Source organism: Amphiprion ocellaris, chromosome 20 (genome assembly GCF_022539595.1).
Source record: "Amphiprion ocellaris isolate individual 3 ecotype Okinawa chromosome 20, ASM2253959v1, whole genome shotgun sequence".
NCBI lineage: Eukaryota > Metazoa > Chordata > Actinopteri > Pomacentridae > Amphiprion > Amphiprion ocellaris.
Genome location: NC_072785.1, coordinates 12171987 through 12244075, shown reverse-complemented (window position 1 = coordinate 12244075; position 72089 = coordinate 12171987). Strand labels below are relative to the sequence as shown.

The window sequence follows — 72089 nt, the reverse complement described above, 5'->3', positions numbered from 1 at the left end:
TCAATTCATAGACCAGAGTGGGAAAAGCGAACTTGACAAATTTTGATTCATATGCTGGCCCATGCTTGACTTCACTTGACATAAATCACTTGGCTCATTGGAAAATGGAGAGACAAGACGGGGGTTTGTTTGAATGACACGAGAAGCTGAGGGGAGATTGCGTGGTGCTACCTTTGCAAGATGGTTGTTGTGCATTTGAAATGCTTTCAATAGCAAAGTAAATACACACCTTGCATAGGCCAGATTATGTTTCTTCAGGTGACCTTACAATGTAACATCCTCCCTCTCTTCTTCGCTGTCATTTCAGTGAACTTTACTGACACCAAGTACAAAGTCAATAGCAGTAAATGATGAAGAAAGTGACAAATGCACAGAAAAAAGTCCAATAATTATGCAGCCTAAGGAGCGGCAGCTAGCAAATACTTTCATTACTGATTAATTTGTAGATAATTGTCTACATTAATCTGTGTTTTGCCAGTAAAATGTTGGAAAATGGTAATTTTAGGCGTACAGTGATGTCCTCAAATGTCTTGTTTTGCCTGAACAACACTTTTACAACTCAAAGATATTCAAATCAGTCATAGAAGACAAGGAAATTAGAAATATATTCAAAATTTAGAGGCTTAAACCAATAAATTTTTTGGATTTTTTGTTTGAACAGTCATTCTCAGATCAAGCCATTTTTAAAATAGCTACAGATTTTCTCTTGATTGGCTGATCACTTAATCAAATAATCATTTCAGCTCCAGTAACAACACAAGTCTTATCTTTTAATCAGTTTAGGAGTTTACCAAGTGGAGGCGAAACACTGTTGAAGTAAAGGAGCATTGCAGACGAATAATATATACTGGCTTCTTATTCATAAATATTCTCAGTCATGGCAGATGAATGCTGAATTTCTGTGAAGTGTGTTCTGTCAGTTTCCACAATAACTGTGAGAACTTTCCACAGTGAAGGAGGAAGCGCATCTCTGTCTCAACCTTTCCTGTTCAACAGTGATTACAAACTGTACGCACTGTTTTTTTTCTCTCACTATTTTTTAATGTATTCTTCTCATGTGACAGTCACCGAGTCTGTATACTGTACACTCGGTCGGGATGCGCCTGTGCTTCTGAGGAGATAGTCTGCCAATTTGTAGTCTCTCTTTAGAGCCATGTAGCAGAACATTTTATTGTGAGTTTTGCATTCGTTATTTCAGTGGTTCAAATAATTAGATTTAAGGTTCACTGTGAAACATTAGTAGCGTAAGCTGTGCTTATGTCGTAATTCTGGAGTGCACTTGCAAGTAAAAGCAGATAGGTTAAATGGTTCCTGTTTGACTGATCATTCGTGAAAAGAGAAACTCTCCTGTACATTTATTATTTTGGAGTTTTTCCCCGTAAAACCACCTGCACCCTGCAGATTGTCTTGTTTCGGATCACTGTTGGATGTCTGTCTCTTTAAAACGTGTAATTGATATTTTGAGACCTAGACTTTAGTTGCGTATAGTCCTTTAGTCAGGGAAATTTTGTGCTCAAGTTGTATAAATACCTGTCTTACTCAATTTGGTCTTGACAAAGATGCAGCTTAACGAGCATATTGAGTTTCTTATTTATTCTGGAAATAAATATTTAGATCAATAATTAAGCAAGCCTTAGTCACTCTATATAACTGTATAACAGGACAATTCTCCTTTACATAAATTTGTTTACAGATATACTGTTCTTTCCTCCACATAATATTAGAATGGCAAATACCTACTTCCGATTTTCCCCTCACCTTAAATTTTAAGATATTTTTAAAATTTCTCTTTGACTTTTCTTGTTTATTTGTCGTTTGCACATTAGTTTAAAATTTACAGCTATTGATCCCTGCGTACCGTCAATGCAAGCGGAGGGAGCGGAAAGGAGAGAGGTAGACGAACGCAGAGAAAGCGAGGGGTGATGTGAGTGAGCCGAGTGCAGCTATGTAACGCCAGTCCACTTCCTCTCACTCCGGTGCTCCACCCATGCTAAGAGTGGCTGGGCTAAGCTACTCTTGCCCTACATACAGCCTAAACAGCAGATTACTGACTGTCCCTCTAATCCTATGCACCAGGGCATGTGCCACTGTCACCAAGCACCAACCATCCAATCACCCTGCAGCCACCGTCACAGTCCCTGCTGTTCTGTTAGCTGTGCATCCACCCTCCCTAACTCCAATCCAATCCATAACATCTCCTCTGTTTCTGTTTTTGGTCAGTCATTTTGGATTTTCGGTTTTAGCTCTATCCGAATAAAGCACGCTAGGAAGAAGAGATATCAGAATACCTCATTCCACTCGCTTCTCTCTCTCCCTCTCTCTCTGTCTTCCCTAGCAACATCCTGTCCCATCCCTGTGGACCCAGTGCCCCCCACCCTCTCCCAGTTTTAACCTCCTCATGACCACCTGGCATGGGATAGCTTCCGTCAGTCCCCTCAGCCTCACCTAAACCACCAGGCCTGAGATTAGGGTTAATCTGGACCTTGTGTCATCCTGTATCTATCCACCACCCCCACAGCCCCATTCTTTCCTCCCTGCCTCCCTCCCTCCCTCCCTCCTCTTTACCAAAGAGGCTTTGGTTTAAAATCCTTTATTGTGAACCCCCGCTCCCTTTGCAGTGTCTTTCTGCCTGCTGCCAACTGCAACTTTTCCTCCCGCACCACATCCTCAGCCAATCCTTGAACAGATACTGGTAGAACCTGTCCCCAAGCTATACTGGTTAAGAGATGCAAGCAAAGGATTTTTTTTTCATTGTCTCTCCTTTCAGAATAAATTTGGAATTAGGCAAGAACTGTCAAGTTTTGCAGATGCACGACGCTAACATATGAAACGCTTCCTCGTATGGATGTGTACACAAGCATGTAGGAATACATGACTTTACATAGAAAGAGCGTACATTGCGTGTGCGTGTGTGCATGTTTATGCATGTATACAATTGTGTGAGAGCGCTTGTTCAATTCATATGCACAAAGGAATTCGATGAGAGTCTGGAGAATTCATCCTCCACTCTAATGTCCCAGTCACCCAACCCCCAGTACATTTAGCCTGCCGTGCTCTTCTGGTCCTCTCAGCCCGAGGAGAGAGTGAAGACATGGAGGCCTGAGTTGGATGAAGAGATGCTACAATGGTGCAGAGAGCAAAGATGCATAGTGAAAGAAGACAAAAAGGGGGAATGATACAAAGCGCTAAAGCCCCTTTCCCTTTTTTTTGTCTCCAGAAATAAATGGCAAATTCACCCCCAAGCAAAGTCTTCTGTCTTGAGTTGAAAGGCCAGCAAAAAGCATTTGGCACACAAATACTGGTAGAGAAGAGGAGTACGAAAAAGAGAAGTAACAACAGATTTAGGACAGTAATAAAGGGTCTTAATGTAAGGGGATAAGAGAAAGACCCTTGAGCATGAGAACCTGCATGAGTTGGACATTTTAATGATAAAACAGCCTGGAAGAGAGAGCGAAATGATCAAAAGATGCTCAACTTATAATGTTAATGTCAAATCCCTTGTGTTATCATAATCAGCCAATTTGTTAAGCACTGTTTAATTTGTCCTGATTATACAATATCTGTTCCTTTATTAAAAGGAGTGAGTAATTACAATATATAGGGATTATTCACATGATTCCAAACCAGAGATTCCTAAACCCCTTCATGAGACACACAAACACACCACATGAACACAAACATGTAATATGAACTTGATGGCATTAATACACAGAGGTAGGACAGGATGCTAAAGGTCTCCTAAATGGATTAGGAATATGCAGTCCCGAGCAGAGAGATGCAGGAGTGACTGGTAGAGCGAGAGTGACTGATTAAAGGAGAGAGAACATGCTGAGAAAGGAAAAAGTCCGAGAGTGAGGGGCGAAACGAAGAATGTTCAAACTGATTGTGCCAGAGTGCAAAATGTCCACAGAGAGACGGAAAGAGAGAGCGAGCGATGTAGTTAATGGATGTAAATTAATTGCTGTCATGTGGATTCTGATCCCAATAAATCAGGGTCAGTGTGGTCTCCGGTGCCATCTCTCCGTGGCTGGGAAAAGGCAGGAGGGAGCCTTGATCTGATACACCGAGACACACACTGGCGCACACATATACATGTATGCAAAGGGGCAAACACACACACTGAGGCTGCTGTTCAAGAACAAGAATGTAAGTCTCAAAGTGTTGAACAAGCAGTATAAGAAAAATTGATAAACGTGATAATCCCCATGCAATTTTGTGAAGGAGATCAGATGGAACTTTATCCGTGAATACTGACAACTTGTGACAAAAGCTATTAGCTGAAATAAAATGTGAATAACAAGAAAAAAGTTGAAGAATTAATGTGAATAAAAGTGATATGAAGTAAGTCACTGAAGCACTGCTACTGTAAAAGCTGTGATATTTTGGATTCGGAGTTCTGTGCCACGAGATCCCCTTTATCCTGAGGAGCTTCTTAAAAATGCACCTCAAGTCCAACCAGAATACTGGATGCCAACGAGTGCAGACCTAACTGGGATATAAATGCAATGTGGTCCAATGAATTAGCCATGCTTATTACTGAAAATTACCACTGTGCTTTCTGCTTAACTAGGCTGCAAAATTGATTTACCTTATTTCCCCAGTCTATGACCATCACAAAGACGTCCTGTTATTATGAGGGCTATGAGTATTATTGTATGTGTTAATCAGAAAATACGTGAACCATGTATTTTAATTACAAATCATACCAGGGCAATTTTAAAAACAAAAGCCTTTAAAAAACACCCTTCATAATGTGTTGTCCACACATTAAAAGAAGCTGCCACACTGCAATAACACCGAATTCAGAAGAAAAAAAAATACTGTCAATGCTGATGTTAATGTTTCCATATTTTTGAAAACACATCTCATTCATTTACCGTACAGTATGCCCCACATTATATACTGTACACTGTGTTTTCTTTGATACTGTATGCCCCAAAGCAAATCACTCATGTTCAAACAATAATATCTGAACATGAGAGAAATGGTGCAAAATGGGAAGTAGGTCACATAGCAATTTATTTGACAAAAAGGGATGGGGGTGGGGAACTGGGGCATGGTGTATGCAGAGGCAGCAGCAAAAGGGAAGGTTTTTGGGAACACAGATCAGATTGTGTGAGTGTATATGTATGTATGTGTGTGTGTGTGTATGTGTGTGTAGAATGACTGAACATGTATATGGTCGACCAAGAAAGTTACAGGCAGGTAAAACTCATTGAAGAACTTGCCAGTGTAAAATAAAAAAAACAAAACAAAACAAAAAAAACTTCTTACTGGCATGATATTGTACAGATACATTTTTTGAGTGGGAATTTAGCAAATATTACAAACCATACACACCAGCAAAACAACAACAAAAAACAAAACACACTCACTCATGAGAGGCTTCATTGCCCACTCTAGTGAAATTGAAACTGATATAGCAGTCAGTGGACCATATCCGCACATCTGACATAGAGAGTGTCAGCAACATTGATCAGCTATCAATGAGCAGCCCAGCTACCCCCACCCCTGACACAACAAAACACACACACATGCAGCTGAGCCGCGTGTATCGCCACTGATATTTACAGAGTAAATACCCAAAATCCACATAACCGACTGTAAATACATGTATTCCCCTGCACATACACCCACACACTCGTAAGCTCTCCGGCTTCTTCCTGATCCCGTTTAAATCCTGTCATCACTGAGCATCACGTCTGTATGATTTGCAAGTGCATAAAGGCCACATACTTCTGCGTTCCCCACTGACCTGCAGGACTAAACACAGCAGCTTATCTAGCAAAACACTTCAGGAGAGTGAAGACGCGTTTGTTTAAAGATTTCAGCTCGCATACCTCCAGGCCAGAATTGTGTGTAATTGCTAAAAAAAAAAAAAAAAAACTAGGGTGATCATATTTCTTGCACAAAAAAAAAGTTTTAAACAAAAATGCTCAGGAATGTTGTTGCTACATTAAAATAAATTCAAATGATTGGTGTTGAACTGCAAATTTTGGGATTGTATATTTTTTTAAAAAGCACTTCTGATATAAAGATGAAGTGGTGATTCTAATGCAAGAATTAAAATTGGATTTATATTGATTAGTTTTACTGGCATATAGGGCACATTTCTGTTACACTTCCGTAATAAATACTGACCTCTGCAACCTCTACAAATAAAAAAAAATTAAAAAATCGTATTTGTTGAATTTTTAAACTAAAGAAAATATTTAAAATAATTAAAACACTCACAAATATTAGCATTGCACATGGTACAAAAATATTAGGCACATGCATTCAACAAATCGGTGCGTGCAGTATTAGGTTTTCGTGGCCCTATTTGCATATTGAAAGACTATACACTGTATAAACTCTCACCACAATCTAGACAATCTGCACAGTCTGCGCTGAGGACCTGTAAAGCCACATTAACACATGAGAGAGGCTCTGGAGCACCAGTCTTTTCTAATGACTCGATAATCCGACCCAAATGCTGCCTGCTTGCTAATCTCTCCATCAGATTACCAAACTAGGGCCGAGCACTGCCTATCTATCCCAGCCTGTCTCCCTGCCTTCCTGCCTGTCTGTCTCTCCCGGCTTGTCTCTTTGTATAATCGCTCGCCTCTTTCTCCTTGTATTTCTCTTTATGGTTAAAAATAAATAAATAAATAAATCCGTTGCTTGCCTCCCTGTGATCTTCCTAGCTGTCTGCTCGTGGGGTTGCATGCCTGTTCGCCCGCTCTCATCCTCACAAGCTTTTAAAACGGAGGACGAGGTGGTAGGACCTCAAAATGCAGTCACAAATCTCCTGTCTATCGCCACGCCAGCATGCACCCGGGCCTAATATAAACATATATACATATACAGCACAGTATGCACGAAATGTGTGACATGTTGTTAATGCCCAGAAGTGTTAAAGTTCATGCTTTGACCATGAATTACACATAAAAATATCAGAATACAAAAATAAAGAAAAAGGAAATTCATTTTTCTTGATGCTTCCATTTAAACCATCTTCCCTCATTTCACCATCCTCCACAAATGGAAGGCCAAGCTGTTTCTGTCGTTCCACCCCAGAGCTCTGCTGCAACATTATTGTGCATTTCATGTAAACAGATCTAAACTAATGTCGTATTTGTCACACGCCAAACCATGTCTGATTCTATATATTAACTATAAAACACTGACACTGTTTTCTGCCTGCAAGGCCCTGCAAAATGTCTGTTTGATTTTACACAAATCACTCTACGTCTGCCTCTGTGCGTGAGTACATCTGCGTTGTGTTTGCAAGCGTGTGTGTTTGGACTGATGTGTGTCTCCGTCTCACATCCTGTAGCTCAAACTGCTGTTGACAGTCTGCAAAAAACTTTTGACATTTAGCTTTTCACAAAATAACACTTGACGCAACTAATGCTAACTGAACATGAGTCTGAATTATCCCTATATATCTGGCAGTTTGTGCAGCTTTACTGACAGGCTGGAGACAGATCGTATTTTCCATGAAAAATAATATAGCAAATTCTAGGACATTTTATCCCATCAAGGTATAGGATTCTGCGTGATATTTAAAACAGATATTTTACGGTTTTTGCTAAAACGGAGATCAAAGGGTGTGAAGTGAAAGTGTGTCAGATTGCTACCACCGTGGAGACATGCAGCCGTTTAGCCTGCCTGGTTTTAGTAACACCCGACAAATATCACACTGAGAGCAGTGGCCGAACCATAGGATTCAAACTTCCAGGATGACTTCAAACTGCATCATTACACACAACTGAACATAAATAAATGATCAAAATCAACCTGTGCTGAACATACAAAGCAGGGCTGCTGATGTGATTTGTATTATTAAAGTAAAATAAAATAATGAATTTTATATATAGATGAAAAAATGGTTTAATTAACACTTGAGATAGAGAATGACAACATTCTGGCATAAACTGTTCTGGAAAAAAATGGTAAAACTAAAAATGACAATCATTATAAGGAAAAAAAAATGTCGAATACAGTGGGATAAGTCAAAACATGAACACCCAAAAAATATACTCATACAGGATGGATCTGTTCCACCACAGATATGACAGTTGTAGATGTTGACACATTTCAAAATAATGAGAAAGGTTAGGAGCGGGGATTTCGGGATGAGCTAAGTGGTGAAGTGAGGCATGAGACGGGAAAGAGCATTGGAGGGCTGGAGGAAGCGAGAGATGGAAAAGGACTGGTAATAAAAAAAAAGAGAGAGAGAGAGGTGAGGTGGGCCCTGGTAGGTTCAGCGCTGTTAATGGACGAGTGTCTGTGTGCATGTACTGGAGTGTGTGTTTGAGAGGGAGGAAGAGGAGAGGAGGAGGAGGAGGAGGGGGGTTGTTTCTGTGGCTGTCCATTTCCCTGGATCAGCTGATGGTCTCGGATGATGGAGCGGAGAAGGGTCAGGGGTCAAAACCTTGCATTGTCAGCCGAGCCCTGCTCTCCCGTGGGGTTCCGTCCCCTCCGTCGGTCCCCCCCCCCCACCCACCCACCCACCCCCACCTCTTCCATCCATCCCCCTTGCTGCCTCCTGCACATTTACATACATTTATCAACACTGTGTGTCGTCGCAGGCTCGGGCCGAGGGGAAAGAAAAAAAAAAAAGGGGTTGCGCTGCATGCATTGCTGCCTGGCTGCCCCTGCAGTCTGCACTGCTGCAGCTCGTGCATCCATCGCAAAGTCATATTTGCGAGCATTTTTTACATTGTGTCGAAACACGCGCTGGCGTACGTGCATCTGCATGAAATATGTATGTGCTGTATATCTGGACAAATTTGTGCACATCTGTGTGTGTATATATATATATATGTGTGTGCGTGTGTGTGTGTATGTGCGTGCAGGACAAGACAAGGCCTCCCATTCCCCCCCAGTATTAGGCCTACCCTCCTCACCCCCTCATCCCTCCTCCCATTCCCATCACCCCCCCCCCACACACACACACACCTCCCCCCACTTTGCCTGTGTAATCCCTGCCAGCTGGCCCTGTTGGCTAATCCCTCTGCACTGATCAGCTGGGCCACGCATCCAGTACGGGACAGGACAGGGACAGGGGCAGATAGGGGCGGGACGCTCTATATGTGTGTGTGTGTGTGTGTGTGTGTGTGTGTGTGTGTTTGTGTGCGTGTGTGTGTGAGGTGGGGGGTGGTGTCGACCAGAAAGCATAAATTGAAGCCCGTGCCTTCGCCTCGGCGCAGTGTGTCTGTGTGTGAGCCAGTTGCCTGTTCCTCCTCGTCCGTCCATCCCTTATCTCTCTCCTTCTCCTCCTTCTCCCTTGGATCCTTATACATATATACCTCTCCGGCTTATATATGTATATTTTACGTCTTGGGGCTTTTTTTGTCTTCCTTTTTGGTTTTGTCTTGAGCAGATCCAAATGGATTTTTTTCCCCTAATGGTGGTGACTGGGTAGAATTTAGCTGAGTTTTTTTTTTCTTCCTCTTTACCCTGACTGCATGCGTGACACCTGCCTGCCTGCCTCCCGTCCCTCCAGCCCCCTTGTCCGCCATCCCACCACCACCACCACCCCCCGTGTTGTGCCTGCTCCCCTGCTCTTCCCAACCCACAAGGACCTTCACAGGATGGAGCTGCGCAGTCACAGCTACAACTACAGCAACAACAATAACAAAACCAGGACCAAGGACCTGAAAGGAGGAAATACTCTGCAGCTTCTCTGCTATATTTTTTTTTTTGCCTTGTCTTTAGAGAGGAAGGATATATTTGAATCTGAGACAAAAAAAAAAAATTTGTTTTGTTTGTGCTACAGTAGCATTCTATAGGTAAAAATAGACAGCCGTTGAGCGCAGTGGTCAAGAGTTTAAAAAAAGAGGGATTTTAGGTGTAACATTTGCAGTTTTTACTGGAGAGTCTTGTGAAATGGCGAAGAAGCTAAATTTTCCTTTTCATGTTTTTGCTTTGTGTCAAACATCAGTATTTACTCATTGCTAAATTTTTAATCTGTATATGCAGTTTATTCATCACAGGATGGAGATTGTTGTTATTTAGATCATGTTTTCCCATCTGTATAGGGCTATAGTTACATGCGCAGAGTGCACAGAGAGAGAGAACAGTAGAGAAGCGATGGAGAGTAGGAGGGAGGGAGGGAGGGAGGGTAAGGGGGAGATAACGACACAGCTTTACCAACTGCAATGAAGAACTGCTTGGTCTGGTTAAACCGTACCAAGCTCTTAATCAGGAACAGGGGAGGCAGCGCTATGGTGAGGATAAGGCATAGCGATGCATCGCAGCGCGTTCTCATATACATCTAGTCGTCATCCTTTGTTTTGCTCTGGGAGGAAGATGGTCTGCAGGAATGGTAGCAATCAGGTAGCTGGGCTGCTGCTCTCTTTACGGTGCAACAAAGGTAGCTTTGCTCGCTCGCTCTATCTCACTCCCTGTTTCTCTGTGCTCTCCTCTCTCTGTGGTGCTTTTTTAATGATGTGCTGTAGTATGTGTATACAGAGAATGTCTTAATGGTGTGAATCTTGCTTTGATGATCTCTCCATGTATTTTTTTTTGTTCACATTTTGTTGCTGGAAACCCTTTCTCTTGCTCATCCTTAAAAAAAACATGCATGCATTTACACACTGTGGGCAGGAGGATTCACAATGTCATTGGCTTGTATCATATCTTTTTTTTTTGCTGTATTGTCTGTATAGAAAACATGATTTCATTGCAAAAGGGAGAATGCATGTCAGTGTGGGATTAGCATGCAATGTACTTTTGACGTGTGAAAAGGACCGCATAGCCGCCTGTGAGCCCACAGGGATGAGAGATCACAGGTGAGGAGAGAGAGGAAAGTCAAACAGGGATGGACGGATGAAATGCGTAAAAAAAAAAAAAAAAAAAAAACCCAGGATGTGCTTTTAAGACTGAGAAAGTGAGACCATTTAGCAAACAGTGCACATGTTGAGGGACGGCGTTGGTAAGTGACAGAATATGAAAAGTAGCCGGGAACGCTTTGGAAGTTTGGGTTTGAGCTCTTTGTGTTCACAGTGGACCTTGATTTAATTTCAATACAATTAAGGCACGCGGTGAATGCCAAGAGAGAAGCCACAGTCTTCGCTCACCTGAGAGACCAGCATGAACCCGCCACAGGACAGGAGATAACTGCACAGATGGATGTTCCCTACAATCCTATGAGATTAACGAGAGAAGCAGGAGAATAAGCATTAGGGCAAAGTTACAGAACAGGGACCTAAGACAGCCGAACGGGTCAGTTAATGCAAACCACAGATGGTATATTCTTAGGACATAGAGGGAGCAAACACACAATAATCACTGGACTCTGGTCTACTAATACGCTGGTTTCCATACTGTCAGAACAGACAGAGCCGTAGGCAGCCTACCAGTGTCGGTCCTTTGGCCAAATGGACAGAGGGATCACACTAGGGGGATTTACCATGTGGTGACAGAGGGCCACTTCAAAGGTCTGTGTGTTTACGCATGAGTGTACACTTGCCCTGTCTGAGAGGAAGATGAAAAACAGGGTGAAGATGCTATAAGGTCATGATGTGTTGTTGGAGAATTACTGTATTTTTTTTCAGCTCAGCCATCAGGCCTATCATAAAATGCGAAACCTCCTCTGAATCACTCTCATGCATGCTGATTTATTCTATTCCCAGTGATCAGATTTCCATCACCATCCATACTCTAAACTCATTTAATATGATCGCTTCTTTAATTTTTTTTGTTTGTGGGTTTCAGTATCATGCTTTTGTTTGTGTTTTTGTTCTGCAAAAAAAAAGTCTCAATAAAGAAGTCATATCATGAACTACATTTCTGTTTGTATGATCTAGTATTTCTTTTCAAAGTAAAATAAATTTTAAAAAAGCCCAAAGCACATCAAGTGATTTAAATAATGAGCTTCAGTTCTACTCCTATAATCACAGAGCTGCATCAAATGATTTAAGCTGTTAATCGCTGTAGGCAATAGAGATGTGAGCTGACCTACATCTCAGATGATGGAGGCGGAATACACACCAAAATAAAGAGACCGAGAAAGAAAATTTGAATTTTGCATAGATTCCTTTCTAGCTACTTTATTTACTGCTGCAGCTATAATTTTTTTAAAGGGTATAGTCTAGTCAGAATATGACTCAGTGTGTTTATCGTAGGAAGTGTAGATAAAATCATCACAGAAACATCAGAGCAAAATTTAGCCAGGAGAGATTTTAACATATTTTTTTCTAGAACATATCCAACATCTTTTGTAGGCCGATATGCTTCTTTATGTTGATATTGGTAGTGAATGGCATTTCATTATTTTCTGTCATCTCCACACAATTGGAGCGTGCAGAGGGCAAGTGTGCCACATATGTTAAGATAGAGGTCATCAACTGTTTTCAGGCCCCTTTGACTGCCTGTCTGCACATTATGCATTTTCAAAAACTCTCATTTCAATTGGGGGACTAAGCGAAATGAAAGGGGGGGAAACACTCAATATATATCAACAGTGCAGGACCCCTGGTGATTGAGAGCAGGTGACCGTACAGAGACCCCCCTCACATGACAAAAACATTCATCATCATGACATGTTCTTATTCCTAAATAGCGTACATATTATTGTAGGCGCTCCCGCTTTCAGTTCTGAGAAATAATGCTGATAAATTGATGACAAATGTAAAATTTCAGGCCATTTAGGGAGGTAGATATTTATACTTAATACTAAACTGTTGAAAAAAAACTTAGAACATGCAGCAAAATTTATTCTATGCAATGTATAAGGAGCTTGTTATTTTAAAAAATTACAGATAAAATATGACTAAGTGACTGAAGTGCAAACAGTGTAGTCTATAAATATATGTATTGAATTTTTTTTATTCTATTAAAAATCAAGCATTTAAGATATATTGGTGCGTTTTTTTAAAGCACTGCTTCTGTTTTTTCTTCACTTTATCTATATGCAGGCTTCCTGAAACAAAATGCACGAAAAGGGAGAAGAAATCTAATTTTGTCATGTAAATAGAGGTCGGGTTGGCGACATGGTGAAGCGTCACTAATGGAAGAAAGAGATGGATGCCTTATGATAATGAGGGGAAAATAAAGAAGAACCATGACCTTGCAGTGCAATATGAACCCACAGACACAACGCATTTAATGTGCACCTCTCTGACTGAACACAGGAAATAATAGGCTACAATAGAAATAATTCAAAATATTTTCACTGTGAGGACACAAAGGCAGAATCGTAGGGTTTAATGTTTGAAACGAGTAATATATAATATCTTAAATCAGCGCGCAAACGAGGTGCGCACTGAATTCTTACCGCATTGTGATGGATTTATTCTTTTAAACTGGATCTGAATTAGAGGGGATTGACTGGTGATAATTCAAATACCTCTTGTGAATTTAAACAGTACTTTGTGTAAATGGGGGGAAAGTCCTGCGTAACCAGTATAGCGCAACTTATTGTGGTTTCTCCATCTCATCCAATGCGTTTAAGCTCCATGTGCGTTCTGAGATGTGAGTGTTGACCCCCCCACCTCCTCCTTCACTTTCTCCTCTTGGTCCCATTTTTTCCTCCTTTCTTCTTCTTGTCCTCCTCCTCCTCCTCCTCCATCGTCTCGGTAGCTGTATCTGCCTCTGTTTTATGGCCGCTCATTTGCATCCCAGGAGGGGCTGAGAGGCGTCCCCAGAGACGCGCCAAGATAAGGGTCACAGGAGATCCCCTCCAGGCAGCGTGTTTGCCACGCACCCTCCACGCAGACACGACACGTGCCGTCGACCTCCCCTCTCGACACCCTGCTGCACGACACACACACACACACACACACACACACACACACACACACACACACACACACACACACACACACACACACACACACAGACACACAGACACACAGACACAGACACAGAGTTGTTCTTTTGCTGTGACTTGTTAGTTCCAAAATGCTGAGTGACGCTCGACTCTTATCACCTTGTATGTTTTCCTTGCAGAATAGTTCATTATTTTGTTGCCTATATTCCTTTAATTAATATCATGATCATTATATTTTAGACCATCATTAAACAGACTGTATATGTAGCCCCTGTCAGTTTTACAAGCGTATGTAAGTATGTAGTGGAGAGAGGGGTAGCCATCGTCTATTTTTATTATTTTTCGAAGATTATGAAATAAAAGGCCTGCATCTTTGGAGAAGTAAAGCCTCTAAAAAAGTGAATTCACAAATACTAACTTATAATTTATGTACGTCATAAAAGTATCAAAACCAGGAATTAGCCTTTTCTGTAAGTTATCAATAAAATTATAGCATGAGCTACAAGCTTTAAAAAAATGTTATTACTTTAGGTATACTGGTAGCAAATAGTAACTTTGGCTGTTATTTTTAAAAAAAATTAAATATGTATTAAACCTTGCAAGTTGTCTGCACCGTGGCCACTTTATTTCTGAAGACAATCAATTGTTAAACTTAATTTGAAAGGAAAGTTGTTTTTTGTAATTAGCAGCCCCATATTTCTTTAGTGATGTTGCAATTTACCTTATGCACTCACACATCAATCCATCATATATATATATATATATATATATATATATATATATATATATATATATATATATATATATATATATATATATATATATATATATATATGAAAATAAAAATTTCTCTATAATCCATTTGTAGTGTTTAGAGCAGTGTTTTGAATAATTAGAAAACACAAAAAATAAAAAAATTACCATATTTTAGACAAAAATTTAACCACACAATGTCTTGATGCAAGGACCCGTTTTTTTTTGGAAAACTCTCAACACCAGGCAGATGAACCTGCACTTGAGCCAAAATGGAAAATGAACAGCAGTAAACAGTCCTGTGTCGCCCCCTTGTGTTCGTTAAGTTTAGTACAACCGAAATGATCAGTGCAGAAAATGGCGGATTGCAGATTATTTATAGGCAACACACCGCGTTAGACGACACGGGATTGGACAGATATATGCACTGTAAGTAGGAATCATACTTTCATATATTTTAAGTCAATTTCTGCCATGTCAAACCGTTTTCTGTTTCCATTCATCTAAGCCGACCAAGTAAGGGTTTGTCAAGTTAGTATCTGCTCAGCTTAAAGCGACTAAATTAAAACCAACGCTGACCAAGTCTAATTGATGAGTCAATTTACAAAGAACAGTGTCCAAAATAGATACTGTCCTTCATGCACAAAACAATAACGCAGTAGGCTACATTGGTGGTGTCTGGTCCCCCAAACAAATTAAGTGCAACATGGTAAACACACGTTTTACAGTGTACTCAGAACATCAACATACATTAAATGCCAAAGAGGACACAATCCAAGTAGACAGAAACAAGAGACCACCCATGTGACTAAAAATGGCCAATGAGGAGAAGAACCCACATGTGACTTTGTGGAGCATCTTTATTATGCCACAAATAAAAGCCAGTAGTTCTGAAAGAGGACCTTGCGTTTTTTTTTTTTTTTTTTATGTATTTTTTTTTCTTTTACTCACCAACAATGACATTCTGAAAATGGTCAAAGCTGATTGTGATGGTATAAGTATGTATGGTTGGCTGAGCAGAAACAAGAATGTGGGAGTGTGGAGGACAAGGCGGATTTGGAAAGTAGAGAGGTAAGAAATGCAGGGTGCCATGGTGCAAATTGAAGTCTTGATGGGGAGGGGGCAGGTGAATATGAAGGTTAGCAGAAAAACATTCATTAATATAGCCTACCCATGTGGGAAAAACAGGAAATAAAAATGCACAGACATGCTGCATGACAAAACTGCTTTACACAGTCAAACAAGGGGAATGCACACCATTCTGCTGAATATACCACATTTATTACTTTTGAACTGATTAATAGAAAGAGTGGGGGCAAGGCCACTCGCATCACTGTCTTTAGAAAACGGAGGAAGGGGAAGAAAAAAAAGAAAGCAGCCCAAAGCAACACTGAATTAACTTGTCTAAGAGAAAGAAAGAGGGTAAATTAAGTCCAATGAAGACTGTTAACAGAGGGCCCCAATTTTTTTAGACCATAAAATTATACAGTGAGCATGGCTCATCAACTTAACATTTCTTCTGCTTTCAAACACTTGACCCCCATCCCTACTCTTCCTCCATAAGATCCTCACGACCCTACCTCCCCCACACACTCCATCCAACACATGGGAAAACAAAATAGAGGGCCTTTCTGAACATCTGCAGTCCTCGTGAACAAAAACATGGCAAGCATGTACAAAAGATTCTGGAGTGAGCGTAGTTGGCACCCGCCTACGATGAAAATCCATTGAGGAGGAAACTCCGCTGGGTCCTGGATGAAGATTGAGCATCCTCAGAAGATAGAGGTGGGGGTAGGGGTAACAAAGAAAATGAGACAAACTGCCCATTCTTCACTTTGGGACACTATTATTAGCCAACACTACAAATTTCTATTGGATTTGTGTGTTTGTGTGACAATTACAGACTTGCTCTTGGACCATAAAAACAGGATGATCCTTTCATTAAAAAAAAAGGGAAAAAAGGGAAAAAGCAGCATACGAGGGAAAAAGCGTATGTAGTGGAATGGGGTGGGGCAAAAAAGATTTCACCTAAGGATGCTATGCATTTAGTTGTAGTCCTATGAATAATCGTTTCCTTTTCTTTTTACTACAAGTTCGAAGTAAGTCTTTAAAGTCAAAAGAAATCAAAGTCTTCATTTAGTTTTTTTGTCCTTTGTTAATTCTTCACCCCTATTAGAATTTCTTAAAGAGATCTGGATGTAATGATGTAACGGGGTGGACAGGGCTTTAAGGGGGGCCATTGCAGTCTTTTGACCAAAGCACCAACTGTTACTTGACTCGTCCTTGGCGCTCCTAGAACAAAATCAAAAGGACAGCAAGTTACACAAAACGCAATTGCATCATATAAAATAATAGCAGACTACAAGTGACAAAGAGCCCTTAAGTTTCTGCTGTCTGTTCTTTTATGGAGTCAAATGTGCAGAGCCCTCGCAGGCATCCACTTTTTAATGACATTTAGCAAATTATAATCTGAGCTCTTGCTTTTGGGTAAATGTCAGCTCAAACAGATGTGGGTTAATGATGACAATATTTGAGATCTCAACAGCATGAAACAACTCAAGTCTTAGATATGATAAAACGTTAAGTACATGGTGTGTCTGAACATTTTTAAGTTGCGCCATCTCTATCAAGTTTTAAAATGCCATATGAATAGCTTCAGGACATGACTGAAGATGAAGCAAGTTACCTGAAGCCTGTAATGACTCCTGTTGCTTGGGTTGCTGGGATATGGCTCACTGCCTTGGACCTCCACCTGTCACACAAAAACTGAGTGTAACTGAAGGATTTCAGATTGAAACAGACAATCCACTGGATCTTAGTCACACATTTCTCAAAGATTACTTTGAAACCAGTCTAGATTAGAGGATTTTGAAAAGACTATGGTAACATAACTGGATTATCAGGTCAGGATCAAAAGCTAAAATGCAGATTATAACCCTGCCAACTGATATATCACAGGTATCACAGATAGATACAGCCAGATGGCACATGTAGGTATTTTTGGTCTTCAAGTCTGGGTGTCAACAGAAAAGTGGTATTGACATAATTCAGCACCATTTTAGAAAGCTGCAGGTTAGATACATTAATATTGTGTACATACATATGGCAGTAAAACACAGTGAAAATAGTGTTTGCCATTTCAATACCTTAAACAGTTATGTTGCAGCAAAACCATCACAGTATTTAAATGAATGCAAATGACCGCAAGATTATAATTGCTACAGTCATTTTTTTTGTACAGCCATCTTGTTTGCCATCAAGTGTTAGAAAAGTAAGGTGCAGATCAACCCAGTGTATCCAACAAACCCTGTATAAAATACATGTTTTAAAATACGGATATTGACCAGTTCAGGTGTTTCTTTTTCATTCTGTGGCTTTAGCAATACATTTTCCTTCTAATGCATACCTCAACTACACAAAGATATAGTGGAATAAATAAAAACCAACATCCCACGGTAATAGACGCTGCAACATAATGCCAATTCAAAAAAGGTTAAAAGGCTGCTGTGGTAAGAAATGTTATAAGTCAATATTGTGTACTCTAATTTGCCCTGCAGTAAAGTCAAAGGTTACTAAATGTGTAGCACAACTGTCAGGGCCCTAGTATTACTCAGTAACCTTTCCACAATGAACAAATTCAAAAAAATAAAATTAAATCTGTGTAAACTGCAATAAACATGTTTTTCTATTTTGGCTTCAGCTTACTGCTGATAGTTTAACACAACAAAAGAAGCATTCAATATATAATGGCCAAAATAATACATTTCCCATAGCTTCAGAAGGTTGCACACCAGATACCACTAATGAAGCTGTCACAATGAAACAATCAGACAACAACACAAAACAATTAAAATAGTTTCCAGACACACGGTCATGTAATCACTAAATATTTCAATTTTGTAATTTTAGGTTCAAGCAAATATCAGTACTTAAAGATTTTTGTGGTTCATACCTCTGTGGCTGTTGTTTTATTTTAAAGCAATGCATTACAAGCGAGTGATAACAGGTGGAAACCATAACACCACAGTGAAAGCTGGAAACAAAATAAAGTCACAAAATATCCTTGTGTATAATCACATCACTGTCAAAGATTTTAAACCTTGAAACTTTGCTGTATTCCTTTGTAATGCAAAAAGAAATGCACATATGCAGGCATCTATACAGCCTTCATACACTGCACCTTTTTCAACCTATCTTGACAGCACTTCAATTCATCTGCTTTATCATTCACTTTATTCAACAGTAACTGTTACCTTTTTCACACATTCTTCCTCCTCCTGACGCTTCTCGTAGTGAGAAAAGTCATCAAAGATGGAAGTCGTGTGTTTATACCCAGCGATGATCTTTAGCACCTGCCTGGCCTTGTCCAGTGGCACCTCCTGTGTGTCCCGAGAGTTGGTCACTGGCTTATTTTCGTTGTTCTCCAGTCGAATGTGCCTCAGCTGACTGTTGGGAACGTCCTTAACAAAGATCCAGCGCACATCAAAACGACCCTTCCATTTGTCCTGCGACCACACGCCAGCAGACGTGTTGTAGTCCACGGGTGAGCGCATCTCTGCTACACCACAGAAGTGACCACTCCCATTGACACTGAACAGAAGATAAAGTGGCCCCTTGCCACCCAACGAACGGTAAGCTGCGTCAAGCCTCTTGTTGCCATGCTCCGTGCTGCACCAAATATTGTACTTGATGGAGCGGTGGATGTCATCCTCGGAGTAGCTCTTGATGATAAACACCCGGCCCTGCTTGGGATTCCAGTCAAAGTCCTTGGGGTTATAATTGTTGACCATGCGCAACTTCTCTAAAACTGGGTGAGGCTCAGATGGCACCCCGGGAACCACACCCACACCAGAAGAGGTGGGAGGCGACTGGCCTGTACCACTCCCACTGCCATCCCCAAATCCATTGGCCCGGTTCCGTGGAGGGACCCAGCGAGTAGGCTGAGAAGGTTGCTGCTGTTGGCTTGGTGGAGGAGGAGGGCCTTGGGAGAGAGTAGGCTGGGGCATCTGAGCCATACCTTGCTGCCCACCGGGTGGAAGCTGATGCTGCCCCATCTGGGAAACAGGTGGAACCAGCTGTCCATTGCTCAGGGGCATTTGTGGGTTCCCTACTGCAGTAGCTCCTGGCTGCGGGGAAGCCTGATTTGGTGGCTGCCCGTTGCTGGGAATAGGGGGCACCTGCTGGGGAGTGGCAGCTTTAGGCATGGTGCCCTTGTTGTCCCAAGTGCCGATGTCCATGTTATGTTTAATGGGCGGAGGAGGCAAATTGGCACCAGCCATGCCACCCTTGGTTTTAAGCTTGGGTTGAGGCTTGGCTGGCTTGCTGGCAATATCGGCCCAGGAGGCGGGCTTGGCAGGGGCAATAGAGACAGGAGGCATGCTGGGAGGTCCTACAGATGATACGGGGCCAAGGGGACCCCCACCAGGTAAGCCAGAGCCAACCACCTTGGGAGCCATGTCCGCATTACCACCAGGAGCAGCACCGCCGATCTTAAGCCCCGCCATACCCTGGTCAAGGCTGTTCATACCGGGTGCCTTGTTAAGGGGCTCGTTGGCAGCAGGTGCAAATGGGGACTGTCCATCGATCATGGCACCCCCAAGTGAGCTGGGAGCATAGGCATAGCTGCTGCTGTAGCCTGAGCTCTGTGGTGTCCCCGACTGTCCCTGAGAGCTGCTATTGCCCCACGCTGAGAAGTCGATGCCACTGGGGAAAAAGTTGAAGCCGTGCTGGCCTAGGAATGGGTTGCTCCCCAGTGGGCCTGGCTGGCCAAACATAGCGTCCGGGAGGTAGTGGGGTTCCCCATTGCTCAGCTGTCCATAGGAGGCCAGGTAAGGCATAGGAGGGTCCCCACCTGTGGACCATGCTGCCTCATTTAGGGAGTAGGAAAATCCTATGGAGGGGCTGTAGTAGCTGGGCATGTACGAGTCCGACATGGCCGTATAGGCATTGCTCTGAACAGAAAAAGAATAAAACTTAGTGACAAGAATTAAAATAAGTACTTTGCAACAACACACTTACACCTAAATAATAAGTTAACATAATTACAAACAGTATTAGATAATATAAGCTTCTTTAATATGAATATACCTTGCTCTTGTGGATCCAAAAAGTCAGACCAAGATAGGACATGAGCACTGAATTACTGTCATCACACATCAAAGACTCAACACAAAGTCATAAAGTAATGTAACAGTCCTGCTTTCTTAGTATCCCTACTCCTCTCTTCTAGTCTAATCTATAAATAAATAGCACTACACAATGAGCTATGTTGCTTTATCCTTATTTATAGTCTCTTGAAGGATGTTGCATCTTTCTGAGTGGAGGGAAACACAGACCCCATTATCTTTCGCTACTGCTCTGTTCACAGTGTGTCTGTTGCTACAACAAGGGAACATCATCGACCACAGAGTGAAGGGAAATAATATCCAAAAGGCCAATGAAAACAAGACAGCCAACAAAAGTGCTCATTCCAGCTGCACATTGTTTAGGTCTGCCTGGATTTCTTAGTAATGCAAAAACCAAGGCTGTGCACACAGCTCACATAAAAGGCCCCAAGGCCAGTGAAACAAATGTGCTTACTAATCTTCTGCTAAAGAATTTCCTTTTAGTTTAATTAAAAACTATTCCCAAAAGCTTTTCTGAGTAATCATCTGCAATCAATGACTTATAACATTTAGAAAAGAAGTTCTGAAACCACAACAAATCTGTTTATTCACTATTCTGCATCTTCACATATTTATTTTATTCCTAGGGATGTGCAGTAGATAATGATTTGGCATACATAGACCTTACTCAAGCTTACATTAGACCTAGATAATCTCACATCTCCAATGTTCAATTTAAAAACACAATACACAGTGTATTGGAGAGATTAGGTACTAGCCAAACTACAAGATCAGTATTAGGATTAATGAGGCATTTAACAAATTGACCAAATGATCACTACTGTTGACTCTGAACATGTGCTACTAACTTTAGAAATTAAGCCTGTTTCCCCCTCTGATTTTCTTACAATGAGAATACATATTGTGGATGTACAAACATCTACAATTACCATTTTCTTCAGAAAAGAACTCAACTACTAGGTAAAGTTAAAACCTATTGATTGTAACTATTAATATCACTTCCATCAATAATGAGCCATGCTATAAAAAAGATTTAGGATTAAAGTTGAGCAAAATCTTAGGGGTATGATGAAAAAAAGTGATTCAACTGAAAAGAAGCATCTGCAGACAAACACTGGTCAAACGCTTACCTGTCTGGCCTGAGTATTCAGGTAAGGCTCAAACTCATCGTCATTCAAAGTATCCTTTTGGGTCACAGCTCCGTTTTGCACTGAAAATAAAACAGCATTGATGTAAACTGTGTGTACAGGTTTGTGTGATTCCAGAAATGTGAGTGTAAGACGTTATCAGGTCAATTTAGCACCACAACCACTTGTTACATAACAAAATTGTTCCTTGACACAATTTGTAAGCGTTGTAGTGAAATCAAAAGCTGAGAATGATATCACACTTCATACTGTAACTGTTAAACATGCTTCAGACTACACAGCATATCTGTGCACAATGAGATGAATTAGGTCTGGTAAAAAATTAAATGCACTTGGCAGTGGATACATAACGCTATAAAATAACACTAAAGCAACTCCTGGGGATTCTACCATGAATAATAGTTCAAGTGCTAATGTAATGTTTAATAACTACAGGTGGACGTAGGTGTTTTCACAAGTTATAGGTGGCACTACTGTGTTTAGCGTCATGAGGTTGCTTGGGAGCTTTTCGGGACGTGGAAAAAACGCAATAAAACACAGACGGGATAGTAAACACGGGCTATTTAACATTACAGTCTGGGCTGCATGTTGACGGGAAACGAGAGGCCCATTTGGACACAGGAAAAAGCGTGTCGGAAGACGTGTCATTTTGGGTTAACTTAGCAACCCGCTAGCGTTAGCACGCTAGCTATGTGGTCAGCTGCATGCAGTTAGCAGCGTCACCATGTTAACGAGCGCCAAGTCCTTTCGACTTGACAGACTTGGCTAACATTAGCCGAGTGCCCAACGTGCTAGGATGGCACTTATAGTTTAACACTACACAAATGTTTCACGGTGAACGATATCAAGAGCTTGAGGAGTAAAAATGTATTCTCGCCTCTGTCGGTGCAATAAAAAGCGTTGCAAGTTCAACCAGGAAAAGGATGCTATGTGTATCATGTTGCCATTTAGCTAAACGATAGCTAGCCTAATGCTACCTGTGGGAACCTTTACGAGAGAATTTCAGAGCTGTTAAGGACACTCAAGACCGGCGAATTAAAGGGCTGGGAACACTTTAATGAAAAACAGCGTCGGTGTGTGTTCCATTTAAATGTCAAATTAAATGTAGAAATACTGATACAGACAGGCCCATTTGCCAAGAAGCTAGGAAGCCAGCTATCGCATCCGCGCACGCAAGATTTTCAAAGCGCACGTAAAAAGATCCGCATTCACTGAGCCCGAGTCGATAACGTTAGACAATATTTGTTCTTACCTTTATTAGCTTGGCCTTTCGGTCTCTGGATTGGGTCCAGGTGATTCATGAAGGTTTGATTTATGAGAAGAGAGGAAGGGGAAAAATAGATGAAGAGATATATTTTCAGCAGTCAGTTCCTTTAGCAGGTGGTCAGGCCTACTGCACTACTGAGCCACAGCCGCTGCCTCTGAGCTAAGCTATCCTCGCTAACCGTCGCGATGCTGACAAATTTGGCCCTCGTAAATGTTCAGAAAATACCTCTCTTTACCTGGTCAAGAAGGCTGCTGGCTGACATGTCTTTCCCCCCCGGAGCCTGTGTAACTGTATTTACTCCTAAATAAAAGCGGCAGGGTGTAGAATTAGTCTAGCTATTGAAGAGTTTCAGCCAAGCGCCCTTATCTCTCTACAGAGCCTGGTTTCTACACAATGGCGGGCTGCAGTTTGCTTGACAGACTCCTCAACATGGCTGGGCGGCCCTCGTCAACCCACGATGGCATTTATTTACAGAGAGCAGGCGCCCCCTAGCGGCGTGGAGGAGCCAGGTGACTACTACCTGTCCCAGGAATAACAGCACTGTAAATATGAAAATCCAATTAATTGAATTGTTAATAAAACAAAACTAAATAAAATACGTTTTTTAAAGTAAAAACATAAAAATGCTGCTTTTTAAAATAACAAAGCGTCATATTTCACGCCATCAAACTCTCACAAAAACACGTCCTCCCCACAATCACAATTTAATTTCAAAGGAGCTGTACACACCATATAATAAATACACAGTTCATGTGCCACAACTATATCCACTTATTAACCTGAAAGTTTATTTTTAGATTAATTAAAAAAACAACTTGATGCTTTGGCAATACTATTACCTGATTTTCATGCCAATAAGGTATAATGAATTGTAAAATTGTATACTGTGGGATTACAAGGTAATTTAAGTTGAAAAAATAAAATCAAAATGAAAACAAAAAACAAAACGTATTTCTCCAGTGAAAATCAATTGTCATCTTGCTAGTATATAACTGCTAGAATACATGTCATCTATTTGTTATTATTATTATTATTATTATTATTATTATTATTATTGGTTGGCTTCAGTGGCTCAAACCACTGTAAGCATGGATCATCAAAATATTTAATAATAAAATAAAAATTTATGAAGACTTTATTGAGTTCAGGAAATTCACATGTTGCCCAATTATCATAATAACAAAGCATCACATTTGATGCCATCAAACTCTGACAAAAACATCACACAAATGAGTTCACATTTTGCATGTATAGCCCCTTGTAAAACAAAACGTTTATCATGGGACACTTCCAAATTCTCAACGTGGAGATAGGCACTTTACCAGGGGTGTTAATATAAATTAGAATTTAATTTAATTCAATTTCATTTCCTTTTATTACAAGATTCTCAATGCTTTGGTAATATCCTTGGCCAGTAAAGTATAATGAAACTTAAAATTGTGAATCGTGGAATCCCAATTAATTATTAATTAAGATGTAGAAAAATACATATTTATCAAATGCAATTAACTGCATTCTTGGTAGTTGGTGTGAGTTTAATTTAAAAAGAATATATTTTTATCCTATTATATGCAAGAATACTCAGTGAGCACAACCCTGTGCAGATATTGCAAGGGACACAGCCATAAAATAGCTCAGTACACTGTCAATCATCTTAAGTTCATTCATCTGAGAAAAAGAAATTCCCCTATAGCCTTAGAAATATGGGTTTACTGCACATTGGTTGCTTATTTTAATAAATATAGATAGCAAATATCTAGTATGTTTGTTCTCTGAAACTACACAAACAAGAACAGGAGTCTTTGGAGAGATTTGTCCAAAAATGCATCCTGGGAAGTGTATGCTTCTAGGCTAGTTTTGTTTTTGAGTTGAGTCAATTCTCAGCTGTATATTTATTTGATTCATCAATTTAAGTCAAAATCCCTCGAGTTTTTTTAAAAAAAAATTGTGTTTAAGTTCAAGAATTAGTTAAAAAAAAAGTTCAAATAAGAAACACCTAAATATTTACACAAACTACACTATAAAAGATATAATAATAACAATAAGCTGTATTCTTGCAAGGCAATCCGAGTTTTAATTCAAGAATTAAAGCTGCAAGCAGCGTTGGACGGGTCCTCGCATCCTTGCTGGTCGGCGAATCCACGCACGTCCACCAGGTGGCGCTATGACTGTGGCTGTATTTCAGCATGTGTATGTCATCAGGGCGGGACTCTGATCATACATGTAAAGTTTGAGGCAGATTAGAGTATGTTTAGGGCAGTTACACAGCAGTTGATGTGTCATGGCGAAGCATCAAAGTTCAGGAGCCTGCCATGGCCACGCCCTCAGACTTTTGCGGAGCATTTTGATAACTTTTGATCACCCATGTGTGTAGTACATCCTGGCTGAATGTCATCTCTGTCAGTGTTACCCTGTTTGAGTTTATAGCTTTTCAAAATGTCTAAAAATGATCAAAAATTTAAGTTTGGTCTTAAATTCTAGAAAGAAGAAGAAGATTAAAGAAATAAAGTATCTAACAAAATGCCATTAAATCAAAGGGAAAAAGTTAAGACAAAAAAACATTTATAAAGTAGGACAAAAAAAGACGTAAGAAAATCAAGAAGTTTATTTAATAACTAAAGATGTAACTTTGTAAATAAGTGTTGTAGTCTATTTCACTTATTTGATCGATAGGTGTAGTGAGAGACAGGCAGACAACGGGGTAGAAATAAGAATGAGGGCAACTCATACAGCACGGGGTTGCGAGCGGGAATCGAACCCGGGCCTCAGCGTTGGGGACCTAGTACATGCGTGAGTGGCTTAACCCGCAGAGCTATATGATCACACATGTTACCTGTCAGCAAAGGTGTATCAATCCAATAGAAAGTCTAGGGGTAGGGTTAGGGTTACAGTGGCAGGTCCTGACAGTAGCAATGTACAAAAACATGGATATTAAATTTACATATTTTCATAATTTAATATTAAGTCAAACTAGCCAAAAAATTCTTAAAATGAATGTGGGGTTTTCCCGGTGGATTTTGGCCGTGCTATATATAGAGCGGCCAAAATCCAACGGGAAAACCTGGGATTAATTTCTCTTAATATTCGGCTGCTTCGTTTGGACATTAAAAATATTTATGTGTAATATTAATTTAACCCTATTTTTGCATTACTACTGTAAGGACCTTGCTCTGTAACCCTAACCCTACCCCTAGACTTTCTATTGGATTTATACACGTTTTCAAGGCCAGAACATGTGTGCTCATGTAGCTTTACGGGTTACGCCTCTGACGTATGTACTAGGTCCCCGACGCTGAGGCCCGGGTTCTATTCCCGCTCGCAACCCCGTGCTGTATGAGTTGCCCTCATTCTTATTTCTACCCCGTTGTCTAGCTGCCTCTCACTACGCCTATCCAAACAAAAAGTGAAAGACACTAGTACACTTATTTACATAGTTCAATGTTTCTTTACAAATAAACACCTTAAAGACAATAACACTTTTACTAGGATTTAAACACAATTTACTATGAAAACTTTACATATACAATTACACATTAAAATCTACTACAAGTTCTTAAAATTACAAACTACAACAGTTTATCTAAACATTTAATAGTGAAAATAAGATTTTAACTCATCACATCCAATAATACTTTTCACTCAACAATTACACATTAAAAAGACAAAACATTTGGACATCTAATCTAATATTATAAAATCATAAAGAATGACAAAAGACCAAGACTAAACTTTTAAGATGAATCTAAAAACAGACTAAAAATTGGAACAACACCACTGACACTTTTGAATATCTAATTACACAGAAGACACAATAACAAAATCCAAAATAACAAATAAATATGTTAGAACATTTGCGCTCTTTGCGCTCTTTGCGCTCTTTGCGCTCTTTGCGCTCTTTGCGCTCTTTGCGCTCTTTGCGCTCTTTGCGCTCTTTGCGCTCTTTGCGCTCTTTGCGCTCTTTGCGCTCTTTGCGCTCTTTGCGCTCTTTGCGCTCTTTGCGCTCTTTGCGCTCTTTGCGCTCTTTGCGCTCTTTGCGCTCTTTGCGCTCTTTGCGCTCTTTGCGCTCTTTGCGCTCTTTGCGCTCTTTGCGCTCTTTGCGCTCTTTGCGCTCTTTGCGCTCTTTGCGCTCTTTGCCTTTTTCAGGCAACTTCTTGGGTTTACAGAAACCACCCTTCAACTCCAATCCACTGACACTCCACACCACAGACCACAACCTTTCCACTCCGTTATCATCCTCCACAAGGTTCCCAGTGGGGATTCGAACCGTGACCCTCCACATGACAGACACACAACCTATGTGTGAGCTATCTTTCACACAAGGTCCTTCATGGACTTTGTTGTAATGATGGTTGAAAGAGGTTGTCATACAGCCAAAGTATGTATATATTGTAAATAAAGCTGCTGTAACAATGTAAATTTCCCCTGGAGTGGGGAGAAATAAAGAACTTTATCTTATCTTATCTTATCTTAAAAAGTGTCAAAAGAGCCCTGGGCTGGATTCGAACCAAAAACCTCCTGGATGAGAGGCAGATAACTTACCACTGTGCTATCCTTCCTACTGGGTGTAACTGTTAGTTTTCGTAAATGATGGTACACAAAACTATTAAGGAGGTGAAGATAATAAAGGTACTAAGGTGGATTTCAACCGGGGACCTTCAACATGCCAGGCAAAAAACTTACCTCTACACCACCTGTCCTACAAGATGCTGCTCTAACTTTGCTTAAATGATGCTAGCAATTAGTACTGGAGCATCCAAAGGACACATAAAAAGTGTGAGTGGGGATTTGAACCATGGACCTTCAACATGTGAGGCACAGAACTTACCTCTGCACCGCATTTCCTACAAGGTGTTGTTGTAAATTGGCTTAAATGATGGCATCAATCAGTACTGGAGCAATCAAAGGACAAATAAAAGGTGTGAGTGGAGATTTGAATCATGTGAGGTACAGAACTTACATTGTAGGTTTGTTTCTGAGACTGAATACACCCAATCTCATCTGATCTGCAAAGCTAAGCAGGGTTGGGCCTGGTTAGTATTTGGATGGGAGACTACCTGGGAATATCAGCTGCTGTAAGCTTTTTACTTCTCCTCACAACCTGAACAAGACACTGCTGGTCATTCACTAGAGACAGCTATCAACTAAAACCTCTTGGTTTCTTTATTATACACTCTATGAGGTGGATAAGCTGCAGCTCATGCTGATTTATTGCTGGTTCTGGTTGGAGCCAAAGAACAAAGGCGTCACCTGTTGGAGCAGCTGATGTCCTGCAGCCTCTTCACCACAGAAAGCCTCTGACAGCTTCAATTCTTTACACTCTGACTGCAAGACACCAATCACATAGGAACATATACATGTGTGGAACAAAGAGCTGAGCTGACACTCAACATGTGTTTGACCATTTATTGATAAAGACATTCAAACATGTCTAGAGATAGAACACCAACGCACAGTGTAAGAAAGGTCAGAACAGACTTCACCTGCTCAGGAAACTGAGGTCCTTCGGGGTGCAGGGAGCAATTCTGAGGACCTTTTATGGTTGTGTGGTGGTATCAGCCATCCTGTATGGAGTGGTCTGCTGGAGCAGCAGCATCACGGCTGCAGACAGGAAGAGACTAAAGAAACTGGTTAAGAAAGCAAGCGCTGTCCTGGGCTGGTGTTAGACAGGAGGATGATGACAAAGCTGTTGTCTATCATGGAGGACATCTCCCACCCCCTGCAGGAAACAGGACCATCACCGGCAGCTCCTTCAGGGACAGACTGCTTCACCCACAATGTTTGAAGGAGGTCCTTCCTTCCTGCAGCAGTCAGACTGTGTTCAATCAAACCTGCTCCCAGTAGTTCAGATCACCCATGAAGTAACTGCAATAAAATGTAAATAAGTCAATATGTGCAATTTCACAAGATTTTTTTTTTTACAAGCATTTCTATTTCTTCTCTAAGGAGAAAGCATCTATTTAAATCTGTGCACTGAGTGCTGCTTTTCTTTTTACTTTTTTTCCTATCTGCTACTGCCACACTGAAAATTTCCCCACTGCAGAATCCACCTATCCATCCATCTATCTATGGTCCATCTACCTCCCTACCTATCTATCCATCCATCCATCCATCCATCCATCTCTCTCATAGGTGTGGGGGTTGATTCACCTGTTCTCAATCACCTTAATCCACGAAGGCCCGGTTCTTCATTCTTCCGCTCTCTGCCAGACCAGAGACTTTGAAACCAGAACCTTTCTCCTACAATTAGTCTGGTTTCCCCTTTTTGTTTTCACCTTGGTTTAGTTATCCTTTCTGTGTTGGTTTTAGTTTCATTCGTTAAATAAACTCCTTGTAATCTTTGACCTGTGTCTGCAGATGTCCTGTGACACCAATGATCCCATCTGATATTTAGCATGTTTTCAATTATTGGTCCCATTTCTTAAAAAAAAAAAAAAAAAAAAAAAAAAAGCCCCCTGAAATCTGATCAGATAAATGAATGTGAAACTACTTTGGGTCTGCTGCAGCTGCCTCCCTCTGATCTTGTTCCTGCCCACAGCACAATCTGATCAGTGAAACACTGAAGGACAACTTCAGCATGTAAAACATAAATAAGCAAAGGCTGCAACTCGTGATTATTTTAATTTTAACTTAACTTTATGTGCTGTTCAAAAACTTTATTTTTTCTGCAAATGTGTAGTGATTCCAAATCTTGGTTATTGATCTCCTTGATTACAAAAAAAATCTGTATCGACCCGGAAAAAAAACAAACATGTCAGGCACCCTATGATGTTAACTGTTTGCCTGAATGTTTTTGTTTAAAATCCTCAGTAATAACCTTTGACTGGTTGCTCTTAACCCTGTAAAACTCACTGCTGCAAAAATACAACATCAGCTTATTTTTTAATTACTATTTTCTATTATATATATCTGAAATAAACCCTAATCTGGGGTCTGACAGCAGCGTGAGGTCAAAGAAGCTGCCATCAGCTGCTGCACTTCTGTCCGTCCAGCAGATGGAGCCATGGAGCTGCAGTGAAGTGAAGAGCAGCACAAGGCAACCACCACTTCCATCCACTGACGCATTCAATTTGACTGACGCTAATGTTTTATTGACTTCCAACCACTAAACCAATAAAAGCTGCAAGCAGCGTTGGACGAGTCCTCGCATCCGAGCGGCCCGACTGGCCCACGCATATCCACCAGGAGGCGCTGCAACTGAGAGAGTAAAGTTTCAGGCAGATTGGAGCATGTACAGGCTACTTACACAGCACTTCCTGTTTCATGGCGAGAAATCCAAAATGGCCGCCAAGTGGTGCAAAGATGTGATTAGGGCCGGACTCTGATCATACATGTAAAATTTCAGGCAGATTGGAGCATGTACAGGCTGGTTACACAGCACTTCCTGTTTCATGGCGAGAAATCCAAAATGGCCGCCAAGTGGCACAAAGATGTGATTAGGGCCGGACTCTGATCATGCATGTAAAATTTCAGGCAGATTGGAGCATGTACAGGCTGGTTACACAGCACTTCCTGTTTCATAGCGAGAAATCCAAAATGGCCGCCAAGTGGCACAAAGATGTGATTAGGGCCGGACTCTGATCATGCATGTAAAATTTCAGGCAGATTGGAGCATGTACAGTCTGGTTACACAGCACTTCCTGTTTAATGGCGAGAAATTCAAAATGGCCGCCATGTGGCGCTATGACTGTGAGTGTATATCAACCTATGGACGTGATTAGGGCTGGACTCTGATCACACATGTATAATTTGAAGCAGACTGGAGCATGTACAGGCTAGTTAGACAGCACTTCCTGTTTCATGGCAAGACATTCAAAATGGCCGCATTCCGCTGGTAACTATGGCCACGCCCTCAGACTTTTGCGGAGCGTTTTGATAACTTTTGATCAACCATGACTGGTGTCCATCCTGACCAAATTTGAGCTCTCTCGTGGTTACGCTGTTTGAGGTTATAGCTTTTGAAAATGTCCAAAAATGACAAAATTGTCCAAAATATGAATCATATTTCAAAATGGCCGCATTCCGTGGCTCGCCATTTCCACGCCCTCAAACTTTTGCAGAGCGTTTTGATAACTTTTGATCAACCATGACGGGAGTACATCCTGGCCAAGTTTGAGCTCTGTCGGGGTTAAGCTGTTTGAGTTTATAGCTTTTGGAAATGTCCAAAAATGACAAAATTGTCCAAAATATGAATCATATTTCAAAATGGCCGCATTCCGTGGCTCGCCATTTCCGCGTCCTCAGACTTTTGCGGAGCGTTTTGATAACTTTTGATCACCCATGACTGGAGTACATCCTGGCCAAATTTCAGCTCTCTCAGGATTACGCTGTTTGAGTTTATAGATATCAAAAAATGTCCAAAAATGACTCATAATTCAAAATGGCCGACTTCCTGTTGCATTATGGGTAATGATGCAAGAAGCTTTTTTGTGCGTCTTGATGAGTTACATATGTGTACCGAATTTCAGAAGTCTAGGTCAAACACTGTCCGGGGGCTGAATTTTCTTAATTTTCTAGGGGGCGCTATTGAGCCATTTTGGCACGCACGCGTGCCATTTCCCTAAAATATCAAATTTTTCGCCGGTTCTGATGTGTGTGGCGATTTTCATGCGTTTTCGTGTATGTTTAGGGCGTCAAAAAGGCCGATTTCCCGGCGGACGAAGAAAAATAATAATAATAATAATTCTTAGGGTTTCAATAGGTTCCTCGCACCACTTCGTGGTGCTCGGACCCTAATAATAATTCCTAGGGTTACAATAGGTTCCTCGCACCACTTCGTGGTGCTCGGACCCTAATAATTCCTTGCATTTCAATAGGGTCTTCGCACCATTCGGTGCTCGGACCCTAATAATAATAATAAACCCACGGGTTTCAATAGCGTCTTCGCACCATTCGGTGCTCGGACCCTAATAAAATATTTCATTCATTTTTTTTTTTTTACAAGAAAATTTATTAGTAACCTGTTTGAGCATAAGCCTTTGTAGACACTGCAGGACACACTACCTTAAAAAGCTCCAGCCAGTATCATCACTCAAATTAATACCTTGAAAGTCTGAATTTCTATCACTTCCTTTAGAATAGGCAATCTGCTTCCGAATTTACCAACAGATGTTAAATAAATTAGATTACTTTTAACCGTTTCTGACATTAAAATGTAAAATGTTGCTGTCTGCAGACACAATCACATCTTTTAAAAATAACTTTTTGGGGGGGACTTTTTGCTCTGTGTTATATAGTGACAGCTGGAGACATTTTAAACTGTGTTCACTTCGCACTTTTTTTGTAATTTGTAATGCATCACAAACTACAAGAGGAACTAGAGGACTAGAAGACCAGTGGTCAAGTATAAGGGCAATTACAAGACCACCAGGATAAGTTTTGCAGTGAAAGTGAAATAGCAGAACCCTCATTATCAAAGCCTCCTTAACCCCAGCAATTTGCCCCAGTGGAGCTCTTCAGTAGCCAACAAGCCACTGGACTGTAATTATAACGGGCAGGTTGGAGATATAAATATACTGTATGGAACTGTGTTTAACTGAGTGAAACTTTCCTTAAAAACTTACTTAATAAGTTCTTTCCTATCTGGCAAAAATAGAGTACCGACAGCATTTCTTTTGCTTCCTTTTTGTTAGCCTTTATCACCCACTAGTGTCGTTTCACAGCATATCTGTTGCAAGCTCTGGAAAAAAGACACTGCCTGCCATTCCGTGTCCCTGCCACAAGGTGGACTCCTCATCTCTGTCATAAGTTTTTATTTAAGAGGGAGCAAAGTCAAGATTAGCCTCAGTGTTGCGCTTATCATGCAGGACATACCAGGACTGCTCTTCAATTCCGCTTCTTTTCATATGAATCACTGCAAAAGGTTTTGTCACTAAAGCACAAATCATCACGGATCTTTTCATTGGTCTTAATTTATTTGTTTGCATTTGTGAAGTGTTGCTGTCGTCCTTGCAAGCCCTTGGTGATTCTGACACTAATTAGAAGCGTCTTTGCATAGATATTGTCACAGTTGTGAGTCATCCTTTATAAACTCATCAAGCCTATACCTGCTCATTCAAAAACCCATAGACACACAAAAGTAGAATACATTAGTTGCTCTGAGTCTCATTCATCTTTTATTATGAGATCTTTGTATGGTTCTGTAAGCAAGAAATAATGTAGGTTTTCTATAGAAGTATTTTCAATGAATTTTTCATGCCTCTGTGTTGACAACAGCTGTGTCGAGAGGAAATATATTTTCAGGTTTCCTGTCCTTATATAAGTCTGTCCGGGAGTTTCTTCAGATTTGGCACAAATGTTTCCTTAGACCCAAGGATGAAGTAATTAGATTTTAGTGATCTATGATCACTGTGATCTCACAAGACACGTTTTTGGCCATAACTCAAGAGTTCATATGTTGATTATGACAAACTTTCAAAATGTCTATTAAAAATAAATGGTGAAGTGATAACATTTTATTTCCAAAGGTTCTGGATAAACATTTTACTATCATTTATCACAGAAGCTCTGGAACAGAAGGGGAAATTGTAAGGGTATTTTACATTTGGTCAGATACTGAATTGGTGACGCTAGTCTCGGCCCACCGTGAAACTGGTAGTAATTGTATAGATGTTCTGTGATGCCAGGTTGAAGACCTGTGCAAATCAGAATTGGAGCATCAGAATTTGTAGCTTCTTTGCAGAAACATCCATATTTAAAGCTCTGATACTGTCATGGTGACAACTTTGTGTTCTATCAGAATCAGGTTTATTGGCCAACCGCATGTGAACACAAGGAAGTTCACTCAGTTGTCTAAATATATTACATGAATCTGAACAGACATGGATGTAACGTACAACTTTACTGGCTGGTGCAGGCATAAAACTGTGAGATGGTAATTCCAGTCTGCAATTTATCAACACTTGACATTTACATATATTTCCACATGTCTTTTAAACTTCAATCATCCCACACGTGTGTTATCACCTACAGTCATACATTACCGTCATTACTAGTTTGTAGTTCCATTAACACGATTTTCTAAAAGTTAACATCATGCAGGTCAATTGGGTGAAATGGTGACCCCTCCACCCCTGAGCTACTGTATGGCATGTGATTAAATTGCACTGAAGAAGTCATGACACAGGGTTAGGAATAACCCAACCCTTGCAGAAAACACACACACATGCACGCACACACACACAAGGGAGAATAACATAATGTATATCACAAGGCTTCCTCACCAGAGTGGTATTTTATTTTAAATGTATATTCACAAGCATTTTTTTTTAAGTATGCTGAAGGGCGGCACATAAAAACACATTACGCCAGAGGTGAAGTAATGTGTGTGAGTGTTAGACAACTGATTGCACTGAGTGTATAAGTAACACAGGCAAATATGGATGGCAAACCAGTAGCAGTGACAAGACATTTGACTTGTGAAACATGCCTAGGACAGTAGCATGGCATGCATGTATCATATTCTGCCTTTCAACTCTCAATCATTTTTGGGTGCTTGACTTTTTTTCCCAGGGGCTTGTTGACTGGTGCGGATTGGACAGGTGGCATAGCATGGAGAAGAGCTGGCCATTTACCAGCCAATAAAAATAGCTGTGGTCTCCATGATGTCACCGGTGAGTAAATCATAGCTCCTGAGTGTAGACAGAAAGGCAAAATGAGAGAAATAAAAGACAGATTGCTTGTAATCGAGTGCCATGAGTCTCCTTGCCTCTTTGCATGTCTCTTTTATTGAATAAACTAATTTAATCCTGATTTTTGGCTCCTTGTTGTAACTTTAAATCTGTATCAGTGTTCTTTATGTCTTTCTCTGCATGTGCCATACATCTGTCGGTGTATGTATACATCCATTAAGACGTAAGAGAAGAGGCAGTGAAAGACCACCACACTGCCCATGCCAACCACCAGTAACGCTGCCATCTTCAGCAAGTCACACTGGCTGCAGTTGCCAGAAAGGGTGTACAAACTAAAGCCGGAGTCTGATCTCACTCCCATACCTGGAATTCTGAAGCCACAACACCATGCTGCTGATGAGGAACCTGATCAGTCGTAAATCTTCCCTGTTTGACCATGTGACACGCCAAATTTGTGATTCTACCCTCTGTCCTCCCTGCGCATCTCTGTCCCTCCACCCCGCTGCCACCCATAGTGCCCTTCTCACTGCAGCCCCCTCTGGAAAACCGAAGCAGGAATGCCAGGCAGGAAGGTGACAATCCCACACGCCCAGATTAGTGTTTCTGTGTGCATCCTTCATGGGTTTTGTACGTGTTCCTTTGGCTTTATATCTGCGCATGTTTGTTTGCTAGTATGTGATTTTGTGATTGTGTGTGCCTGACTCCGGTGACCCAGCGGCAGTGTGGCGGCAGAACAGTCTTAGTAATAGGATGTTAGGAATGTAGCACTTGTCAGCCTCTCAGAGGATGCTGTTAATTCACATTCTGTCCATTTCAGAAGGTTAGCCTTTAATAAACAGCGAGCACTGAGTGTATTTACCTGTGGGGAGCTTTTCTGTCTGTTGTGAGATTTGAAGAGTGCAAATGTCTTTTTAATATTAATGGTATTTGAAGTTGTGTTCGTATATTGCAGCTCAGTTTTATTACACATTTTCTTAGATGACTTGCATCACCTAAAGCTACCACACAGGAATCATAACTAACAGAGCAATAATAGCAGAATCACAGTGTTTTTGAAGAACTATTCAAAAGAACATTAATGTCGGCCATTTTTCAAAGCATTACATTAACTGTTAGATCCAAGAAAGTGCTTTTCCTGCCGTCTAAAGTACTGTTACCTTAAGTATGGTATAAAATGAATTTGCATGGCCTTGAAAATTGTTTGAGAATTAAAAAAGCATTTAGTGCTGGTCAAAAGTTACAGTGTTTGAAATTTGAGCTGCCTGAGCGCATTTTTGCAGGGAACTAAATCAACATGGATATCATTAAACAACCAGTTAGGGCTAAATGATATTCATATAACTAAACAGTGAGCGTATTCCTTAATACTGATAGGAGGATTTTGAGAATTTTCTAAATTTATTTAAAGAAATACATTGAAATTACTGAATTAATTGAATTGAAATGTTGAATTTCAGACAACAAATTTTTCAAGATCCAAACTCCCATTAATACAGTATGCTGTTTTCTATTGGAATAAAATGTAGATATATTGCCTAGTAGTACAGTCAGTGCTTAAAACATATCTGCAACACAGATTAGAAAAACTATTAAAGCAATGAAATGTCAGTCCCTCCCAGTTGATTTTTAAATTGTGTTTAAATTGACACATTAACCTGTGTAAAAACTATGCTTCTGTATATTCTGTAACATTGACATTAATGTAAAATTGCTTCTAGTAAAATGGCTAATGCTAATATGACTCTAAAAATTCTTTCTTTATACTTAACTGACTTATAGACTCAAGTCTCTGGAATCCTGGATCCTGGTGGTCTGTGGAGACAATGAGGAGGTTGTTTTAGGAAGAAAATAGCTGCACACTTGCACATCCTATCACAGAGGATTTATCACCAACATTTGTGTAGAAGGCTGAATGAGCCAGACCTGTCCATATGTGGCCTTTTGCATATGTGTGTGTGTGCATGTGTGTGTCAGGGCGTCTGTGTTTCCGATGACACTTACTGATGATTTTGAACAGCTGAGATGAGTTTGTGTGGAACTGGACAACGAGGCAGCTGTACATCTCTGTCTTGGACATATACACACACACACAGGGACACACATAGACATTGAGGTATATAAACAACAGTGGAATCCTGAGGTCCAACCCCCTCGGGACCAAGCCAGACTGAGACCTTAATAAAGGACTTGTTGTTTCAGGAGGTAGCTTATATGGTTTCGGGTTCATATTGCAACAAGCCCCTCTTTACAGACCATCACCAGAAGCTTACTGATTACATTCTCCTGATTAGCATCTACATCGTAATAACCGTACATTATGTACGACAATTTCACTTAAGTGGCCTTATAAAAGGTTGGCAGCTGTGGATGTGTGCAATTATTTTCTTTAAGATACTCAGGCATTTCTAGCATAGAGTATAAACTATTAATGGTGGTGTTGCAATTTGAATAGAGGTCTAAATAAAACCAGGTTGCCATTACCACCGCAACTGGCCTGCAACATCTCAGCCAATGAGAGACTTTGCCTGGTCAGACCTCTTGTAAGAGGGGTGGGGTCTAGATGTGCTGAAGGGTCACAAGGAGTGATGTAACCTGTGTTTATTTTCAGCATATAGAAGTAAATGTAGACACACAGACACCTCTACACGCACCCGCTCACAGAGACACACACAAGAGCAACTGCACGCTCCTGCACATACTGTTCTTTACATGCAAAAGTTTTAGCATGTGTTATTCAATATCAGCGGCAAGCACAAAGTACCGACAGACTGAGTTTTAGGCCTTGGGATCGCTGCCATGTTTCTGCAAGTTGCCTTCTTCCTGGTTTAGCCACTTGACAACAAATGCTGTATGTGTGCACACGCTCTCAGTGCTACACACACACAATCACACGTGCAAAATATTTGGCCATTTCAGGGGAAGACGGGGTGATAAAGTAGAGAAAAGGTGTGTGTGTCACTAGGGAAGACAAGCGGGAGGCAGAGACAGAGACAAAAAGAGAGACAGACACACAGAGAAATTTAGTCATGGCCATTAATACTAATAGTAGCCTCCCTTGCCTTCCGTCAGCTGCAGCTGTTGATCACGCTGGTGTAACAGTGAGCTTTCTAGCATTGCATCACTGTCTTTCTCCCTGAGCTCCCTGTGCTGTCCTGCATTACCCTGCACGTATGTGGATATAGTAACCCACATTGCACATGCTGCTGCAAAGGCAATGGACTGAAATACAATTAGTGCCCAAATAACATTAGCACTGATCAGTTTGAAAAGTGGATTTTCACATTTCAAATCACTCAGTAAGTTTATTGCAGAAACAGGTCTTTTGTTGCTCTTTTAAGGTGATATGCAACACAGTACTTTACAGTATTATACTGCAGATCTGTGCTGTAGAATCAGTTTATTAAAACAGTGATGCAAGACGAAGGGAAAGTGAGAACTTTAAGTATTGCTCGTCAGCTTTATCCACTGCTATTTAAGAGCATGCTCAATTCATTAACATGCCATTAAACTGCTGCTAGTTATTCATACTATGTGTGATGTATGCATAGCAAGATGTTGGTCATGTTCTCCATCTAGAGAACGCAGCAGACTGACGATGTAACTTCCCGAGGAGCTCGTCCACTAGCATACATCAGAGACATTCCACCTCATCTGACACTCGTCCATGGAATTCTGCAAATTTTCCACACTATTCTCCTAGGCATTCTGAAGTGCCTGTCAAAAAGACTGGCATGCCCAAACATCAAGCACCTGTAAACACTTAAAACGAGAGTAATAGGCTACACTTCAGGGACAATTTATCTAACTTGCTGTTTTTCAGGTCTAATGTTTCCTGGATGATTGTTGCACACAGATACATAATGAATTCAGTGCCCCTGTGGTGTTTGTGATTGTCACTTGGTATGTTTGTGTGTGTGTGAATATATCTTTTTGTTTGCACTGCTGATAGGTGATAATTTGTCATAGATTTGTGCGGAGTCCCTTTCTCCTCTATGCTGGTATAACCAGTGTATGCAACCTATAGTTGACACCAATGTGTCATTCTGGGAACACACTAAATACTTCAGATGACTTGAGGGTTTACTTGGCAACCGACGGCTGTTTTAAGACCATGGATACACTTTCGGCTTGGACTGAGCACAAAGTTTTCAAGTATCCACAGTACATGGAGGAATAAAAAGTCACAGAATTGCATGCATCATGTGCTCATTGTTGTGTGGCTGCTTATTAAGCTCAATGACTTCATCCAAATCTATTTGTGTAACTGGATGACATGCTATTTAACCTTTATTTTACACCAGGATTAAGATGTTGTGGAGCCGTAATGAGTCACAAGCTGTTTGAAGCATTTCTAGAATACACTCTTCAATACATTTTATATTTAGATTTTTTTTTTACATAACCTTTACATAATTAACATCTATATATTAATATAGGATGTCCATGTCCACAGCTTTTAAACCAGTTAATTTGTACTATCAAACAAAACAATTAATTTGCCAATGGGCAATCAATAATATGCAGTAGATGTAGTGTCTTGGTGAGCGTGTTGGTGGTGGTGATGTGGGTGGGTGGAGGGGCTGGTAAAGGTGGGAGGGGTTGACACAGAGATGTACAGGACAGGACACCCTCATGCTTACTCCATAAACCTCACCACATTTTGCTGCCGCAGCTGTTGTGGCGCACGCAGGGAGCGGAGAGGTGCGCTCCTTCTGGGGTGACCATGTCGAGTCTGGCACGGGCTTTTTCCACACTGATCGGCGACTACTGAACCCGTTTCTCTTCGACAAAAAGAAAAACGGAATGTTGTCCCTCTCTCGCTCACTAAGGTCGGTTTCAGCAGAACAGTGAGGACACCGCTCATTTACCATGAGCTGTTTGGATGTTATGTACCCAGCCTATGGACATTACGCACCGTACGCACCGACTGCTCCTGCTTTCATCAATAGCTTACAGGTAGGAAGTGAGCAAATGCTCAAATATTGATATGATTTTTTTATTTATAATATTAAGGGGGGATGAAAGTGGTTGAGGTGAGGAGCAACTGTTAGGTTAGTTTACGCAGCTTGTGCGTAAAAGCAAATGACCTGATTAGAGCAAATACTGAAAGTGTTTTCTAAGTTCGTGATTCAAATATTCATTTGAGTTATATAGCCATTTTCAAATGTCTGCATGTGCAGCACTGTGTTCCTCACCAAGCACGCAAGTCGTTCTGCACCCACTCATATCTTGACGCACGCACACTAGCGCGCATGCATTCACATGCTGCCACACACACAAAGAAAAACATTATGTCAAAATGTCTCATAGGCAGCTCCAGAACTGTCCTCTGCAGCACCTGTCTTAACCCTATCCCTGCTCCTCCCCTCCCTCCTCCTCCGCCTGTCCTCTAACCCCTCCTGACAGGCTCACACAGGTCTGAGCAGCACTTCTCCTCACTGCCGGGATTTTATGGACACTCCCAGTGGTCCCGAGGGGATGTCTGGGGGCCCAGGCACTGGAGGATCAACTTCCTCCTCATCTTCATCCAGCTCTTCCTCTTCCTCCTACACCCCTGCGGCGTCGAGGCCAGAGGAGGGCCCCAAGGAGAAACAGGAGGCCCCCGAGGCAGAGTACCTGACTTCTCGCTGTGTCCTCTTCACCTACTACCAGGGAGACATCAGCAGCGTGGTGGACGAACACTTCTCCAGGGCCCTCAGCTCCTACATGGATGGAGAGGGCAAACGGCGGGCGCCAGACCAACAGGGTGCAGGTACATCTCACTGTGCATGCATGAACACTATTCATGTAAATAAGTAAGATGGACAGCCATCCTTTTTTCAGTCATGTAAATCTGCACTGCATTTCTGCTGATCGTGGACATAAGAAGAACTTTGAATGTATATGATAAAGAACAAAAACAAACAACCAAAAAAATCCAATAATTCCCAAACAATATTTGAGTTGACTACACTACATGATGTAATGGTTTTACAACATCATTGATGAATTTTTTTGGACCTTTTTTTAAATATGCATGTCCTTGCATTAGTCAAACTGACTTTATTATTACTATGATGTTTACAGTACATTTATTCCCTGAAGCCTGCCATAAAAGTTGACTATATAGAGATACAGGTGGGTTTTCTCCTTCACCACACTCTAAAAAATAATATCTGGGCTGAACATCAATAACATCAAAAGCAACACTTCTTATCAGTCTGTCTGTTCTGACAACATCCAATGAAATTATGGTCCATGAACAAAATACTTTGAGTTCAGAGAATTAGCTTTTCCTCTATAATTGGTATCGGTAATTATCACTAACTAAATGATTGGTCGCATAATTGCAAATTTATAAGCTGATTATTCAGAAAAAAAATCATTGTTCCAAGCAGCTTAGAGAGGAAATTTCCAGTATTATGTACTTAATTATCATACTTATGAGCCTAAGTTTAAGCTGGCAAATAAAAAAACAAACAAATTTCCCTAGTGATACACAGAGTAGAGTGGAATCCTGACATCAAGGTGAAAGAAATTTAGCTATCAAGTCAACTTCATTAGGTTACCTCAACTTAAATTTAGATTTAATTCAACTAACACAGAAAGTTGAGTTTATACTACACGCAATATTAAGTTGATGCAATTACAGAATTACTATGTCAACCCAACTGATCAAAATAGTGTTGCAAAATAAAAGGTTGATCTAAATCATTCATTTAGATATTTTTAAATCTTGCAGTCATGCATTTGTTCAGAGGTCTGAACAGGTCCCTTGAATTACTTTTTAGAGTGCAGGATGTTCAATGTATTTATGTGAGCGCATCTCCCAGCAGTTGTCACAGTTGAGGCATTTTGCATCTTGCAGTCTTGAGGCCACACAGAATGAGCTGAGAGTTGTGCAGAGCACAGCAGAGTGTCAGACAGGTGATGTGATCAGGTGACAGGACCGAGGGGTTGCTTGTTGGAGCTGTTGTCCCTGGGGAGGTCAGGGCGCAGGGTCAGGAAGGTTAGGAGCTGTGGGCCGTCCTTTTTGACGCCGGTTAGGCAAGAAGTTTGAAGAAAAGCAAGACAGATCCTTGTGTGCTGCTGGTTTTGGACCGCGAAAAATCAAGAATTCAAAAATACGTTTGTTAGGTTTGCCATAAACTGACTAAAAGTTTAAACATGGCGTTATCTTGTTTGGTATGAATGGCAACCTCACCACATCATGATGCTCTGGGATTAATATTCTATTATGACTCATGTTAATGACTTAACAAATTTTCTTAGTAGCCACTAACATATTCCATGTTCCAATCATGACCCCAAAAGCTTCCAATATTGTGTAAAATTTGTATTGTTTTAAGATGAATTTAATTCTTCTTAGTTATTTTTCTGCTTTATTTTTTTCCGTGCATATGAGGCAAGTAAAAAAGGTTGCCATTTGAAAATCTTCTGTATAAAGTCCCTTTCTACCAGCAGCATGACGATATCCCTTGGATATCCATTTAGGGCCTACAGCCACTACTCCCTGAGTCTGCTGTCGCTGTTAGTCTCTTTCCTTGTTCAGCCGGACGTCTTCATTTCGGCACGAACACACGCTCCCTGCCTCACAACAGATGCTAAGTTTATACATGGCCGTAAGCGCACAGTCTCGCCGGCGTATCCCCTTCAAACGTCTCCATGGCTGCCATTCTGACTCACGCTCCAGCTCCTGCCCCACAATGGCTGCTCAGGCAGTTACCCGCCTGCCGGTCAGATTTATATATGTTGTGGTCAGGGTGATAGGTGCAGGAGGGAAACACTACCTCTCAAGGTGCTGCGCGGTGTCTTTTTCAGAGGAATATCTAAATATAAAATTATACTGCTAAAAACATATAATGGCTTGCTGACATTTCGTCAAGGGCGAGGAGAAGGGGGGAGCAGAGAAAACAACAGGTGGGGGTGCAGGAGACAGAAGAGAGGGGTGGCGAGTGGAAGCACTGGGCCAGCATTGCATGTCTGAGTGTGTGTGGGTGTCTCTGTGTACTTGAGTGTGAGACTTTCAGAAGCACTGGGCTGACATGAGAGTGAGAGATGTCACCATAGCGAGTGATTTAAGACTCTGTGGGCCTTGGGCTCCCTCCAGGTCAGAGCGTCGGCCTTATATAGAATTCTAGGGTATAGGGACCTCTCTCTTTCTCTACCTCTCTCTCTCTCTCTCTCTCTCTCCCTCTGTCTGCTAGAACGTGGTTGTGTTTATTCTTGTGTCTTGTTGGGGCTGGGGCTGTGTGACAGTATGATCCAATGGGGAAGATATCTGGGCCAGAGGGTGTAGCAGTCATGTGAGCGACATCTACGTTTTAGCACGCGTTGCTCCTCTTGCACAGCTCCAGCCTTCAACTTAGCCTCTGTAAATCAAGTGATTCACGACACAGTTGTGCAACTGTTCGTGACTTGGCCTAAATTCGATCGTTGTTTACCCTCTTTCCTTCTTGTCCACCTCCCCTTCTCCACATTAGATACCCCCTCACCTAGCAGTCGACGAAGCTTCCCCCCATCATTCTGGGACAGTAACTACCCTTCGCCTCAGAGCCGCTCCCACTGTGAGACAGCTTCCTATTCCATGGACCCATACGCATCAGGGCTACACCCTGGCCTGCCGCATCCACATGCTCATCCTCACCCACACGCTCATCCTCACTCCCACCCTCACCCAGCGGAGAGCTGGGGATATTCTCAGGCCCAAGCCTATGGGCCCCCACGGCCTCTCCATGAACTGTATTCACCGGCAGCGTTGGAGCCCCACTATGGACCCCTGCTCATGCCCACCGTGAGGCCACCTCATCTCCCTACCTTGCCAAGCCACTATGAAGTGAGCAAGCTGGAGCCTACTGCCTCCTGGCCCAGCCTGCTCCCCCCTGGAGACGTCAGCCAGACTCTGGCACTCAACATGGATGCAGGTATAACCACTCAGCCATTTCAGGCTTTTGCAAATACTTTCTGGATTGTACGAGTTCTCTTTTATTCACAGTTTAGAAACTGTTTGTTGGGAGAACATGCAAAGGCAGACACTGAAACATCAGTGGAGAGGTTACAAAAGGTAAATGAAAAACAAATATACTTTTTCTCCATGAATGTTTCGAAGATCGAGTGCCCAATTGGTATCCAACACTGTGCAGATTCAGATTTTTTCTCCGATTAACTGCTAGAACACTTTACCACAGGCGTTCTGAATTTTAAGTATTGGAATGATTCAATCAAATACAGAAGAAAACATGCATTCAAACAACAGTTCACACAAACATACACTCTCTGGCACATATAGCTGTATCATCTTCCAAACCTTATGATACCCTATGTAGGAAACACATCCCACGCATGTAGACACACACTCTCTCTCTTTCACACACATACACACACAATACATCATAATCATCACAGAAGCTCTTCCCCCTCCCTCCAAAATAGGATGTTTGGCAAAACTAGACTCCATGACAACCTGTGTTCTGTTGTTTGCCGTTGTCCTCCTCATTGTTTCCTTGTCTTCTTTTTTCTCCTCAGGCCTCCAGCAGCACAAGAAAGGCAAAGAGCTGTACTGGTTCTAATGAGCCCTTCAGTCACACTGACCAGCCATTACCAGATCCAATTAGTCCCTGGACCTGCTCCGCTATTGAAGCAGCCTGGCCCTTTATCCCCCCACCACCACCACACACACATGCTGCATCCCCATCTATCCACCCCCGTCTCTCTGCTCCTAGCCTCCCCTGCCAGCATACAGCCTTGCTCCAGGTCGACGTGTGTGCACCATGGAGATAAAGCAGAAAGAGGGAGAGAGAGGAACAGGGAGAGAGACAGTGTGTCTGAACTGTCTGTAATCTGTGCTGCTGCGCTCCCTTTCTCATCTCTCTTCCACTCTCCTCTCCTGCCGCTGCCGGTGCAGCACAGACCTTGGCAAGGTGCGAGCCACCAGTGACCTGTTTGGACTGAGAAAGACGGGATCACAACAGACTTTTGCAGAGGACAGAGAGATAGAGGGATGAATGGAGGGACAGAGGGATGAATAGCAGCGAGCAGGGATTTCCTCCAAAGTCCCCGGTTATCTCTGTCTCATGCTCTGTGTTGGTACAGTGGTTGTCATTATCCACTTATCTGCATTTCACAAATGCAACATGCAGCGATAAACAAGAGCAGCAATTATGGCGGTTTCTGCTTTGTGACTGTCATCATGAGGCCTTTTTTTTTTTCAGTTGTTGTTATTATATATTTCTGTCTGAAATAAAGTGTTTCTATTTATTGGTGTTTATGTGCATTTCTAAAATGTTTGGTTGGCCAGTGTTCTGAAATGATTGTTTCAGTGTTTTCTGAAAAGAGAGAGGTGATAGAGCTGACCATGCCATGTGCTCTTGGTGGCGTTTCTCATCTATCTTTTGCGGAGAATATCACCAAGGTCATTTGTCCTAAAACATAGCAACATTTGTTCAGTTTAACAGGAAGTTGTTTATTTCTGAACGCTCTCAGATGAGATTGTAGTTTCAATTTGATGATGTTGTTCCATTTGAGTTCTTTATTTCTCTGTCATTTTTAGATTTTTTGAATTTGGACTGTCTAAATATTTTTTGGGAATTTCTTTGTGTGTGTGTCATTTCTCATTTTTGTGTCCAAAAAGATTGTGATGTCAATAAATATTTTTATGGTACGTTGTCACATGTCCCAAATGTTTCCTATATTTGACATTATGAGTGATAATAGATAAGACTAATTCTAAGGAAATTGTGGACAGAGAGAGCTAAATACTTACAGACAGTAAATAGTAGTAATAATTTCAAGAAACTATGGCCAGAAATGGAAAGAATGCAACTGGTAAGCAGCATAGGCGTAATATGGAGGCTTTTAGATCAGTTACTGATATTTTAGTAGCTGTGTGAATTCAGCAGACAGTAGCACAGCCAGATGTGATCAAGGTTGCGCAGCGCGACTCGTCTTATTTAAAAGGCCTTCCATTTGAATTCCTGCTCACATTCACAGTTTGTCACCTATAAAGTGGGAACGAGTGGTGAATGCCAGCAATGTGTAATCAGAGAAGACGCCAGCCATCCCAGCTATGCACCAAATGTTGCTATGTTATTGATCCGATAATCAGATTATGCTCTAAGGTATGCCAGTCTGGGCCACTGTCACAATTTAGCGGCTGTTATGTGTGACCCCCACTAAAGAGCAGCCAAATATGTGATTGGCTTTAAGCTGAGGAAACACATAGAGTAATGAAATTAGAAGAGTTGGGGATAGCTTTCCCCTCAGTTAACCATTGCAAAAATCTTGCTTCCTTCTCACACCAGTATCGTCGCTGGGTTTCTTTTCACACCAGGCCCTGCAGGATCTACTGCATATAGTTAGCATGCAGCAACAAATACTGTCACATTATTTTACTTAGCTGTCAACAAACCCTACATTGCATTAATATTTGCCATATGAACCGCCACATACTGTAGCAGATTGAGAAAAACTCCAACGCAAATCAACTAATCATGGATGCTGGCAATTACTGTGTTAAAAATTGATTTATTCTGTTTGTTAAATTTGCAAATTCAGCAGCAGAGCATGTCATGTAAATGTACTAACATAAACTTAAATGTGTGTTCATGAAGTTAAACATTACATGTGCAAAGTCTAAAGATATGCTGCCCTCTCCTGGTGTGTTCATACCACTGCAAAAGCCTGCTATAAATGAAGGAGTTTTTTCGGATCTCACTTAGTACAGGATGACCAGTTGCAACCAAACCAGCATATATGGTACTTTTCCAGTAATCCTTGAATCTGTGAGACAAAAAGTTTACAATAATATCCACAAACATCTGACCAGTATTATCACTTTGTACAGGAGTTACAGTTATCAGATGCAACATGATGATAATATGGATTTATCAGTAAGCCAGTGCAAATAGCTTGTGTTTGCTCCACTTATGCAACCACGAGACTGAATGAGTCCTTTATGTAAAATTTTTAGAAATGTGCATATGGCTGCCTGGCAACACGGGAGAGAGCATATTAAAAAAAAAACAACAACCCAAAAAACCCCCACGTAAATGTAAAAATTTTAATAGAGAGTACAGTGTGTGTAGTGTAATCATGAGCAGAGGCAGTTTTGGAAAAAACCCTCTTAGATTCGCCCCCTTGAACTGTAAAACTCCACATAGGGAAGTGAGCATTAGTCCGCAGCATTACCGAGCATTTTCTGAGAACAGCTGATCCTCTCGGCTGCATCATCCATCGGTTTGAGTCTCATTTTACAGTAAGACAAAGTCACATTCGGTCATCGGTGGAAGTCAGATGATACAGATTAATCCACATTTGTATGATCATATCAAGGAGTCAAACAAACACATCAGTTTGAGACAAAAATGAATTCTGATATATCTGATATGAATGTGAAGCATTTTCTGATACTGATCATATGATTTAATCAGTGCTGAAATCATAAAATGTTGATTGTCTTCGACCCTCACTAAATTATGGAAAATCTGCTCTAATCTCTTTACAACCTGAGACTGAATCTGTTTACTGGCTGCATAAAGCACTAAACAAGGGGTAGTTTTAGTCACCATATTTTCCGATTCATGCACATCATTGTTGTGCAGTTTATTGTTATCTGTCATGTACAAACTATGGGAGACAAATAAAACTTGATGGCATGAGAAAAACATGCTGCACACAATGTGGACGTTTTGGTAGAAATCACAAAACTTGTGTTCCTTGCACTTAGTTAGTTTCAGTTTTGTGTTTGTAGAATCAACTAGTCAACCCCTAAACTTCGATCTTTCTTAAGATAGTGCACACTAGTGTGCACAGACTTTGATCTATGAACTTATGAAGTTTTCCTTCCATGCTCGTTTTCACCGTTGCGCTGACTCATGGCCTGATCTTGTCACTTGACCGTTGTGGTAAATGATTGATTGTACATAAGACAAATCACAACCTTTATGTCTGTACTGAGTTTAGCTTAGCTTCACAGTGAATGTCAGTATCAGCCGCTCTTGACATGTATAGGAAACTATAGGACACTATACGACAACGTTTCACAGCCTTTTCTCCAAGGCTTGTTTTCCGTGTTCACAGAATTTCACCTATGGCACAGTCAAAAAGTCAGAAACAAAAACACTACACTGAATCACACAGACATTCATGCATTCATGTGGTTCACTGCAGATTCACCTAGTTTCAATATAAAATGTGACCTCAATTAACCCAAAAGCGTCTGTCATCTATGCAAAGGCTTTATATAAATATTCCACGACACGTTGCACTTCTTCCACTACATTTCTGGAGGAAATTTTGTACCTTTTCCTAAGGATTTAGGATTACCATGACCCCGGATGACTGCAAATTTACACAGATTTATTGCATTTTTTTTCTCTACTGCATTTGTCTGACAGCTGTACTCACTTTCCATAAGATTTGACATTAAATAGTACATTATAAGCATAGTTGTGAGTCAAAGCATTGCGTAGCAGCCCCATTAATCATCTCACAATTCCTCAGAATTATCTGGTTAAATTCAGGAGGGCCCAAACATGTGGTTAGGAAGACAATGCTTTACTATCTAATTGTATATAAAATAATTAAGACTAGCTTTGTGACACTGATACAGATTATCAGTACAAACAATCCAATATGTAATATGGTACATATTAGTCACAGAGGCCATTTTTCTTTCACTTTCAAGACTTTACCATGACTTACTGATTTAAGGTAGGATTTGAATGCTGGGCTTTAATTTGTAATGAGGTATTTTTACATTGTAGTATTTCTTTTACACGAGTGAAGGGTCTGAGTATTTCTGCTACCACTTGTTAACTGCTCTGTTTTGCCTTCTATGAGCCAGTCTTAAAAGGCTATAAAGCACTGAAATGAGGCAAAAATGCAGCAATACATCAATGTTTTATAATCTTAATTTATACATGTCTCATAGGAAGCTTGTTTATCAATACTTTTGACTGTACAAACAAACATTCAGATACACAAGACAAGCTGAGAGGAGTTTGATGACATCTGGAAATTTTTGCTTAGTTCTCAGTTTTTCCTCACTTCATAACCTCTTTATGGTTTGAAGCATTGCCATAACACTGAAAACCTTGTGACATCCAGTCAGGCAGACGTGCAGTGAGACATCAGTTACAACATAACTGCAGGATGTTTTCATAGAAAAATGAGTTACAATCTTGTTTAGAGTTGAAGACCAACTCTTTCTCCATTTGCTTACTTCCATTATCTTTTAGAAATAAAACAAATGAAATAAATTGCTGACTCTGATTTTAATTTTTTTTTTTTTTGCCTGATTGTGTTATTCAGTCTGATTTTTGTCAATTTCATTATGAATAACTATTTGCCGTCATGCTCTTGACATTGGTGGTTAGGTGAGTTTTGCACATCAAATCAAACCTGCAGTCAAGCTGAGAAACAGGATGTTTGTGTGGAAACTGAAAGGAAGTCTTGAACAAGTGTAAATGGAAAGACTCATGAATCATAAATCAAACAATATCGAACATGGAGAAGAGTTTACTGGAATACGTGCATGTATGTTTGTGTGTTTGTGTTTCCAGTATTTCAAAACCTCCAAAATTCCACAAAACTTTCAGGCAAAAAGTTGCAGCATTTGCAGGCATTTTGACAAGGTTGGCTGATGTTGTTTGTGCCAATAGAGGGAACATATTTCAGCCCAGAGTCTCCTGAAGCAGGAAAGATGGGGCAGCACTTCCGATCATTCATGTAAATCGTTCAAACACACTTTCAGTAAGTGGGTGTTTGCTAAAGTGCAGCCAACATTCTTGAGAAATAAAAACACCTCCAAGTTCCTTCTTACATATTTCCAGCGTGACATCATTTCCTTTAATCTAAAACATGTGACAGATGGCACACAGTAGGACTCGCATGACTTATTGTTACTGTATGTCAGTTTTGGTTTTGTTTTTTCAGAATAATCACCATCTCTTTGTGGTTAGAATCAGAGTACTGGGAAGAACACAAAACATGGTTTGTCCTGTAAAATGCAGTGCAGACAGATTGTGTTTCGTCTTCATGTGACTAACTCCAAACCAACAAACTGCTGAGAAACTGATCATGCCCTCAATGTCTGTGTAGTTTCTCATTCATTCAGGTCATGGTTATCTAAAGTTGTTTAAATCAATCCAACTGGACTTTAAGAAAGTTCCTTGAAGACGTTTCACCTCTGATCATGCCCTTATAGAAAATTTTAAAACTCCAAATGAGTTATTCATGTCACTTATGTTCCTTGTTTTGCTGAGGCTTGTGTTTCCCAAAAGAATGCAATCACACAAGTTTGTCATAAAACAATAACTCCGCCTTTTTCTTTATGATCTGCCCTGCTGACAGCCACCTGACTGGAATACTGCGTCCATAACTGCAGTCTGCTATATAAGGACTCGTCTCAGACACCTTAGATCAACCTTCAGGTGCTTCTACCTTGGACTTTATCACACACACCGAAGCGGAGGCAGGTGAGTCGCTACAGCACAGATAACAACACACACACAGGCGATCACACATCCTTTCTGTAATGCACTTACAGTGATGCAAAGAAATGAAATAGAGACTCACACAAATGAAAAAGAGTTGGGGGAACCAGAACCGGAAAATGAGCTGATACAGCAGCAGTGTGCAAGTGGCATCCCTCATCATGAGAGAAAGCATTTGTGAAAAAAACTGAGTTGAAAGAGAGCAACCTCGACCTGTGTGGTTTCCTGCAAGTAACAAAGGATCTCTGCTTTTTGTTAGTGCTTGTGTTCAGTCGAGATGAAGCTGCTGCTGGTTGTTGCTGCTGTTCTGGCTGTTGCCAGCTGTGCCAGCATCTCGCTGGAAGACTTGGAATTCCATGCCTGGAAGCTGAAGTATGGTAAGACAACACAGACTATTTACCTTTTATTTGCTTACATGTAAAATCATTATCTGTCACAGATTATTTCCTCTATTCATTGTCTGATTATTTCCTTTTCTGACTGGCAGGGGTGACCTACCACTCTCAGTCCGAGGAGGCTCTCCGCAGGCAAATCTGGCTGGAAAATCGCAAAGTCGTGCTGGTACATAACATCATGGCAGACCAAGGAATCAAGTCTTACCGCCTTGGTATGACCTACTTTGCTGACATGGTATGTGCAGAACAATATGCATGCATTGTTTGTGCCCTCATTTAGCTTTTAACCTTAGTGAGGAAAAACTGAATGGCATTTTGGATGAAGAACCTGTTACAAATTAAACCGCATTCTGTCCCTCTTCATCAGCACAACGAAGAGTACAAACACGTGATCTCTCGGGGCTGCCTGGGCTTCAACGCTTCTACGCCCCGTGCTGGCTCTACCTTCTTCCGGCTGCCTGAAGGCACCAAGCTGCCCAACGAGGTTGACTGGAGGGACAGGGGATACGTCACTGGTGTCAAGGATCAGAAGCAGTGTGGTTCCTGCTGGGCCTTCAGTGCAGTAAGGACAACTTCTCTTTTCTGGTAGTGCAAGAAACTTTGCACAAGTGTTCTCTGATTTAACATTCATGCTTCTGTATTCCAGACTGGCTCGCTGGAGGGTCAGACCTTCAAGAAGACAGGAAAACTGGTGTCCCTGAGTGAGCAGCAGTTGGTGGACTGCTCTGGTGACTATGGCAACATGGGCTGCACGGGAGGCTGGATGGACTACGCCTTCAAGTACATCCAGGCCAATGGAGGGATTGACACTGAGGTCTCCTACCCCTATGAGGCTGAGGTAAATAGAAAGCAATGTGGTTGGAAAAAAACACTGCATATATAATGTCTTATTCATGTAAAATAGAAACTTTAAATGTAGTCTTGTAAAAAGCTGAATGGAGGACTCATTCAGACAGTGTTACAAATGATGGCCCTCTATGTAAGAGATACAATACTGTCATCTTGTGGACAAAATATATAGCAGCTCAAAACCCTAAAATGACCTGAGTACAAAACCTACCATCACTGCTCTATGGACTTCCCTCAAAATCTTATACATTTTGAGAATATAGTGCTTGTAAAATCTTATTTTCTCTGGTATATACTTAATCACTGCTTTAATATTGTGTCAGCATCATATTAAATTTGGCCAATCATGGCATATTTTCTCTCAAATAGGATTTGAAGTGCCGTTTCAACCCCACAACTGTTGGCGCCACATGCACAGGCTACGTTGATGTGAAACAAGGTGATGAAGATGCCCTGAAGGAGGCCGTGGCCACCGTTGGACCAGTATCTATCGGCATCGATGCTTCTCCACTGTCCTTCCAGCTCTATCAATCAGGTGGATACTTTTACACCGTATATATACACTGTGTTGCAGCAGCCAAGAAATATTCTTATCAAATACAAAAAGAAATAGGAAAGGTTCTTCTTTTTGCTTAATTCACATGCCTGCATTTCCAGGAGTGTATGATGAACCCGATTGCAGCAGCGTTGAGTTGGACCATGGTGTTCTGGCTGTGGGTTATGGTACTGACAGTGGAAAGGACTACTGGCTGGTTAAGAACAGGTAAGTACCTGAATGTATTGCTATCATTTTCCAGAAGGCAGCATAGAGGCATCTTATTTATAGCTGCCAGTGTTGAGTGAAAATGAAACCCAGTCCGGATGTCATCAAATTTTAAATCACACCTTACTGGGAACTGCCACCCTCACTTTGTTTCTATGCAAATGCAGGATATTGGGTTATTGTTACTGTTACTGTGACTGTAATTCAGTTTTGCATCCAGCAGCTGAATGTTATATGATACTATAATGATTTTAATATTGCTGTGTGTTTCTGTAGCTGGGGTCTGGGATGGGGAGACCAGGGATACATCAAGATGTCCAGGAACAAGGACAACCAGTGCGGTGTTGCAACTGCAGCCAGCTACCCCCTCGTGTAAACAGGTGAGAAGAAATTCATCTTTACTTTTACTTTTGTAATCACCAAAAGCTATTTAAAAATGCACTTTTAAAAATCTAAACATCTGAAAATCTGCCCAGGTGAACCTGAAAATGTATGTATGTGTACTCTACAGTTTATTGTCCGTTAACTGGTTGTTTCTCATGTTTTTTGATTTGCAGGCCCAGAAGTTTCCTCGGCTAGGAGAAGAATTGTGAGATATAATTTACTTTAATTTTTTTTTTTAATAAAAGAAACTACTGAGTTGTACAAAAGTACTGTACTTCTGTTCATTCTTGGACGTTATTGGGGAACAGACTCTGTATTTGCCCTGTTGCACTTTTAATAGAAACTCTTGTAATGAAGATTGTAAATGAACACAAACAAATAAAAAGTTTCACACTGAGCTTTAAAAATTACACATTTATGTGTTTGTCTGTGCTTGTGTTATGTGGCTTATAAACAGAATAACACCCACTGACTTTGGTTATCGTCCGGCATTTCCTGTAGAGCCCCCACAGATAACATTTTTGTTTTGCAGAGAAATGTCTCAACAGCTATTGCATGGTTTGCCATGAAATTTTAAAGTAGAATGCAAATCTTTTGGATGAGTAATACACCTTAGGCTATCACTTGAAAGAGCACAAGTTAGTAGAAGTCAAAGATCAGGTGTGTCACTTTGAGGATATACATTAGGGTAGATCACTGTGATACTGCCTTCATCAGCTGAATAATATTGTAAAGCTAGAGTATGCAAGATAATAGGAATAAAAACTGGATTTTGCAAGCATACAACTGAAATTTCTTCAGATCTCCCTCAAAAAACACATGAACATACACTAAGTGACTATTCTGTGATCATTCATGGGAAGAGAAACATGGCACATAAAAACTACATCAAATCTTAAAAACACAAATAAAGCTACATCACCACATGTGTACAATATTCAAAATATAGAGTTGATAAAGCCATTACACAGTAAGACAAATCAAACGCTTGTTTACAACTAGGCTGCAGTGCAGACAGGCAGGAAACATACTTCAATCTGTAAAACACACAAACACACAAGCGGACACAATCATTTGGCATCAACAGCACAAGATGCTGTACGTTTAGGTTGAACATTAAAATGCATCAGTATTGTATTCTTTGCAGCTTTGTGACTGCCACAGACAAAACCTTGATTTACATTTTATTATTAGCGTTTTTGATATATTGAATGCTGTCAGGATGTAAAGAGACTTTAAACAACTTTAACAAGAGATGCCTCTGGAATTCAGCACACACTCTTAACTTATAACTTTAAATGAAAAAAACACTGGCCATAGACTTACTTAATTCGTTGGATATTAAAGGCCCCATATTGTGCCGCTTTTCAGAAAAATAATTAAAGTCTCACATGGTCTCAGAATGTGTCCTTCAATTTTTCAGCTGAAAATACTGCAAAAATAGTTCATATCACCATGACTGTATAACTCCTGGTTTCAGGTCTGTTCTAAATGTGCTCTTTGAATTTGTCATTCAATTTGACATGAAGACCCGATAACCAGCCTAGCACTTGTTTAAAAATCAGTATGAAAATTTCCTCTAGTTCAGCTCTACAATTCCCAGTGCGCATGAAGTGCAACAGTGAAGTTTGTGGAGGAGATTATGACTCTTGTGATCTCTTTTGTACAGTTCTACAGTTTCATTTAGCAGAAGTTTTTATCCAAAACGACGAACATCTGAGAGTAGACACAACACGAGTGAGGCCAATAGAAAACAACCTAGATAAGTGTCATGAAACAAGTTCAAGTGTGGTAAGAGGACCTTGGTGCCTTCAGGCAGAGAAGGAGTTTTTATTTGACACCTTTCAAGTTTTTAAGACATACGAAGCAAAATAAAATAGATTTTCACTTTATGGAAACTTTAAAGTTTCGTTTCCATGACATGAAAGAGGGAGCTCAGTTAAGCACTTGTTAACATATAAAATAAAAATAAGTACAAATTATTAGAAATAAAACACAAAACATAATAAATAAACAGACAAACAAACAAATTAATAAATGTTACTGTTACTTGTATGTGTTAAATGCTGTAGTCTAAGAAATAAATTGTGTTCATTTGAAAAATCATATCTAATTAAATCAGCATATCAGCAAACAGCATACCAGTTGAAAAGCTGCATATCAAGTAACTGACAACGTGCCCCCATGTAAAGTGTGAGAACAGCTGCCTAGCTGTGGTTTGTGGCTCCAGTAACGTGGCAAATGTAGAGGATGTGGAAATTTTTACAGTAAAAAGAAAAAAAAAAACTTAAAAGGATTTTGAAGTCAAAAGTCAGCATGTTGTGACAGGAACTACTTAATCCCACTCAATATTGTGCATGTGCATGATTTGTAATGATGACAAATGATACAAGAATAAAAGTTTTCATAAAGTAGCTGCAGCTCTCTGCAATGCACATTTACCAAGCTATTTACCCTCAGTCAAGCTCTGTGCAAAATGCATGAAAGAAGATTTTAAACACTATAAATATACGAGATACATCGAGTCGGCTGAGAACTTTGCTTAAAGACAAGATGAGCATTTTATAGATAACATATTTCTGAAAGCAGATTTTATCCTCATCTCCTGGGGCTTTATGTCACATCAAGATTCATTTCTTGTACAAGATTCGACCGACATAAATAATTCACTAAAAACAACTGTTTTTGTTGTTCAAGAAGTCTGGTGTTGTGAGTCAGATGGAGCCTGCCAGACTTGCTGCTGCTGTGGCCTTTGGCTTGCAAACCTCAGGCCTAAGTTTGGGCAAGGGGGAGGAAAATGAAACAATTCCTCTTTTGCCTTTTCTGCTGTCTTTGAACTTCTTTTTTTTTCTCTTTAGTGTAGCATTATCTTCTTTTAATAATTCCGGATGGACACATTTACTGTCTTTAGCATTCTGTGGTTTGTGAAAGGTTTTCTCAGATTCTCATATTAAATGCAAGCGGAGCCGCAGAAAAGGAAGAGGTAAAAGTGAAAGGTGATCTGACCGGCAAATGCAAACATATAGAAACATTATTACACCACCAGTGTCTGAAATTATACACTTTTCCGTTTGAACCTCTTCTCTGATGTGGTGTAAAAGTCAATATGGATTTTGGTGAAATATCTCAGCGGTTGTATTTTGACCTCTATTACGGTCGATGTATTTTACAGACTGTCTTTTGCTTTCAAGATCACTCTCTCCTGCTGCCACATTCACATCTTTGACACTTGATCCACCCCATTCATGATAATCGGTCTTCATAAAAACCGCAATTATGACACTGCAGAAAAGCAGAAAAGAGAATAAGAATGCATTGGTATGGATTTTTTTCAATAACAATTACAGAATAATAATTTAGTCTATGATTGTGAGAGTGGAAACAAGTCATAAGCAATGACTACAAATTGCTTGTAGGCGTGATTTACATAACTGAACACAACCACATGTTTTTAACTTGTGCAGTGTTGTGATGGCTGCATCCCCAAACTAGAAAACTAAAAACATTCATAAAATCCAATCCTTTGACTCAACATCCTGTCTTTGATTATTCTAATCTGATCTTTTCTTTTAACCTTGTTTATGTTCAGTCCTGCTGTTACTTTATTAGTTTATAGCTACTTTTAAGCTTCACATTTTGGTGTTTATTTGTAGTTATTTTACTGTGTTTCTTTTCTCATCTTTGGGATAAATCTGCATCCTTGTATCTATGTTCTCACCCATACAGTTAAAATATCACATGCCAGTATGTGCTTTCACCCACATTCTCCACATGCAGCAGTTGCTCAGGTTGGTAACATCCTTTGTACCTTTTTTTGAGACATTCTTGAGGCCAACTCTGGTTCAGAAAAATTTCCAATACCCACAGTAAATGTGTGTAAAGTAATCCCATAATGGACTCTGACCTTCATTCAACAGTAATTTGTAATGCTTAAGGGTTTTCCATGTAATCCAACTAAATAGGAGTACTTGAGTCATTATTCGTACATCTCTATTGAACCTTGAGCGGTGGAAGGTTGCTTCTTTTGTCTGCAAAACCACGAAGGTGGCTGTAAAAAAAACTTTTAATGCTTGAAATTATTTTGTTCATTTGTCATGGGCTGTTCAGCTTAACTGCATTTAATTTTTACTGCACCCAGTGACGCTGAAAAGAGTTCAGTATGTACCCGAATCTGGCTTTGCTTAGTTTCGGAACACAGTAACAGATGAAGCTGCGTTCTTGATGTGGCTTTAGACATTTTATGACTTGCTGGAAAACCGAATTAAACAAAAATAAACTTTGAAACTTTGACTTTCCTGATAATTATCACTGCAGAGAAAATGAGTTCTGCTTTTCCCACAAGGTGGGTGACATCTGTTTTAATCATACACAATAGCTTCCCCAATGTAATTAATGAAATCACATTAAGTGCCGGCAATTTGCCCATTCTAAATGTCACATTAGGTCTGGTTGTGATAATATTTGATGGGAGGTGGAGAAACACCGAGGCAGGGCTACAGAAAGAGGGGGAGAACATATTAGGGATTTAATCAGCTTGTGTGACAAAATGTGACCTTGACATCTTACTTTTTTCTCCCTCAGGTGAAAGCATCAGCAGCAGCAGAGAGAGAGCAGCAGCAGCAGCGTGGAAGCAAATATGCTTGGACGAAGTAATTGAAAGAGAGATTTAAATTATCTTTTGTCAGGCGAGTCTTGTAACAGTCGACATACAGTAGAAAAAAATATATCTCTGCCATTCTATCAGCACCCCAGTGTGACAGTGTTGAGCCAATTAGACTTGAATGATTGTTATCCAGTCACATTATCATCATCGTTCCTTTTATTTTGGGGTGAAAAATGAAGGAGGGCATTAGGAAGTGGAAAAAGCAAACGATGAAAAAGCTCCCAGACAGAGACAAAGAGAGACAGAAGGAGGGCACGTAAGAGGTGAGTCAAATTAATTGGTTTTGCTAAATCCTCCTCAAACAGCAGAAGCCAATGTGGTTCCACAAAAGGCCATTACCGGTAATCAATTTAAATCTGTTTTACCCTTCCCAAGGAAACCAATTAGGCAATTTAATTTGGCTTTTTTGATTCACAGCATAACCACTGCACAGGACAGGACATCCAATTCGTTTCCTGTAGAGAGGGACAAGTGAAAACACTGGGAGGTGTTGCTGGAACAAACAAATCTATTGATCTGTAGGAGGCTGATAGATCCAGGGAGGAGCGCAAAGGAGACACAGGAAGCAATGTAGGATGAATAAATTAGGATTTTGTTAAGTGGGGAAATAAATAAACAAACAAACAAACAAAAAAACCACTGATCCTGCTGTCAATTTAAAACTGCCTTAGTAATTAAAGCTTATTGCATGTTTGGGCTTTAGCTGAATTTACACCTTAAGTTCCAGTTTCTAGTAAATGTGACTCCTTATTTTAAACAGTTTATCATTTTTCTATTTGAAGAAGCATTTTTTTGTGTCACTAGATGGCAGCACTTGACTACTGATGATTATCTCAGTAGTTTGGGGCACTATGGCCTGGCTTGAGCCATGCAAAGCCGTGGTTCAAAGTCAAATGTATTGGCTTGATTCTTTTACAGTCACATGTCCTTGGAATGCATAGTACAACGCAAATAAGCATCCGCACAAACACACATGCATAGTGAGATTGCATTTCCCTGCATCGGTGAACCCATTACAGCGTAACAGCGCACACACTGTACACTGGATGTCTGCTTAATCAACGATGTCACTGCACATTTTCAGTAGATTGGCTGTTGGGTTGGTATGGCGGAAAGTGTCAGTCAGCCGTGTCACCCATCACAGCGAACAAACAATCTCTCCTGCGGGGATTCAGACGGGGGGGCCACATTTCTGCACCGAAGTGCTATCCATCTCCCGTCATGCCTTTCTGTGTGAGGCGCATGTGTGCAGTGCCTTGCATGTGCCGAGTGTCTGTGTGCACGGCGGATATGGGATGTCAACTGGTTTGTCATGGTAATGGGTAACATGTGTGATTGTGACAGACAGTAGTTCTGCGTGACCGCACACAATACCGAGACAAACACTCGAGCAGGGAAAAAGAGCACAAGATCTTATGAGAAATGTTCAAATTATTTTAACAGCGTACATTCCTATGATCTCACAGAGGATGCTAATAATCCAAAACTCGCCTTCCTCATCTTTGTCCCTTTTTGTTTTTCTTCTCCTCCTCGTTTCATCTCTCCATCCTCCTTCAGCCAGCTGCGTTTCTTGGACAGGGCTGCTGGCTGTGGTCTGAGAGAGGCGAGTGAAGCTAACCGTTTGAGAAAAACAGCCCTGGCAAGGCCAATTACACCCAGACAAAGCACTTTGCATGTTATTGTGTTAGGGATTCATGCTTGATTGACTGAATAGGTTCTAATGAGGCTGGGGAACGACGTGCAGAAAAGGAAGAAACACTCCTTCGTTTCCCCTGATGGATTGATTCGCCTGCACCCCTCACACACACAAACACATGCAGGTGAAAACACACTGGCTTGGTGACAGCTACTGTGCTGAGACGAGTACATACACTGGAGATCAAATCAACACTAATGCAAACAGCACTCTTTCTCAAGTTACTTCTTGTAGTGTGTATTGTGTGATGCTGTGAGTGTGTGCAGTGGGTGGCAGATGAAGAAGAGATATTATAGAGGAAAGGTAACTTGCTGTGTTGCCTCTGCAGATGCTCCTATGTGAAAGCTTCCCTCCCACTGGCATCCTTTTATAGTATCACTTGACTAGGTAGAGTTGGATATAGCAACAGATGGATTGGTAAAGCCTTCAGCAGTGATAAAAAAAAAAAAAAAAAAAAAAGTCAGCTGGGCCTGTATAACAGATGTTAGTTTTATTTCTGTGTTGTGTTGTGTTGCCGGGCTTCAACTCTACTAAGTTGTGCATCTTTGAAGTTTCTTTTTTTGTTCTCTGTCTCAGCAGAATGAAATTTGAAATGGATATTACTTGCCACAGGGTAATGAAAATAACAAATGCCGGCTATGATGTTGGCAAGATCACCGTCAACAACTTACAAATTGAAAATGAAATTAGCTGGCACCCCAGGTTCAGCCTATGAATTTTAAAAGGCAGGTAAGAGCAGTATGTATGTAAGATGCAGCGTAGCCGACAAGCAGGTGCCACAAGTGTACAAACTGCAAATGCTAAAACTTGCAGATGTGCATCTTAATGAAAGCATTTCAAATGTTTACATTGCGAATCACATGTAAACAAGGCAGGCATTGAACTAATATCTTTAATCATCTGCATAATATGCTAATTCTAATGGATTTCCACTTTTCATTTGAGTGACTCCAGCACCCGCATTGGGAAGCTTCAGGGACTGACGGTGTGAGCAGAGAGTCCTCAAAAGAATATTTATGGTGGCCGTCTTCTTTACCCTCTTCTTCTGTGTCCTGCTTTTGCAACTCCCCCGCCACCTGCTCATTTTTTTTGTCTTCCACATCCCTCCCATTCGTCATTTCTCGTTGCCACTCCTCTTCCTCTCAGCTCCCTCCTCTGCCTCGTCCATCTCCCCTCGCTGAGGTCAGGGTGGAGGGTCAATTGCCTGGGCGCACCACCGAGCTTGTTCCTGAAGGAGCAGTCATGTCTCTGAGCTCTGTCTTGCCTTTGTCTTTTATATCACCTGACAACTCTTTCCCACAGGAGATTGCCTCACTTTTTTTTTTTTTTTTTTTTGCCTGTAGTAACCAACTCCTTGCACATTTGTGTGTACATTTTCTGTATGCATTAACAGTATCTGTATGTGTGGGTGGATGCAGCTCCAATCCTTGGCCTGCCCCTTTTACCCACCCTTGTTTATCTGCCCTGTTAAGTTTCCTCTTCTCCAGCTGTCTCCGTTGCCTGACCTTTTTCTCTCACTGCCTTCCCTCCTCCATCGATAGCCAGAGCTAATAAGGCAATTAAAGCCTAATTAAAGGAGTCTTCAGAGAGAAGGGGAACGCTGTGCAAACTCCCTTTCACCCTCTCACAAGAAAGCAAACACAATGCACTGAAAAAATGTAAAACCAGAGGAAGTGTACATACAGTCACATCACTTTTTTTTTTTTAACGGCATCTTCAGATTTATTTTGACATTTTTATCCAGAAATGGGTAACGTAAGGTAACTATATAATTTGCTCAGCACCATATGTATCTATCCGCCCAGCGTCAGCCCACTCATTGTTGTCAAATCTGCCAGCACAGATCAAAGGGCCTTGTGCATCGTGCCAGCCAGGTTACCTCTGCATGGCACTCTGAATCAAAGTCATGGATTAAGAGGGGAAGTAAGAAAGTAGGGGAGTGAAGTTCAAGGCCACGTGAGAGACGATCATCCTCTCTTTGGGATGTGAGCTGCCTGTCACAAAACTCCGCGATGGCTCAGTTTTTTTTTTTTTTTTTTAACCCCCACATGCATCCCAAAGCTTCCCTTCCGTCCCGATGCATGCGATCACTGTGTGCACTTGTAGTCTGAAACAAAATCTTTACCCCTGATTTAGAAGGCACTTACAATGCATTAGCCTTGTGGTAATTACTAGAAACTCAATTAGAAGAAACCGCTGAAGACCAAGACCAAACTGGAGGGCTTAAGCTGCAACGCTGGTAAATGGATTTGGAGTTAATTTAGTGAGTCAGAGGGTGAAACAGCCATCAGTGATGTTTTAAGCTGCAGCAAGCAACCTGAGCGCTCAGAGCTCCATACCGTAGGCTGATCTCCTCTGTAGTCTGCTCTCAGTTGGCATCCCGCTTCACTTTGGTTACAATTAAAATGCTGTGGGAATTTCTTTCACTCGCCTGCCTGCACAACCCTCGTATGTTAGTGCATGTGAGATTTCATTATTTCTCTGTGATGTTTACAGGTGTACATGTTTCCGTCAATGCCTCAAATCCTGCTCAGAATGCAGTAGCATATTTTATTCATGGATCTTTCTATGCTCTGTAACATGCCTCTGGACATTTTTATGACCTTAAGCAGTGTCTTGTCTGTTTCCAGTGAATATCTGTATTTAGCTACTGTGTAAGTTTATGCAGCAGTTTGCAGCATTGAAATGTCTGATAGGGATTCCTTAAATTCAGGTACTGAAAACCTGTGACCCAGATATGGAGGAATATTTTGCAGAAGAAAAATAAACTTATGAACGCTGTCTTGTGGACTAATATTTTAATGGCAACATGGTTTCATTAATTCCATTAATTTCTACCTGCTATCCCTGTCTTTCTCTTCTTTACCCTCATCCCAACCGAGGCAGATGTCTGATCTCCCTGAACCTGGTTTTACCAGAGGTTTCTTCCTGTCAAATAGGTGTCTTTTCCACTTACTGTTGCCAAAGCTTTGGCTCAAAGACAATCTTGGATATAATATAAACTGTTATGGTCTTCATTTACTATGTGACATGACTGAAATGTCATATGTTGTGAAGTGGCTCCATATTAACCGAACCTAACCAAACTGAATTGAATTGAATTGAATTGAATTGAATTGAATTGAACTGAATTAATGTGAAATGAATTAAAGGGAAGTGAAGTGAATTGATCTGAATAGAAATTAATTAAAATGAAATGAATATCTCTTCAAAACTGCAACTGGCTTCAAATACTTAACTGACTGATTATATCGGCCATGATGATGTATTACTCAGGTTCTAGTGGTTTCTATCTGTACCCTGGACACCTGTACCTACTGGGACTGTAATGTACACCAAGCTGGTAAGTCATATCACATATTGGACTCTGCCATCTAAATCTATGGAGAAACAGATGGACTGCACCTTGGAGAAAGAGTGGGTGGAAAAGCCTGTCTGTCCCTGTATGTGTGTTTGTCAGGGCTCCTATTGGTGTGAGCATGTGTGTTGGCGTGTGCGCTCATGTAGGTGCTACTGCCGGATCTTGGCTTTGGCCTTGAAGTAAAGTTGTGTGTGTATGCGTGCGTGCGTGCGTGCGTGCGTGTGCGTGTGTGTGTGTGTGTGTGTGTGTGTGGTGGGATGGTGAGTGGGTGTGCATCGTGAGAGCACTGCTGTGCCTTCTTCTTCTGGGGACCAGATGGTGATGGAGCAGGTCGCTCCACTCGACTGTTCCTGACATCATCACTCAAAGACAAAGAGAGAAAGAGAAGAAATAGACGGCGCATTTCTAATATATAAGCTTATGTAGACAGAATTCCACAGTGTGGTTTTTATTCAGTAAAGCCGATGGCACTTCTGAAATGACCTCTAACTTAGCTGCACTTTGACATAGTCCAGAACTTCAGAGGTCCATCTAGATTCAAGTAGACACCACATTATTTCATTTTCAGTGGAAAAGGAAGATGCTTCACTGTGTTTGCGTTAAAGTAGCAGGACCACAGTCTAATATTATCCCATCACAACTTAAAGCCTTGCATTCAAATTCTACTAAACTAAAAGCTGCATTAAATAGGCCTCTTTATACATAATACACCAAGATGGAGGTTTATGTGGGACATTTAGTAAAACTATTGCAGTGTCATACCATGTGCTGCAATAAACACTACTTCTACAAACAGTATAATGTTTAGCTTTTGCTGAAAGTCTTTTAGAGATGTGCAGATTCAGGCTGGTATCCTAAAAAGGTGTGTGACAAAGCAAATCCCTTTATGCGCCATCAGAAAACATTTTACGCATTTGGCATGCCAGTGCACCCAATGACCCTGTGACCTTAACTCCAACCTCAGCTATTTCAAATGTTATTTTAACTCCATAAAATAATGCACAAAAAGCTTAAACTGTGTAGATACGACATAAAACATGTTCCAGAAGTCCAATGCTATTGATACCATGATATCATGTTAGTTGATTCAATGCAAAGTTGATTTTTGAGGCTGTAGTTTGTGATGCTTTTAGACCGTCTTCTAACATTTGGTCTACCCTTAATGACATAAATGAGGGAATTCTGAGTAAATAAAAAAAAGTAAACTTTTTAGTGAAATTTCTCAACAAAATATGGAGCAGTTGAAACAGATGGTTTTATTTAGGAAATGCACATCTGAAAATCCTTGCCAGACCCGATCCATTCTATATTCTAGTGGGATCAGGCTTCAACAAATTATATTAAATTAGGGATTACAACTCAATATTGTGCTTTTCCTTGTGTTCTCAGTATTAGCGATTAATTATAGATTAGAGCAATTGCTTTTCTTTGTTCTAAATGCAATTATATCCGTTTGATTTTACATCATTTCAGCACCTTTTTTTTGGTAAAAAGCCATTATGTCTGAGACATGGGGAAACAACGACAACATTTTACCAAGTTGCATGCAGTTACATACTGGGATAAAGAAGCACACTAGCCAGGACTGCTTGATCAGCACCAGTATTCTGCAATCAGCAACTCACTTTTCCCATCATTTCACTGTTCGAGTGCATGCTGTGCAATATGATAAGGACAGGTGTGCACGCTGCACAAGGAGAGGTAATCACCAGCAACACTCAGCTGACAGGCTGACGCTGCTTTGTGATGCTTTGCCTCCACTTTTCTCAAGAGAGTGTCTAATTACATGTGATGCTGTGGAGGCAATATGCTGAATGACAACACGTCTCAGCAGCATCACGGACCTTGAATTACATGAACGGCAGAAAATGTGAGACTACTCATGCTTATTTTTGCGTCCGACTCCATGGAGGTTGCTGTGCATGTGATTAATTTGTTAAATGGAATAAAACAATCAGCTGTTCTGTTGCAGCAGTGAAGGAAGGAATAAAAATGAATTCTGCCACGTTTACAAGTTCTGTTTGTGTCTCAAAATGCTTGGCCCATGATGTTGTAAAATAACTGCAGTGGAAATGATACTGTCGTTTCAGTTTCCTCTCCTGTAGACTGAACTCCTCCAATATTCCCAGAATCCCTCAGGTCCAAAATTATAACCAGTCTTCAGTGGATTGAGGCTCAGCTCATATATAAAGGTCATACGTGACTATTAATGAATATCTTTGTTCTGGTCTCTGTCTCAGGAGCTTGCTAATTGAACTAGAATATCTTTCCCTACATCCCTTAGATGTACCACATGTCGACACGGGAAGAGACAGTTGACAAAAGTGTGTCTTTTTTCTACCAATGCTGCTAACTGTGATGCCGTAGCTAAATGAGGCCTGTGATGAACGTCGTGCCAGATAGAGGCGTCCAAGCCCGCTACTTCCCCTTCCCTCACTGCCTGGTGCGCAGTGCAACAGCCAATCAACTGCTCACACAAAGGAGGAATTAGCATATTCCCTGGCACAAAATCGCTCCCTTAATTGCAGCTGCATCGAGCCCGTGTTCTCCACACCTCCTCTCCACTCGTGCTGGGTTCCTTTTTTTCTTTGCACTCTCCCCATCATCAGCCTCTCCAAGTGTGTTTTTTTTTTTTCTGTTATTCTGTCACGTTTCACTTCGTTCCTCCTCCAATCATTCAGTCTTCATCAGATGGCTATTGTGTGAGCTCAGGGGGAGAACACAGAAAGAGAAAGATGGGGGCTGGGAATGTGTTTGGCATGCTGTACTATAGGAACAAGGTTGTCAGTCTCAAATGATGCTCTCATAATCAGCACATTGGAGCCGGGCTGCTGCACAGAATGACAATATCAGCCTGATGCTATGTACATTTCTGTGGTCTCCCTTTCGGCCTGTCAATCTTTCTTTATCTCTCTGTTTGCGCTGCCTCTCACGGCTTCCCTTTCCATCCTGGCATTTTTTTTGTTTGTTTCTTTTAGACTTTGTGTCCTTGCACAGTTTCCTGGCATGCTTTACTGTTCTTGTGCAAATTTCCTTCTGCTCATGCCTCGCTTTGCCTCCAGTGTTTCATCTCCATCTTTTCCGTTCTTGCTCGCTTTTCCGCTCTTTCGCTCACCATCCCCCTGCCTCAGTTTACCCATTTCCTCCTTTAGCTTTTGTCGTCTTGATCTCGCTTTCTTGTGTTAATTACAGGCAGCAAATAGCAAGGTGGGACTTAAAAGGTTCCTTTAAAGATAATTTGGTTTTCCTGAGTGGCTGGGTCTGCTAACAGCATTTGAATGTTGTCAGTCTGCACATTTACAGATCAGTATTCCATCTTGAACCACTAATAATATGCTAGGAACGGTAGCAGAGTAAAATGCAAACCCTAGTTTTGATTATAGTCGCAGTCAACCTTTCAGTCACACTGTCACTGCTTCCACCAACTATCATCTTTCAAAGTTTTCCCTCCCAGGCCTCCTCCTGTACTGTCATATTCATCCGAATCTTTTCTCTTATACTATCACACTTGTATATCTGCCTCCTAACTCTGTTATCATCGCTGGGCTCACACACCTATCTCTGCCAACACTGTCACAGCTTTATCTCGGCTGCCGTATACTGTCACAGTTGTGGTGTGTCTGTCTACCTCTGTTGTTGCTTGTAGTTTGTCTCCCGCCATTGCTGTTGTGGTAACAGTGTTTATTCTGCCAGTCAAAGATGAGGCAGAGACAGCATCACTCATCTCTGTTGTGGAGAGAAGCTGTGGGGAGAGAGATAGAAAAAAAAATGAGAGGCAGCAATCACATTTCAGACTGCAAAGAGTCCCTGGTGGTTTACACAGTTGTGTGTCTGAGATAAGCCAGGGTCTTGACTGCTGTTATGCAGAATTTTCATACAGTTGGTAAACTCGTGCCGTGATGCAGGAACAGCTCGAGTGGTTTCTCATCCGATAGAAAAGACAGACAGAAAAGGCTTGACCAAACTGTAACCTCTGCATCTAACTAGTCTAGAGTTATTTCATTATTATTATTATTTCCTCATAAGAGTACATAGTATAATATGATATTGTATTGAGAAAATCAAAAACATTTTAATGTACCAGACAACGATATCTGATTATTTTTGTAATGCAGCAAATTAAATACATGAGAAATGAAGGTACTTTATGACATTGATCCAAAAAGCATTAAAGCTCAATTCTACCATAAAGCAGTCTCGTTCATCGATTTACCACATTGTTCACAAGGGCCTAATAGAACCAAAGATATTCAAGAGATGCAGTAGGAACCACAATACAAATGTCACAATGTGGTGGATTTAAATATGTATATAATCACATAACATTTCAGCCCATGGCTGTCAACTGGTCTTTTGAGCAAGATTGTGACAACTCTGACCAATTTTAGGTTCACATTTTAAGGTTTAACTCAACGGTTGACAGTAAGCCTAATGCAGAGTGTTTCAGGGTTGTGGATGCATGTCAACTTCAGGCCTTTGGTGTTGAAAAATACTGACTGGAGTGATAGGTGAGCATCCTACTAAGCATAGAGAAGGAACATCAAAGTCACATATTTGTAAAGCAGCTAAAACACAACATACTTCAAACAAGTTTTATTTCCAACTCTGTTTCCCATAAATAAATTTTTATTCAACTAAACTGCATTACATTTGAAAAAAAATTGTTTTTAGTGGTAAAGTAACAGAATGACACAGTAGGTAATAGAGTGGAGGTGGTGCCATTAGTCTGCCACAAGACTTTCACCCAGGAGACAGAAGTCTCTGTCCCATGTGGGACCATTATTCATGTTGTTAAGTTTTATTTTTACTTGCTGTTTACTCTGATTTTCACTCACTACTTTGTTAAGTTTCAGAAAATATTAAGCATCCTTTCACATATCTAAAGCTTCTTCATTTTTGGGTTACAAGCGTGACGGTTTCGCCCCATCTGGTATATGATTGGCTCTCTGAAAAGGAGTGACACTTGAAAGTGATGCAATGAATGGAAAACACATGCATACTAATAATTTGGGGGAAATTGTTTACTTAAAAGCATAATACCATACATAATACATAATAAACATATTGCCTGTATTGGAACATGTTATTTTGGAGGCAGGATTCAAAATATAATGCTAAAAACTAAAGAATTCACCTATGCAGTGACACCAGAAGGGCCTCAACAACAGAACTAGTTAAATCTAAGTTGAACCAAAGCTGTTCACTGGATGACAGGTGTTGGTAGGCGACAAATGTGCTTGTCTCCACTACTAACTCTGGTGTAGTCTCAGCTATTAACTGATTCCGCTTCTCCAACTCTTGGTAAGCAGTTAGTTTATAGACAATTTTAAAGAAAGTGAGAAAGTTGGTCCGCCTACCAAATGAAACAACTAACAGCTGCAGCTGAAGTTGTTTTTGCGACACTATATTTGCATTTTATTGATAACTGACCTCTGGTGGTTGCCCAAAAAACTGTCAAACATTTTAGCTCCAAAACAACATGTTTACATTCAGTCGACTACTGGCTGTTGTAGCTTTAATTAGAGCAAAGAAGGAATTTGGGTGAAGTTGTTATACAGCCACATAGGGAGGAGGTTGGGGTGGATGGATGGGTTGACACTGGACTTTAAACACATGACCTTACAATTTGCTTTCCATTTCAAACCAGCAATCATTGTTGTTTCTATCTATCTTGTATCTATTTCATGGACTTAACTGACAATATTTTTTTAAAATAAATATAAATCCTGCATTTAATTAAATACTTCTTGTCATTTCTGTGACTGCAGCTAACCAAACCACCATTGCCATATCACAAAAGAATTTCTTGTAAATCTTTCAGCTGTCATTTCTAACAGCTCATTTATGACATTGCTCTTGCCGCAGGTACGCTCCTATGGGTCATATAAGGTAAGGACAAATTATATACATAGTCTTTTAAGCTAGAGAACTGTGCAGTGCAAAATTTCTTCACTTAACATAAGCTGCTTTACTGTATTGTGCTCAGTGCTGCAGCTGGAGGCTGGAAATTATACTGTAACTGCGATCAGTGTTATGGGTTTATGTGTGTAAGTATAAATACACTTTTTGTAACTGCCAAATGTTATTTTTTCAGTTTTTTATGTCATCTTAATGTCTCAGTTCATCATAGGAGGAGCTATTTTCAGTTTGTAGAAATTCTGTTGATGTCAGAACTTTTAATAACCATCCCATGTTTATGCTTTATTCTTAAGAGATAAAAATCTTTAATAAATGAAGATGCTTCATGGTGAATTACGATGTTATTGTCATTTCGTTATGGATGCTCAGTTATTCTGCTTTTAGAATGATGTGTTAAACCCCTTCTTATCCTACTTATAAACACTTGGATAAGCTCACTTGTATGTGGTATGAGTTTGAAAATTAATGTGATATCAAGAGATAAGTAATTATTTGGCTGACTGACAACCAGTTATACAAGTGCAGTTTGTGGTGATGGTAAATAATTTTGGAAGCTCTCCTTTAAGCACTTTGAGGGCAGTTTCCATGTCTGTTTTCATCCACTGTCTCTTTGATCAGTTCAAGCCTCAGTGAAATCCTACATCAATTACTGTAAAACTAACCTGTCACAAATTGTTTTTGTTATTAGCATATCAAGTCTGTTATGATTACAGTGCATTACTACGGTGCAGAGAATTGAATCCTAAATATGCTCTCTTCTTTGCCGCGTAAAGATTAACTAATTCTGAACGTCTTTGCTCTTCCTTGTTTCTCTTGACAGTTTAATAGTGTGATGTGATGTTTTGGGAAAAAAGTGGAAATAATATGATAGAAAATTTTAAAAAGCCTGAGGACATTTTTTTAAGAGAACACGTTTGCTAATTAAATTGTGTTACAATGGAAATAACAGTTTTTCACAAAAGACACAACAAACAAACATGTATTCCTTTTAAAAAAAATTGTGAATTAATCACTGTGAAGTGAATTTTCTTCTCACCTTCTCTAATATGTTTTTACAGTACAATCTTGCTCCTGATTCACTGCAGATAAATCTTAATAAGCACAGCTCTGTGGTATCAACACTGTTTAAAGTGAAAGGCCTGCACAAATAGCCTCTTTATTAATAATGCTTGACAGGGTTTCTGGTTGGAAGCTAAAGGCTCATTAGAGCACACTAACTAGTCCCTGGTAGCAGAGACTCACGGCTGCTGCTGGTCTCTTATAAAGAAGAGACTAATTGGCTAATTACATTCAAAGACAAAGCTCGTGAGTGCCTTGCTTATGGACCTCATTTCAAAAAGGCCGGTATTTAAAATGTGCGGAGTAAAACTGGGGTCACTCTCCAGGAGGCTTGCTGTATAATGAACCCACGACCACACATTGACAAATGCACTTGCATTTAGGTCAGTATACGCAGACATTCACGGACTTTCACACACAAATGTGCACAAAGCGTTGGCCAAAAAGGAGAGCAGTGATTTCACATCATGCAGCTCATTAAGGAAACTGACTTCATTAACGTGCTTTGTATCTAAACTGTTAATGCACTTAATACGGAATTAGAGATTTGCTTCGAATAAAAATTCGTGCTCTGTGTGATGTGAGAAAGCATAAAAGAATTATAATAACTCTCTTTGTGCTGTGGTTCTTCAGAAGTTATCAGGGTGACAACCTATTTCTGGGAAATTTGACTCTTTGCTTCAACTTTAGAAATAGGTCCCAGTAGTGAGCTAAATAAAGGAGAGATGGGAGAGTTGCAGGGTGAAGATGAAGAGCTGGATAAAAAGAAGAAGAAGGGGAAGGGTAGAGAGTGGGAAAGAGCAAAGCTGACCCGACAGGAAGTCTTTGACAGGGACCCACACGGCAGGTAGCAGAGGTGCAGGACTCTGACACTGAAACTAGGCGCACAGTCATCCATCACCGTGGCAACTCTGCCTGTCAGTGAAGCAAGCCGAGGGACGAAAAGGCGGTGCTGGGGCAGATGGGAAGGGAGAATGAGGCCTGGAGTCCTCCACCAGAGAAACCGCGAACAGAGGCAGAGACAGGACAGCAGCCAGGATGTGCATTAACACACACATACAGCCAGGCGAGCACACACAAGTGAAAATAGGGGCTAAAGCGTGCTTTGACCGATGGCCTTGCCTGTCCTTCTGTCCACTCTGCAGACCGGCTGTCTGGAGGAAGGAGATACAGGCCATCCATCATCACACTCCTCCTGTCTCTGAGACCTCTAGCCAGGCTGTGGTAAGAGTGCATGTGTGTCTACTGTAAGCCTGTGTCAGTGTGTGGACTTGATAAGGGTGATGTTAGCTTCTAGTGCCTCTGTCCTCTGCATGCTTTCTCTGCTTAGCTACAGCCATGTGGAAACAAAAAGAGGGCCGAGAGCATGCATTGATTTAAGCTTATCTCCTTGTTGTCTTATTAGCAAGTGCTAACAAGTACTGGAGTGCGTGAGAACATTTATGTAAGCGCTGTTTACTTCTCAAGTGCTCGCAGGGAAACTGAATGATTAACATTTCATCTAACAACACTGTCGTTAGTGTGGCTTTGTGTGCGTCGCTGTAGTACAAAAATATCTCAAAACACAATCACACAATGCTTTAAGCCAATCAATAACAATCAGAGTTATTCAGATATGGCCTGAGCTCTCTTGAGCTCACCCTTAATTTTCAAAATTACACCAAATTCACAATTAGGGCTGATTATCATCGTCACGGGCTTGTTGTCCAAGGATTAAGGGAATGCAAATAAACCTTTAGTGGTCAGCTTGAGCAAACAACCAGGCTGTCATAATGGCTTTATTCTCAGTTTAATAACTGTTTGTCAGTAATAGAACGCTGCTCGGGTTGAGTTCGGTCAAAGTCCCTCCAGAGCAGCTATGGAATGTATGGTCCAATTATGGGTAATTATCACTCGTAGTTTGAACGTTGTGCATCCGAACTGTTGCTCGCCTACAGGCACAAACCAGTCTGATGAAACAACAACAACACAGCACACAAGGCACCGCCAGATCCGTTTCACTATGTCAGTTTTGCAGGGAGCAGACCACGTCATTTAATTTAGATACTGTAAGTCATGGTGGTTAGATTCAGCAGGAAGATTAAAATGTAACTCAGTTTAGAGTCTCTGAGGGGAAAGGCAATCATCAGAGTGTCTTGTATCCAGTTAAATTCCTCACGAGGCAGATGTAGTGCAAACTATGATATTGATATTGCTCTGTATTTGACCAACAGTCACATAATCCTCTCTGATGACGATTGATACTCAGGGTGCTGCAGTCAAAGATCACTTATGTGGCGATGTCTCTGGAGACCTAAAGGCGAGATTAAACCCCAACTCACAACAACGCAGGGAAAATGATGTCAGTGGATTTAAGGTACAAAGGAACATGCCACTGCATCAGAGGTGTTAGAACAAAAGGAAAAGGTTGCTGGGATTTCTTTTCCATGCATTATAATAAGAAAAAAATATTTCACCCACATATGTAATCTACTAATATCGATGAGTCTGAACTGGGAGGGATGTAAATTAAAGGCTAGCCTTTAAATTAAAGGTTAAATCTTTTTAAAACTTTGAATAATCTCCATAGTGTTCCATATATCATCACACTACTAATTAGTCTGAAGAATTTCTTTTGTTATTCAAAGGTGAAAGTCTATATTTTGATTCAGTGTTGGAATATTGTATGGTTACAATGTGCCATAAAAAAAAGCAACTGGTAGATCGAACACTAAATAAATAAAATCTCTTTGCACGGGGGACTATATGATCTGAAAGTGGAAGGAATCTTTAACTGCAGTCATTTATTGCTTGTATCAGAATATTGGATGAGGGATAGATTATTCAAGACCTGGAGTAACAGAAA

The 72089-nt window shown here is 40.7% G+C and overlaps 3 protein-coding genes across 3 annotated transcripts; 2 read left to right on the top strand and 1 right to left on the bottom strand.

Moving 5' to 3' along the window:
- Nucleotides 1-15774: 15774 nt before the first annotated feature.
- ythdf2 (YTH N6-methyladenosine RNA binding protein F2) lies at nt 15775-23473 on the bottom strand. The gene is made up of 6 exons (XM_023277441.3): nt 23291-23473; nt 23041-23065; nt 21771-21850; nt 18769-20466; nt 17202-17267; nt 15775-16807 (listed from the first exon to the last, which is right to left on the bottom strand). The coding sequence occupies exons 1-6, from the start codon at nt 23315-23317 to the stop codon at nt 16784-16786; spliced, it is 1920 nt and encodes a 639-aa protein (XP_023133209.1). The 5' UTR covers nt 23318-23473; the 3' UTR covers nt 15775-16783.
- A 15840-nt stretch (nt 23474-39313) lies between these two features.
- vgll2b (vestigial-like family member 2b) lies at nt 39314-45326 on the top strand. Its single transcript, XM_023277458.3, has 4 exons — nt 39314-39638; nt 40089-40434; nt 43145-43585; nt 44187-45326. The coding sequence occupies exons 1-4, from the start codon at nt 39552-39554 to the stop codon at nt 44228-44230; spliced, it is 918 nt and encodes a 305-aa protein (XP_023133226.1). The 5' UTR covers nt 39314-39551; the 3' UTR covers nt 44231-45326.
- Nucleotides 45327-49990: 4664 nt separating this feature from the next.
- ctsl.1 (cathepsin L.1) lies at nt 49991-52956 on the top strand. The gene is made up of 9 exons (XM_023277424.3): nt 49991-50137; nt 50415-50532; nt 50643-50785; nt 50918-51112; nt 51197-51388; nt 51769-51934; nt 52057-52162; nt 52439-52542; nt 52720-52956. The coding sequence occupies exons 2-8, from the start codon at nt 50433-50435 to the stop codon at nt 52536-52538; spliced, it is 1002 nt and encodes a 333-aa protein (XP_023133192.2). The 5' UTR covers nt 49991-50137; nt 50415-50432; the 3' UTR covers nt 52539-52542; nt 52720-52956.
- Nucleotides 52957-72089: the final 19133 nt, after the last annotated feature.

Bases quoted from the DNA above. Each gene is read 5' to 3' on its own strand.
- ythdf2 (XM_023277441.3), bottom strand. From the start codon at position 23,317: ATGTCAGCCAGCAGCCTTCTTGACCAG. The intron at 17,268-18,768 runs GTAACAGTTACT...TTTGTGTGACAG, and splicing joins AGGAAGAATGTGTGAAAAAG to GTGGAGGTCCAAGGCAGTGA. The intron at 16,808-17,201 runs GTAACTTGCTTC...ATTTTGTTCTAG, and splicing joins GGAGTCATTACAGGCTTCAG to GAGCGCCAAGGACGAGTCAA.
- ctsl.1 (XM_023277424.3), top strand. From the start codon at position 50,433: ATGAAGCTGCTGCTGGTTGTTGCTGCTGTTCTGGCTGTTGCCAGCTGT. The intron at 51,113-51,196 runs GTAAGGACAACT...TCTGTATTCCAG, and splicing joins CCTGCTGGGCCTTCAGTGCA to ACTGGCTCGCTGGAGGGTCA. The intron at 51,389-51,768 runs GTAAATAGAAAG...TCTCTCAAATAG, and splicing joins CCTACCCCTATGAGGCTGAG to GATTTGAAGTGCCGTTTCAA.
- vgll2b (XM_023277458.3), top strand. From the start codon at position 39,552: ATGAGCTGTTTGGATGTTATGTACCCAGCCTATGGACATTACGCACCG. The intron at 39,639-40,088 runs GTAGGAAGTGAG...CCCTCCTGACAG, and splicing joins CTTTCATCAATAGCTTACAG to GCTCACACAGGTCTGAGCAG. The intron at 43,586-44,186 runs GTATAACCACTC...TTTTCTCCTCAG, and splicing joins GGCACTCAACATGGATGCAG to GCCTCCAGCAGCACAAGAAA.